The sequence below is a fragment of the Lutra lutra genome, chromosome 4 (assembly GCF_902655055.1).
Source record: "Lutra lutra chromosome 4, mLutLut1.2, whole genome shotgun sequence".
NCBI lineage: Eukaryota > Metazoa > Chordata > Mammalia > Carnivora > Mustelidae > Lutra > Lutra lutra.
In genome coordinates, this window is record NC_062281.1 from 172810719 (window position 1) to 172881915 (window position 71197).

Below are 71197 nucleotides of genomic sequence, written 5' to 3' on the forward strand. Positions count from 1 at the left end.
TACTATCTGACTGTTAACAGAAAAAGTTTGGTGACTCCTAGAGGTTACAGAACTCAAGCTGCCTTTAGGAACATAATGGCTGGAGGGTAGAGGGAGGAAATGTGCAATAGGCAGCTCACAGTGAGTCCTTAATGGTTTGACCCAGGAATAGACACATCTGATTTAAACTGTTCTAATCAGGGGCACCTGGGTGGCTCAGTTTATTAAGCCTCCAGCTCTTGATTTCAGCTGGGATCCTGAGATCAGCCCCACATCAGGCTCCATGCTCAGTGGGGAAGCTGCTTAAGGGTCTCCCTTCCTCTCCCTCTGCCCTTCCCCGACTCATGCTTGCTCTCTCTCTCTCTCTCAAATGAATGAACAGATCTTTTAAAAAATAAATAAATAAACTGATCTAATCAGATTCTCTCTTCCTAGGAATTTGAAATGTGGAATGTAAGACCCAGAAATGGAGCTGAGATACAGTATTGTCTGTGAACCTCTGCTGATATGGCCCCCAGACTGGTTAATCAACAATTCCTTTGAGTCAAAAGCCCCTTGCAATCAATTCCCCTAAGCTTTGAATTTTTGTTTCTTTTCAAAGTCAGTTTCTGTTATTTTTAATAACTTTAACTAAAATTCAGGGAGTGGAGAAAGATGAAACTGGAGGGGTATGTAGGTTTAATCAGCATAGTCTAATGTAAGTATAATATGAACCACATATGCAATTTCACATTCCCTAGTAGGCACACTGAAGAAGGTAAAAAAAAAATGAGTGACTGAAATTAATTTTAATAATATATTTTACTTCACCCAATATATACAAATATTTCAGTGTGTAGCCAATATTTAAAAACTGCCAATGAGATACTTTACATTCTCTTTGAATTACATCTTTGAAATCTGGGGCGTATCTTATATTTATAGCACATCTCAGATCAGACTAGCCACATTTTGAGCACTCCACAGCCACACAACGTTGGAGGCTAACATAATGGACAGCATAGATTTAGATCCTCGGGGCCATGGAGGGGCAGCTGAAAAGTCCTGGCTTCATTCTGAAAGCAGTGGGCATCACCCAAAGAGATTCAAGCCAGAAGATTCATTTTAGGAAGATCCTTCTGACTTCCTCTTAAAGAAAAGACTGGACAGGAGCTAAGGCTAGCGTTGGTGAGATCACCTGGGAGGAGTTAAAGTCATCCAGATGAGAGATGAGAGATGATAATGACAGGCTTTGCCAGCAGCAGCAGGAATACTGAGATACAACTGAATTCAAGAGATGCTTGGGAGAGAGACACAGCATGCCTCATCATCACCATTACCCTGACACACAAGCGCAATTTCTTACCCGAAAGCTTTTGCATATCTCCTCCCCACCATCCCAAATATTTCTCCTTTTCTCTCTGAAAACCAAAGAAGTAAATCCTCCCAATTTTTAAGGCTGTAGTCCATGGTACTTACACATGCAGAATGGCTCACAGCAGGGAATCAATTAACAAATGTCTCCTTCCTGCCTCAAGAAAGTCTTTTCCAGGGGTGCTTGAATGACTCAGTTGGTAGAGCCTGAGACTCTTGATCTCAGATTCATGAGTTCAAGCCCCACATTTGGTGTAAAGCTCAATTTTAAAAATACTGAAAAAAGAAAGAAAGACTTTTTTGAATGCTCCTGCCCACACCCAACCCCCAATCATGAAATAGTTGAAAGCCGGAAATCTCAGTCCCCCTCCCCCAACTAGGTAGGCTAAAGGTCCTGTTCTAGGGAGTTGTTGGCAACTCCGAGAGGTGCAGTGATTTCAGCTGCATGAGTGAAGGTAGAAAGTTGTATTGAACCAGGGTTATGGTTTTGCTAAGAGAATACAACAAACAGAAAAGAGACAAGAAGGACACCTGGTTGGCTCAGTCATTGGGTGTCTGTCTTCAGCTCGGGTCATGATCCCAGTATCCCAGGATCAGGCCCCACATCGGGCTCCCCACTCAGCGGGAACCCTGCTTCTCCCTCTCCCAGGACCCCTGTTTGTAATAACTCTTTCACTGTCTCTCTCTCTCTGTGTCAAATAAGTAAATAAAATCTTAAAAGAAAGAAAGAAAGAAAGAAAGAAAGAAAGAAAGAAAGAAAGAAAGAAAGAAAGAAAGAAAGAAAAGAGACAAGATTGTTGAGGGTGATTGTAAGGGAATGATGCTAAAGTTTGACCCTGGGATTTAAGCTGTCACGGGAATCTTTAAGTGCTGTTCATAAATATTCCAATTCTCAAACCCCACGCCTCCACCTCATTTTTTAAAAATTTTTTTTAATTTATTTGAGGGAGAGAGAGAGATCACAAGTAGGCCGAGAGGCAGGCAGAGAGATAGGGGGAAGCAGGCTCTCCGCCGAGCAGAGAGCCCAATGCGGGGCTCCATCCCAGGACCCTGAGATCATGACCTGGGCCGAAGGCAGAGGCTCAACCCACTGAGCTACCCAGGCACCCTCCACCTCATTTTTAAATGGGTAAAAATGCACTTTCCTGTTCACTTGACGTTAGGCATGGCCATGTGACTAGTTCTGGCCAGTTAGTAAGAGACCCTAGCTGAAGCATATAATTGACAACAAAACCCTCAGAGCTCTCTTTTCCCTCTGGCATAGTGACCAACATGACTTGAGATGTTGGCTTTTCTGTCAGCCTGGGTTTCTGACTACAATAAGCAGAGCCCCCTGTAAACCCACAAGGTTCAAGGTGTATGAGCAAGAAATAAACCTTTATTGAGTTAAAGCTTAAAATGTAAATCTTAAATGTAAGCCTAAAATTTGGAGATTGGTACTCCATTACCACTTGGTCTATCCTGACTGATATAGCTGGAAGAGAGAACATCAACAAACAGAGGATGTGCAAAGTATGGGATTACTAGATTTCTGTTCCTGGCATTGAAGGATTGATGGATTCAGAAGAGGAGAGAGAAATAACCGGAAAGATATGATGTGCTGCTTAGAAAATCAGATTCATGGCAAGGTCAATGGATGACTATGCATGAGTGGCTGAGGTGAAAAGAAGACAAGATCTTTGAAGCAAGAAACTGAGAGGACAGAATGTTGGAAGGACCATCTCTGTGTCTACTGAAACCATCAAAGAATAAAACAGAAGCAGTGTTGGAGAAAGTGACAGCCAGAAACTAAATATGGTTTCTCTTCCCACAAGCAAGACATGAATGCCATGAAGGCAGGGACTTTTGTGCTCATTTTTGTGTCTCTAGTGCCAGGAACAGTGCCTAGCACAGAGAAGGCACTTACTAAATGTTTGCCGAATGAATGGATGAAGATGAGAGTAGCACCCCATACAATTTGACAATGAAATCTAACTCAGGGAAGAGAGTTCCCTCCAGTTCTTGCTACCTTGACTCTATTTTACTGCAACATTTCTTCCCCAGACCACAGTAGTTGTTTTCTCTTTGTCCATCCCAGAGTCTGCTTGTTGATCTACCTTGTTGTTGCCAGAAATCTTAAGGAACTACTTTTTTTTTTTTTTAGGTTTTATTTATTTGTCAGAGAGAGAGGGAGAGAGAGCAAGCACAGGCAGACAGAATGGCAGGCAGAGGCAGAGGGAGAAGCAGGCTCCTGCTGAGCAAGGAGCCCGATGCGGGACTCGATCCCAGGACGCTGGAATCATGACCTGAGCTGAAGGCAGCTGCTTAACCAACTGAGCCACCCAGGCGTCCCGGAACTACTTTTTAAACTCACCCCCATGGCCAGCATGCAAGCAACTCTAGCTAATACCATCCCCCACGTTATTACCAAACACTGACACTGTTCTCTCCTCTGCCTTCTCCCTCATTCCCACATCCAACTCCATTGCCAAATGTCTTCATTTATTCCCAGACATATCTCAAATTCGTTCCCTGCTCTTTCACCCCACAGCCACAGTCCCGATTCCAATTCTCATCATCTCTTCCCTGGCCTACAACAACAGTCTTCTAATCTCCCTGCTTTCTCTCCTTGCTTCTCGTCTCTCTATATTATCTAGTTAGCTATTGCTGCATAACAAATTACTTTAAAATTTCATTAAAACTTAAAACCACAAGCATATTATCCCACAGTTTCTTTGGGTTGGAAACCTGGTAGTGGCTTAGATGGGTACCTCTGGCTCAGGGTCTGTCACATGAATGCCATCAGGTGTTGGCCATGGCCAAAATCATTCCAAGACCTGCCTGAGGGCAGATCCACCTCCAAGTTCACTCACATGACTATTAGAAGTCCTCAATTCCGGGCGCCTGGGTGGCTCAGTGGGTTAAGCCGCTGCCTTCGGCTCAGGTCATGATCTCAGGGTCCTGGGATCGAGTCCCACATTGGGCTCTCTGCTCAGCGGGGAGCCTGCTTCCCTCTCTCTCTCTCTCTCTGCCTGCCTCTCCGTCTACTTGTGATCTCTCTCTGTCAAATAAATAAATAAAATCTTTAAAAAAAAAAAAAAGAAGTCCTCAATTCCTTGCTAGCTATTGGACAAAGACATCAGTTCTTTGATACATAGACCTCTCCACAGGACAGCTCATACCATGATGTATGTTTTCCCTAAGAACAAGTGAAAGAGAGAAAAAGAGAGGGTACCCAAGACAAAAGCCATAATTTTTGTAATCTAATCTCAGAAATAATGATCCATCGCTTCTAACACATTCTATTCATTAATAGAATAGAATCAATAAACACAGTCATGGAATCAATAAACACAGCCCATACTTTAGGGAAGGGAATCTCACCAGGGTGTGAATACTGGAGTTCAGGATCATTGGTGACATCATAGAGACTACCTACCACATCCTCTTCACTGCCTCCTAGGGAGCCATGTGAAGTACATAACAGACCATTTTTGTCTCCTGCTCAGAAACTTCTGTGGAATCGCTGGTACCTCAAAGACATAAGCTTCATAATATGCCCCGACCTCCATTGCATTCTCATCCTCCATCCAATACTCCAGTTCCCAAGAAAGGAGTCTAAATTATCATACGATTATTCCTTTGTACACACCATTTCCCTGGTCCGGAATGCTCCTCTCAACCTCCCCTGACTTTTCTACATGGCCAGCTCCTACCCATCCATCAAAGCCCACTGCTTCTGTCCTAACCTTAGCAGGCAGTTACATCTATCCCTAATCAGACCTCCCTGGGCATCCTGCGCTTTCCACTAACAGTGCCTACCACAACTAATCATTATCCCCATTCATACATCTCACATGATCTTAAACCTCACGTGTTCAGAAGGTCATTTTTTAAAAAGATGTTATTTATTTTATTTTATTTAAGAGAGAGAGAGAGCAAAGGGAGGGACAGAAGGAGAGGGAAAAACAGACCCCCAGCTGGCAGGGAACCCACTGCGGAGTTCAATCCCAGGAACCCAAGGTCATGACCAGAGCCAAAGGCAGCGGCTTAACCGATTTAGCCACCCAGGCGCTGCCAGAAGTTCATTTCTGCTGATTTTCATACTAATGGGATTTAGCAGATGGATCTTGTAGCCTCACCCTCTTAATTGGGGATGTACAAAACAAGTTATTGAACTTCACCATCTTAATTGACGTTATTAAAACGCCCAGAGAGCAGCCATTTGGTAATAGGGTCCTACTAGATACATAGGCTAGTGTAAAAGCAATTGTGGTCCCCGCAAGCTTCCACAGGGCTGTGTGAATAGGATTGAGAATTTCCCCCAGGGCAGGCCGAGATGCTTCCCAGCCTGCCTTCAGGGAATACTATCTGTTCCAGCCAAGCTCCGTCCTATCGAAGCCTTAGTCTCCTAACTCGTAAATTGAAGTAACCTAAGGAGTTGCTATATTAGCAAGTCAGGTGGAGTTTTAAGTGTTTTAAATACTCGTTAACAACCGTATAAGATAAGTGCAACTATTCCATTTCACAGACGCAGAAACCGGGGCAAAAAATCTGAACTTGCCCCAGGAAACGGGCAAGAACAACAGAACCAGGATTCCTATAGGCAGTGAGGGGTGGGGATCCGTCAGAATAACTTCACAGGCTTGTGCGGATTAAATGAAATAAAGCGAGTGGGGGGCGGGGGGAAAAGCAGGGCAAGGCACACAGCCATAACTCAGAAATCTTTATTATTTTAAAACGTAAAAACAGCTTGTCCTCCAGGTCAAGAATGCGTTCAAAGTCCCTGATTTTCTGCGTGAACTCATCAGGTGTCTCTTAGATATGAAACGGGGGCACGGCGGACACCTGAGCCGAGCGTCCCAGCGCCCTACGGCAATCAGGTTCTTTCCTCTAGGATCCTCCCACTTTGTAAGTGAGGCGGAAGTAGCGGGTGGGTAACAAGCCCACTTCCGGTGTCACTTCGACCCTTTCTCGCCCGGCGGAGACCCGGTCGCCGCCTTCCCACGGCGCTTTCGTCCCGGGCTGACCCCTTTCCTGTGGGAGCCCCGCTCACGACGAAGGTTCGGTTTTCCATTGGTGGAGACTGGTAGCGGCGTCGGTCTTTCAACCAGTGGAGTCCGCTCTCTCTTTCGTTTGGTAAAGTCAGTTCCTCCTCCGGGCCGGCAGAGAGCGCGAGAGCGCAGGGCTCGAAGCCGAGGAGGCTCTCTGGCACGGAAGAGACGTCACGCTATCGGAAATCCGCGGCGGCGGCGGCTGGAAGCCGGGCGTTTGAGGTTTGATGAGGCCGAGGCGGAGAGAATGGTTTCCGCCCATCGTTTGTTCAGTGAGAAAACCGAGCTCCCGGAGGAAGGGCCTTGCACGTATTCACTTGCACATTCGGGCGAGAAACTCTCCCGAGACCAGCGCGCTCGCACGCGACTCAGCAGAGGGACGGCGCCGGGGGCGGGGCGGTCGGGGGGCCTTTGCTCTGCCTGGGGAGCCCCTCGAGGCGGGTCTTGCAGAAATAGCCCCGTTTCACAGATGGGGAAAACGAAACGCAGGCAGGGTCAGGTTACCAGCGTTCGCAAATACAATGCAGGAAGCCCAGTTAGAGCTGAATTTCAGGTAAACCACAAGTAGGCTCTCTGTAAGAATAGCCCACATAGTGTCCGGACATAACGTTTCCTTACAAAAAAAAAAAAAAAATGTCTGTCGTTTGTCTGAATCCACATCTATCCGACAGGCCTCGGCCAGGGTCACCCAGCTGAGTGGAAGAGTAGAAATAGCTACGGAGGCACCCTGTATGCGTTCCCTGCTAAGGCTCACACGTGTGTCGCCCTCCGGCTGCGTGCGATGCTGAGCTGGCCTGCAGGAACCCCAGCCCGTGCCCATCCGTGGTCGGCACTCTGCGGGGTCCAGGCTGCTGCGGGGAAGCTGAGCTGAAGGGCCCAGATGCCCAACCTTCTCCCCTCGCCCTCCAAGACTAGTTTGTTCGAAAGACACTAAGCACCTACCCTACCAAGCATAAACCCAGGCTCCAGGTGACACTGGCAGTTAGGAGAAGCTCCCTATCTTTGTGAGATTAACAAATGCAGAGAAAATTACCTTGTGATCAACAGTTCTGTTTGTTGGGGTTTTTTAAATCATTTTATTTGTCAGAGAAAGGAAGAGAGGCAGGCTCCCCGCTGAGCAAGGAGCTGGATGGGGCTAACTCCATCCCAGGACCCTGGGATCATGACCTGAGCAAAAGGCAGACGTTTAACCGCCTGAGCCACCCAGATGTCCCTCAACAGTTTTCTAATAGGGGTAGATAGATAAAGGAGACTGTGAATGTTTAAAGAAGCATTACCTAGCCAAAAGGGAGAGACCTAAGCTGAGACCTGAAGGATTCCTTCATTCAACAGTTACTTATGGAACAGCTATGTATAGAGCAGAGTCTAGGCACTGAGGACAGGCAGTGAGCAAATCTCTGCCTTTAAGAGCTTAATTCTAAATAAAATTTATAGTATGTCAGATGGTGAGCTATGGGGCGGGGGTTGGCAGAGGGAGAAGAGTAAAGGAACAAGGGGTTACGAAATGCTGGGGTGGGAGTGTTTGTTTTAGAGTGGTGGTCAGGAAGGCTTCATTGAGAAGGTGACATTTGAGAAAAGACCTGAAGGGGTGACAGTGAGAGATCGTGGAGCTGTTTGGGGTTCTAAGGACTTTCAGGGATAATCTTGATGCATTTCTTACCTCAATGCCTTCAAGGATCTAATTCCTGTAAAACGTGACTCCACCTAACATAGATGGGGGGCTGCCTTATTAAAGGTATTTAGAAGAGGCCTTCCCGAGAAAGTGACATCTGAGGTGACCCTTTAAAATGAGAAGTCAGCCCAGGAGAAGCAGAGAGAAAGCAAGGGCAGAGGCCTAGAGGCAGGAAAGAACGCTGTAAATGTGAGGAACCGAAAAGAGGGTAGGAGGCTGGAGCGTGGTGAGAGCAGAATGGGAGCAGATGAGATAGAGAGATGGGCAGAGGTCTCGGGCAATTTCGCTTTTATTGGCATCACAGTGGGAATCAACGGAAGGGCTTTCATCGGAGGGCTGACAAGATCAGGGTCAGGTTTCAGTAAGATCCCTCTGACTGCTAGGAGGCTGTATTGGATAATTTTGCTGGTTGAATTTACACAGGCTTAGCTGCTCATCCCAGAGTGCCAGGAAGAGGATTTAAATTGGAGCAAAGTGTTGAGTGGGAACTCCCATCCTGTTGCCTTCCCTGTGGTCCCTTTACAACTGCATGAGCTGGCCTGGGCAGATGGGCTTCCAAAGGGAGGGATGACACCCAGAGAGCCACAGTGTCCCTCCAGAACAGGCATAGACAGAGATGACAACTTGAATTGCTGGGACGTCCATAACGCTCCCCGGCGGGGCCTGCCTTAACCATGCTGGGGGTGGGGGGAAGGAAGTACATGCTATCACCAGCCCACCAGCTCTTCTCCTTCTGCCTCTTTTGGAATATACTTCGAATTATCTTCTCAAAGATAGTGTCATGTTTCTATTCCAGAAGGCTGTGGGGCTCCCTGCTGCCTACAGAATTAAGGTCAGACTCCTTATTCTCATTCAGGGTCCTTTATGACCCCACTGCACTGTGAGATCCTTGAGGACTCAGCTCTGCATCACCAGCGTCTACTACAGGCCACGGCCACTGCAAATGTTCAAGGAATTACCTTTCAACATCATTTACTTAGCACCTAATAATATTCCAGGCCCTGAGCTGAGTACTTCATGCCAATAGCCGTCTGAGGGGAATATATTTAGCAACCCCACTTTACAAAGGAAGAAACAGATTCAGACAGGTCAGATGCTAGACTCATTCGCTTGTCCATTTGATAGATGCTTTTGGAGCACCTACTCTGTTCTGAGTAATGAAGACCTAGCTGAAAAAAACTAAAGTTCCAGGTGCCAAACTCACATTCTGGAGGGGCTGACCAATGATGCGCAGAACAACATGTAGTGGAGTGTGGGGAGTGCGGATAGGTACTGTGAAGAAGAGAACCAGTTAAGGGAAGAGAGAGAGCCTGGAAAGTGCTGTTTTCTAAAGACTGATCAGAGAAGCCTCCTGGAGAAAACATTTGAGTAGATCTTGGAGTGAGCCCCACTGATAACCTGGGAAGGTCATGTCAGAGAAAGGGGACCGCAAGTGCAGGCCCAGCATGGGTGTGATGTATGGCGTGTTCAAGGAATGGAGGGGCCGGTGTATCTGGGGAGGAGTGAGTAAGGGAGGAGGAGAGGGAGTCAGAGAAGTAGTTGGATGAGGATTTTAAATGTTATTCTCGATGAAATGGGAATCCTGGCGGCGACTGGATCCATCTCTGAGCAGAGTGGACGGTGGAGGGGCAGGAGGGGGCCAGTCCCTGGGTGAGAGGGGTGGCAGCGTGGTCTGGGAGTGGCAGGAGCAGGTCCGTGAACCTCCCAGAGTGAGCATGTGGGTCCACAGGAGCAGCCTCAGGAGGCACAGATGGGTTGTGGGGAGGTGTTGAGAGGAGGGTGTCCCTTAGGTGAGGTCCCAGGGCAGGATGGGTCTGGCAGAGACCAACAGGAAGTGACCTCTGGGGCAGCCATCATGGCATTCAAATTCACTGCCAGTGGCTGCTTAGGGAGGCAAATGCCTGTGCAGCCTGGGCTCCAGGGGCCCCGGGTCAGATTCCCCTGTAAAGGCCCGAGGGCCTTAACATCCTCCACCTGTTTAATACCCTTCTCCTCATGAAAAGATGGAAATGACAAACCAAAACAACTGAAATGACTGTTTATTATTCTCAAGCAAGTTACAGCAACTTCTGCGTTTCTCGGAAAAGTATAAATTTCACACTCTTGCTGCAAATGGAACATGAAACATTTGAAAGGCTCCAGTGAGAAATCTGTTCCAACTCCGTGCCAGCTGCTGTCACTTTAAAAGCCACAGAAGCCTCTCCCCAGCGAACCCGCCGTGGACAAGGCAATGAGTTATGCCTGGATCTCCCTGCAGCCAGAGCTCTTAGCAGCACATCTGCTGCCTTTGGAAGCAGATGGCCAGTTCCGGCAGAACCTGTGTCTGCCCTCCTTCCCTCTCCGCCAAACAAGCATGAGCGGGTCCGGATCTGCTCCAGCATCAAAAAGGCATCAAAACATGAGAAGTCTTCGAAACAGCCTCACCCACAAGGCCGGAGCCCGGCACAGTAAGATGGGAAAACTGGTGGTGCGTGGAGAACCAGCCGGCAATACAGGGACCCTGGCTGCTTGGTCCCTGCGTCTCTTGCGGTCCTGACCTTTCAGCCTGCTTATTGTCAAAGTACCACAAACTAGGCTCTGCCCAGAAAAGGCATCTCTGCTTTAGACAAGCACCCAGTTCACTCAGAACATGTTGCCTCGTGAGGGGACCTCAGAGCCACACGCAGGACCCAGGACTGGCTGAGACGCTAAAGCTGGCGGACCAGGTATGATATCGTGACTTTCAATAACAGACATGTGCTTTGTTTTCATCCCCATTCCTGGCACGGAGATGCTAAAATTTCCTAAGTGACGAGGTGACAAAGGTGTCTTTTGTTATATCCTACCCTCCAACTCTGGGGAGGGAAGGAGGCTGGAGATCGAGTTCAGTCGCCAATGCCAATGATCTAATCAGTCCTGCCTAGGTAATGAAGCCTCCATAAAAGCCGCACAGGACAGGGTTTGGGGAGCCTCCAGGCTGGTGAACACATGGGGATGCTGGGAGACTGATGCCTGGGGAGGGCACTGGAGCGCTGCACCATCGCCAGGGCTTACCCCGTGCAGCTCTTTCTCTGGCTCTTCTGAGCTACATCCTTTCATCATAAAACAAGAACATATAAGGAAGGGGTTGCCCTGAGTTCCATGAGCCACTCTAGCAAATTCATTAAGCCCAAGGAAGCGGGTTATTGGAACCTCCAGTCTATAGCCCGTTGGTCCAAACACAGGTCACGACCTGGACTTGGAGATCAGGGTCTGAAGTAGGGGGAGAGTGGGGTGGTCTTGTAGGACTGAGCCCCTGACCTGTGGGATCTAAAGCTGTCTCTGGGCAGATAGTGTCAGAATCCAGTTGAACTCAGGGACACCCAGCTGGTGTCGGAGAATTGCTTGGCAGTGTGGGAGAAAAACCCATGTACCACGCTTACCCAGACAGAAGCTCAAGTGAGGGTATAAAAACATTCATAATGATATGTCCAGAACAGCCCAATCCACAGCAATGGGCAGTAGAGTAGTGACTGCCAGGACCTGGGGGAAGGGGGAAGTGAGGCGTGAATGCTAATGGGCACAGGCTTCCTCTTCAAGGTAATGAACATGTTCTGGGATTGGACGGTAGTGATGGTTGTACAGACTCAGTATACTAAAAACCATGAATTCTGTACTTGGAAAGGGTGGGTTTTAAGGCATGTGAGTTTTATATTTCAGTTTTTCTTAATTACAGAAGAAAAATCTTTCAGGTCCCCTGTAGCAGCTAGGGGAACTCTAAAATCTGATCTCCTTTGCTAAGCAGCTCACTCCCCCTGGGGTGCATTGCCTGGGACCCCAGCAGTGACATTGAACTTCCAGTTTAGGAGACATCAGTATCAGGCCCCTCGGCACTGGACGTGGCAGTGCTCTGTGGCCAGCCCTGCTCTGGTAGTTATTGCCTGGATAAGCAAAACCAACCTCCCCATTTCTGCATTACTCTTACTGCCTTACATACCTACAAGGACGGTAAGGGTGCAGGGTCTCTTCAGAACGTCTCTTGACACCCATTTCTTTGCTCTTTGCCCCCACATTGGGCCAGGCCTTAGGCTGGGTCTTGGGTTCCATAGAGGTCCCTCAACCAGCGGGGAGCTACAAGTCCCGGGCCGAAGGACGGCAGCTCTGACCCCTGCCTCAACCCCTGACACCTCACTCTTCCTCATGACACCAGGCATGGCAGCTGCTGCAGAGCACAGAGGTGAGTCAGAGAAGCTGGGTACCATGGAGATGCCCACACCACAGCTGGGTCAGGACTGAAGCAGAGGGCATAGGGTCATCCGTATTGGGTGGGAAAGTCTCGGCCCTGGCCTCGCCCAGGCTGCTTTGTGAATTGAACAGCTAGATTCCACTGGAGTATTAAAAAAAAAAACCTAAATATTTATTTGCTTCATATTTACAAAGGTGGGAAGGAGACCAAGGGAGACCCCGAGAACACCCCACACCTGGCTGACCAGGCCCCTTGCGCTGCAGAGGAGGCAGACACAGCTGGAAGGGACAGGATTTATGTTGCATACTTGCACTACAGCGGGTGTAAGACTGGTCCTATTTACAGGGCAGAAACACTACAGGCGGAGCGTGGGGGGAAGCAGAGCGAGCACCACAGTCCTGGCCAGAGGGTGCCCCTGTTTGCTGCTTTCCTCACGTCTCCCAGAGGCATCTCTGCGGCCCCGCTGGAGTTCTCCGGGGGGAAACGGGGTCCGCTCACATGATGCTCGCCGGGGTGAAGACCGGGCCCACGCACAAGGTGTCTGTGATCTCCCAGCCACAGGACAGAGGCTTGCACATGCCCTCGGTGTCCTCGTCCTGCTCTGTAGGCAGTAGCTGCCCTCGAAGCGCTTCCCTGTGGGCGAGAGAGGGGCACTGGAGGCAGCCAGCATGGGGCCCACAGGCCAGGGGCTCCTGAGAAGACCCCGGCATCAGAAGAGCCAGCCCCCTCTGTATATAGGGTTCCCCCCTGGCCCCAGAGCCCAGCCTCGGGCAGGAATGGGGGTGGGTCTGCTGACTTCTTCCCCCAGCGCTCTCTTCTCCCCTGTGGCCCACCTCCACAAGGGAAATGGGACCCACATTTACTGGGTACTTACTACAGGCCACACATTGTGCCAGGCACCCTTCTTAGAGCATCTAATTGTGTCCTCCCCCAAACCGCGTAAGGGCAGCATTATCATCCCCATTTTACCAATGAGGAAATTGAGGCCGGGAGAGAAGTGACCTGCATAAGGTCACATCCCTAGAAGGTGGGAGAACTAGGATTCGCCACAACTCTCTCAGTCCAAGGCCCACACTCGTTATACCCCAGGCTTAGGACTTTAAAAAAAAAATCATCTCCGGCCCCCGCTCAAAAAATCCTACAAACCTACCTACCCAGGTTGATAAATGGCCCCACCGTCTGACCAGCTGCTCAGCCACAAGTCCGGAATCTTGTTCCTTGCCCAATCCATCCCTGCCGAGCCCAGCTTCTGAACCTCCTGGTGGGTATCCACCTCCCAGGGCCACCACCATCTCTAGCCGGTCTGCTCCTGCCTCCTCCAGACAATTCTAACCCAGACAATTCAGTTCTCCAGGAGGCTCATTCCCGCCCTTGAGCCACCAGCAGCTTCGGTCTGCTCTCAGGCCCTGTCAAGCCCAGTCTCCCACCGGCAGGGAGGCCTCCCTCTTTGCTGACGTGTTCACTTCAACAGGAAGTCAGTGGCCAGGCTCTTCTTTCCAGCGGGAGGCTCCCCAGCCAAGTCCCCTCTGTCTATCTCCTTATTTCTCAAAACGGGTTGGTCCAGTTTCTTAAAAGGCATCCATGATAGACTCCCTACTGCCTTTGAGATCAAGTCCAACCTGGGCTTCCAGGGTCCTTTGCCATCCAGTCTTCTGCACAAGCCACTCCAGCCACATGCAACTATTTTCAGTTCTTTGACGGCACTGGACTCAAACCCCCACATCTCTCAGCCCAGACCAGCAACCCCACATCTGCCTTCCTGCACCTGGCCAACTCCTAGCCCTGACCACCCCACCACCCTACTGTCCCTCGCTCCCGAGTGACCTTCCTGCTTCTGCACCAGCGTCTGTGTGCGTAGGTCACCACGCTGGCTCGGGTGCTCTCACCGCCCTTGGGACTCCGCACAGAGCCAGGCTCTAAAGCAGGATGTCTAGGCGGGGCTTCTTTGATATTTTCTGGCACAGCCAGTTTAATACATAAAAATGTTTTGTTTCTAGCAAGGAATAAAGGTATTTCCTGCACCCCATCTCCCAGTGTTTGCTATGATGGAGCAGCGACAGGATAAGGAGCCCTGTGTGGTTGGCTTTTTAAGTTTTCAAGCCTTGTCACAATACCCCTGATGTCACAACAGCTGCATTGGCCCAAACCTCTGTCCCTGGGGGGAGCAGATACAACAAAGGTCTGTTGACTGGATGAATGAAATGTGCTATTGAGACTGAGCCCCGTGAGGGCTGGGGGTTGGTAACACTGTTGGGGGGCGGGGTGCTCCAGTATCCAGCATGTCCCCCAGAGCACAGGCTGCACTCGCTCCTGAGGCCCAGCATGGAAGGCCCTCTGACTGCTCTGTCCCTCCCCACCCCCACAGCAGTCCCCTCACCACTGACCAAACCTCCCTCTTTGTGATAGCACTGATTCTGTGCAGTGGAGAGGAGAGGCCTGACAGGAGGGTTCAACAAACGTGACATCTGTAGGGCTCGTGCCCCTCTTGCCTCACTGGATCCCAGCACCGGCCCAGTCAGGCAAGCAGTGGGAGTGTGGTGTGCATTTCCTAAGAAGGCTCAGTCAGCAGGCAAGTCTTTCCCAGGGCACAGAACAGCCACCCAACTAGTCTGCTCAATCCACGTCTGCCCCCGTCCTCCTTTATTGCCCCCAGGAGCAAGAGTGCTCTTTCTAAAATCCAAACCGGACCATGTCTCTCCCTTGCTTCATATCAGTCCATGATTCCCACAGCTCAAAGCCCTTCACTTGGCCTTCAAGGCCCTTCGCAGATCCAGCCCTGCTCCCTCTCCAGCCACAACCAACCTCAGGTGGTTTCTTGATGGCAGCGTGCTCACTCTCTGTTCCTTCTGCCCGGAGCCCCCGCTGCCTCCTGCCGGCTGACTCCCATATCTTCCTTCCTCTGGGAGGTCAGTCTGGGCATCAGGGAGGGCTCTCCGGTTCCATAGCCCGACCTCGGCGCCCCCCCCACCCCCGGCCCCCGTATTATCAGGAGGCCCGTCTGCTGCTCTGTGTCTCTCTCAGGGTGCTGAGCTGCTCAAGGGAAGCTCTGTCTCCTTCATGGCCACAGCCAGGTGCCAAGCGCAGGCCTCACTTGGAATCAATAGCCAAGAGCTACTCGTCAAACTGGATTACATGGAAACCAGTCTCAGATCTCAGATTTCTCATTCCCCACCTGCTCCCTTCTCTTCCCCTACTGCCTTCTCAGCAGGGCCCCCTTACCAGGCCACCCGGGACATGGCATAGGTGACTCGGCAGGTCTGGGTCCCCCCGAGGAGGGAAGCCATGCCCACGGTGTAGGCGCCCATGTTCTCAAAGACCAGCCAGTCCCCTACGTGTAGTTGCGGCAGCCACAGGCCCTCAGCCACGCAGTCCTGGCCGTCGGCCACAGGGCCCCACAGGCTGCTGCTGCACAGGGGCTGATCCGCGGATGATTTCTGCAGGAGAGAGGCACAGTCACGTTCAGCTTTCCTCGGCACCCTGAGCACAGCCTGAGCACTCCCTCCCTCAAAAGCTTTCCATGGCTCCCATAACCAGTACAGTAAAGACTGAAGGGGCTTCTAGCTTGGCATTTAAGCCTCTCCTCCTTCTTTGCATTCATTGCCTCGTACATTCTGAAGCCACAATGCCTGGCCTTCAATCCAGGCTCCAACACTTACTAGATATGTGACCTTGGGCAAGGTACTTAATCCCTCCGAACCTCGGTATGCTCCTTTGTAAAATGGAAATAATTATAGTACCTAACTCATAGGGTCACTGAAAGAATAAATGAGTATATGTAGGGCGTTTAGACCAGTGTCTGGCACGCGACAAGGGCCCAGTGAGATAGCGCCATCATTATCGTTGTTATCATTACTTCCTCTCTGCTTTGGTCCTCACTGACCTATATCTGCCACTTTCCAGACCTGGGGTCTGTCCACATCTCTCCAGCCCTTCCCCCTCCCTCAAATTCAGCTTGGCCTCTGGGCCCAGCCCTGGGGCTTCCTCTTCTGTGAAGGCCTCCCAGATGCCCTCCTTCCATGCCAGGCCCTGTCACGGGAGCCAGAAGAACACAGGTGAGTTAGACCTTCCCCCACCCTCAGCTCTCAGTCTGGGGAAGAAGATGGGCCTTCAACAGGTAATCACAGGGTGACCCGGCAGAGGTCACAGAGGACCCCAAGGGGTAGACAAAATTCCTCCCATTTCAGGAAAACCGAGGCTTTAAGAGGTTATGTGACTTGCCCAAAGACAGAACTACAAATTACATATAATTAAATTTTTTTTTTTTCTTAGATGACTTAAAAATGCAGAAAAGCAATCTGTAACACAGACCATTTGTGGACAGCCAGTGCAGTTTGTCACAGTGTGAGATTCTGCCAGGCAGGTCCTAGAGGAGGAGTCCTGACTGAAAGACGGATATGAGAAAGCCCTGACTGTACCCTTGAGTCCCCTCGTCCCCGCTGCGCTACCATGTTCCATTAAGCCAGTTGCTCTGGGCTCCTAGGGAAACCTCGCTTCCCTTCCCCCAACCCCAGCCCTCCCCTGCTCTTCCCTGAGGCCCCAACTCTGCCAGCTCCTAATTTTCCTTTAGATCTCAGCTACAACAGCTTCATGAAAGCCTTTCCTAAGGCTCCATACTCCCCCACAACAAGCTTAGCCTTCATAGCATTTGTCATAATTTATAATTAGGTATTTGTGAAATGTATCTGTTCAGGCCTGTCTTCCCTGTCAGACTCTAAATTCCATGACCCCAAAGATCATGACCATCTTGTTCACCCCCATCTCCCCCGTTCCTAGCAGTCTGGCATAGAGTAGGTGCTTTTTTTAATAATACCTTTTATTTTTTTTTAAGATTTTATTTATTTATTTGACAGAGAGAGATCACAAGTAGATAGAAAGGCAGGCAGAGAGAGGGAGGGAAGCAGGCTCCCCGCTGAGCAGAGAGCCCGATACGGGACTCGATCCCAGGACCCTGAGATCATGACCTGAGCCGAAGGCAGCGGCTTAACCCACTGAGCCACCCAGGTGCCCTGAATAATACCTTTTAAATGAATGAATGAATGAATGAATAGGAAATACATGAGTGATGAGAAAAAGAACCAGAAGAAAGAAGGAGAAAAAGGGAGGGAGGGAGGGAGGAAGAAAGGAATAAGAGATTAATAGAAGCCATCTGAAGAGTCTAGAAGGAGATAGTGGAGAAGACCAACAGGGGAAAAAGAAAAAGTATTAAAATACCATAGCCAGCAGCAGGAGTGAGTAAAATTGAGAAAAGCCACAGGTTGCATAAGCAGAAATAATATTCATGTATATGATAAAAAGCTAATAAACCATTAGTCTCATTAGTAAAGAAAAGCATGCACATATTAAAGTCAAAAACTCAAGCTATCCATATTCATTAATTGAGTCATTCAACAAATACTTTTTGAGCACCTACTATGTGCCAGGCTTCAATCTTGGAGCTGGGAAGTATATATTCTAGAAAAGGGAAACAAATAAATCCTTGTTCATATAACTTAACATTCTTGTTTATGAGCTTTCTGTTACTAAGTGAAATTAATCTCAGTTGCTCTGAATTATTTCCCTTAGCTCCACTTCTTAAAAAGCATTAAGCTAACTTTTAAAGCTTTTGGGAGGAAACGCTATATAAATGAATCCATGAGGATCCTGAGAAAAGAGGTTCCAAAGTTTTTTCACAATAAAGTAAGAAGAAAAGACACCCTTGTGTCTTGTGACCTTGTGAAGAAGGGTTCTCTTCTTATTAGTGACATAAATTAAAAAATTTTAACTTCACAGGAAATAATGCAAAGCTACCCTTTGCTACTTCAAGCCCCACCTTGGGATGCCTGGATGGCTCAGTCAGTTAAACTTCTGCCTTCAGTTCAGGTCTGGATCGCAGGGTCCTGGGATCAAGCCCCTATTGGGCTTCTTACTCTGGGGTGAAACTGCTTCTCCCTCTGCCTGTTGCTCCCCTGCTTGTGCTCTCTCTCGCTCTCTCTCTCTCTGACAAATAAAATCTTTTTTAAAAAATAAAATGTTTGTGTTTTTAAATATGCCTGCTTGTGTGCACTCTGTCTCTGACATAAATAAATAAATACATCTTTAAAGTCTCCTCCCCCTCCCCTGTTTTAAGAAAAAAGGAAACAAAAAAAAAATCTGCAAAATAAATATTCTAAAGGCATGTGGCAACAGGCTTGTTAAGTCTTAGCTCTTTCTATGAGTCTGGAAACTGAGTGGAAACGGACAAACACCTGTAAAAATACAAGCTGCCCAATCTATCAGGCCCCTCCCAGAGAGGGGGCAGGGAGTTTACAGAGCACCCCCACCATTGCCTCAGACCCCATCTGGGTGCCAGCTGCAGTCCCCATTTTACAGATGAGAAAAGTCAGAGAACGGAAGTGACCTATTATAGGTTCTGGAGGGAGTTAGTAGCAGCACTCCGAGTGGTCCCAGGCAAGGGGCCGTCCAGCTGCACCCAACTGGGTGCCCTCCTCAAAGAGGCCCAATAAGTGAGTGGATCCACACAAGAAACAAGGTCAAACATTTAAAATATCTTCTGGCCCTGATGGAGTCCTTAAATAACTCCCCAACTTTTAAAGAATAAATCAATAATCTCTATTCTACATAAAGAGCACAAGAATATTTTAAAAACAAAAAAATGGGATGAACAAAGGCAACACACACAAAGGGGGAAAAAAGAACAAAAACATATGGTCAGAATTTAACTTGTGAACATACAGGGAAATCTAAAACGAAACTGTAACTAACCCAATCTGCCCTCGTAGCCAAAGAATGACCTTCAGTGATTTTCCTCTATGTGGAACAATACACACAATTTACCTCTCTCTGGAAGACAGGAACAATGTGAGCAAGGCGACCACTTCATCATAATATGGAAAAGAGGAATCTACAATTCAAATCTCATTTTCTCAGTACGTGTGAAGGTAATATTCTGTAGCCTATAGCATCTACTCTTGATTAAAACTACAGACAAAGTCAAACCCTGCAACGTAGAGAGACTATTTAAGATAAAGAGCAAGTCCAACTTAATGGAAATGCATTAGAATGGCCTCATTTCAGAACCAGAACCAACCTTAGTAATTAAGTTCAACCTTTCATTTTCCCGATGAAGAAACGGGAGAAACAGGCTCAGGGAGATTAAGTTAATTTGCCTAAAGTTACTCAGCTACTATATGGTAAAGCCAGGACTCGAACCCATGTCTTCTGACTTCCAAGTCTGATGCTTTCTGTCACCATTCCTACTTTATATATCATGTTTCTTTGGGCAATAGCTACTGGGGGGAGAAAAAGAAATGAAAAAGTATAATATATAGGAAGTGAAAAAAATATATAAAATGCAGATGACTTGTTTGCCTACCTGGAAAATCCAAAGGGAATGGGTAGTTTGGGGGGGAAATCAGTGTCTCAGCATGCAAGCCATTGTCTCAGCTCAGAAACACAGGGAAATGTTTCCATTCACAATAGTAATGAAAGCATTATGTTATTAAATTCTTAGATGTACTTGAGCCACAATAACTTATTCAAACAGAATAATAAAACCTTAATGAGAGAAATAAAATACAAGAGCTCTACCTCTCCTAGCTGGAAAACGTTAATAAAGCAAAAAAGAGAATGCTCCCCAATTTAATAAATAGATTAAGTAGGCTACTACTAATTAAAATCCCCAAGATATGTTTCTGAATGTTAGAAGTGGCATGATAAAAGAATAAATGTGAGCCTACCAAAGAATATAATAAGTAATAATGACAGACTCAATTTTTGTTAAATATTTAATTCCTACAAAAAATTTTGTACTGTAAGATATAAAGAATAACAATCAAATGAATATCTGTGTAGGGAACCTGGGTGGCTCAGTGGATAAAGCCTCTGCTTTCGGCTCACGTCATGATCCCAGCGTCCTGGGATCGAGTCCCGCATCAGGCTCTCTGCTCAGCAGGGAGCTGCTTCCACCTCTCTCTGCCTGCCTCTCTGCCTACTTGTGATCTCTGTCTGTCAAATAAATAAATAAAATCTTAAAAAAAAAAGAATATCTGTGTACCCACCACCAGCTAAATAAATATAAAATTTCCAAGATCTTTGAAACCCCCATGTGGCCCCACCCCAGTGACATGCTACTTCCCTAACCCTTCCAGAGGTACCCGTTATCCTGGATTTTGTTTTCATTACTCTCCTATTCTGTTTGGCACAGTATTTAGTATGCTTCTGAAATTTACGTAAAATGAAACCATAAAGTATGTAATCTCTGCAACTTGCTTTTTTTATTGTTGAAACGCACATTCCCAAGATTCATCCAAATGAAATATGTAGCCATAATTCACAATATGCTGCATCAAATTCATTATATGGAATACACCGTAATTTATTTATTACCCTGCCAACAAACGTTAATGTTGATTCCAATGTTTTATACTAAAAAAAACTTCTCCTGTGAACACTCTTATGTATTTCCTCAAATACACATGCCAAGAGTTTCTTTACAACACATATCTAAGAACTTGCTGGAAGGTAGGGTACACACATGTCTAACTTTATATGAATAATGCTAACTGGTTTCCCAAAATAGAAACACCAGCTCCTACCTGTCAGTGTCTAAGAGATCCATCTACTCTATACCCTCACCAGCTCTTGATATTGTCATGCCTTTAATTTTTTTCTAGTCTAGTCAGTAGAAAATGATGTCTCCTTTTCATTTGAATTTGTGTTTCCTTGATTACAAAAGAAGTTGAGCACTTTTTCATTTTCTATTTGGATTTCCTCTTCTGTGAACTGCCTATTAAAGCCTTTTGTCTATGTTTCTATTGCTTTCTATTTTTTACTGCTTTTCTTCTTATTTTCTTAAGATTCTTGTGTAAGAACACTTCATAGAGGGGCGCCTGGGTGGCTCAGCCAGTTGAGCATCTGAGCTTTCAGCTCAGGTCATGATCTCAGGGTTCTGGGATCGAGTCCCACATCGGGCTTTCTGCTCTTCTGGGAGTCTGCTCCTCCCTTGCACTCTCCTCCTGTGTGTGTGCTCTCTCTCTCTCTCAAATTAAAAAAAAAATTTTTTTTAAAAAGAATCCTTCATAAATTCTGTGTACTGATTCCTTATCCAGTTGTACATGTGTTTCCATATTTTCTCCCAGGGTGTGATTGCCTCTTTCCTTTCACTAACAGATGAACAGAAGTGCTTCGTTTTAATGTAGACAAACATCAGTCTTTTCCTTTTTTGGTTTGTAAGAGATTCTTTACTCTTCTTCCCTGTTTCAAGGTCAAACAGATATTCTCCTATATGGATTTCTGGGATTTATATTCACACTTGCATTGAGATGGGGATTCAATTTCATTTTTTGCATTTGGATAATCAGGTGCCCCAGCATTATATATTAAACAATCCCCAATGTTCTGTTTTGCAAGCCCTGTCGAAAATCAAGTTTCCAGATATGTATGGGGTTTTCCTGTGCTCTCAACTATATTTTTGTCTATTTTTTAAATGCTGGTGTCTAAACTAAACCATTTTAATTACCTTCAATGTTGGCAATTATATCATCTACTCATATAGATATATATTTCTAATATATAAAATCTATTATCCATTATATTATCTATATATTATTTATTTGAGAGACAGCATAAGCTGGGGGAGTGGCAGGCACAGGAAGAGGAAGAGGGAGAAGGAGTCTCCCCACTGAGTAAGGAGCCCAACGTGGGCCAGATCCCAGGATCCCAGGATCATGACCTGAGCCGAAGGCAGACACTTAATGACTGAGCCACCCAGGTGCCCCTGAATACTGTTTTTTTTTTGTTTGTTTTTTTGTTTTTTAAAGATTTTATTTATTTATTTGACAGAGAGATCACAAGCAGGCAGAGAGGCAGGCAGAGAGAGAGAGGAGGAAGCAGGCCCCCTGCTGAGCAGAGAGCCCGATGCCGGGCTCGATCCCAGGACTCTGAGATCATGACCTGAGCCGAAGGCAGCGGCTTAACCCACTGAGCCACCCAGGCGCCCCCCTGAATACTGTTTTTAACCCCACAAATTAAATGTTATTGGTGGTGGAAGTGGTGACAGTCAATGATCCTTTGAATACACCCACATATTTAGCTATCTTTGGTCACCATTCCTTCTCGCAACACAGACCATCCTTCTGGAGTCATTTTCCTTATGACCGAAATATATCCTTTAGAATTTCTGTTAGCAAAGCTCTGTATCTCGCTATTTGCTTGTCTGAAAATGCCTACATTTCATACTCATTCTTGAAAAACAATTTTGCTGGATACAAAATTCTAGGTTGGTATATTAAAGCTGCTATTCCAGTATTTCCCACTTTCCATTGTTCTAGAGAAAAGCTCTAAGTCTGTCATTCTTCTATAGGTAGTCTTCTATCTGTCTCATTTCCCTCACTAGTTTTAAGATCTTCTTTTTGTCTTCAGTATTCAGTTTTACTATTATTTGTCTAAGTGTGGGATTTGTTGGGTTTCCTAAATCTGAAGACACGTCTTCCTCTCTCCCATTCTATTGACTTTCTGCCAGTTATTAACTTTTGGCCTCTCAGTCCCCAATCCACCCTTCTTTGTCTTGCTTTGTGGTACTAGAGCTGAACATTCTTTGCCAGGTAGCTCTGTGTTAGGTTGTCAACAGAGGTTGCTAGAAGGACATCCTAAGGCATATCAGGAAGAAGAGACTTTCCCTCTTTAGCCTGCTGCTTTCTGTGTGGCCTCCACGGCTCAGCATAGGAGAGTCTGGTAGCCTTCACCTCAGTTCAGCCTTGAACTGAACCTTGAACTCTCCAGCAAGCTTCCCCTCCACTCAGAAGCAAACCACCCCTATGATCCAGTTGTGGTGGGCACCCTTAGACAAGTTTCTTTGCCACTGATAGGTTGCATGTCTCTGTGATGGTCATGGCCTTTCTTCAAAGGTTTCAACCTCAGCCTTGGAAGGAGGAGCCCTCCTCCAAGTTGCTTCCTTGTTCACTCTCTCTTACTAACAGCAGTAACTGCTTTTGCCCCTTTTAGTAATGAACCATTTTTAAAGTTGACAATTCTTTATACTGAAATTTTCCTGTTCAGATTACTGGTAGGGTTTCTGTATCCTCATGCAATCTCCCCTGAAACTATAATTAGACATTGTGTCTGATGTGTGCTTATTCTGTCTGCCACTTCCTGTGCCTTTCTTATTTTTTATCTCCCTGTCTTTGTGCTAAACTGACATCAGTTCTTCAGCTCTATCTTCCCATTCTCTAATTCTCTCTTTAACTGTCTCTAATAGCTTGCTTACTCTGTGCACTATTTCAATTTTCATATTTTTTCATTTTTAGTTCTATTTAATCCTTTGAAAAAATTGCTGGTGGGGCACCTGGGTGCTCAGTCGTTAAGCATCTGCTTTGGCTCAGGTCATGATCCCAGGGTCCAGGATCGAGCCCTGCATTGGGGTCCCTGCTCAGTGGGAAGCCTGCGTCTCCCTCTCCCACTCCTCCTGCTTGTGTTCCCTCTCTCGTTGTGTCTCTCTCTCTCTGTCAAATAAATAAATAAATAAAATCTTTAAAAAAAAAATCTGCTGGAGAGGCGCCTGGGTATTCAGCTATTTAAGCAGCCAACTCTTGATCTCAGCTCAGGTCTTGATCTTGGGGTTATGAGTTGAGGCCCCATGTTGGCATGGAGCCCACTTAAAAAAATCTGCTAGTTCATATTTTTATATTTGCTTATTCTTTGTTCACATTTTCTTTTCTTTTAAGAGAGAGCACAGTGGGGGAGCAGGGGCAGAAGGAGATGGAGAGAGAATTTTAAGCAGGCTCCACATTGGGTGTGGAGCCTAATGCAGAGCTCAATGAAGAGCTGAACCCATGACCCTGAAATCATGACCTAAACTGAAATCAAGAGTTGGAGGCCCAACCAACTAAGCCACGCAAGTATCCCTTTATCACAATTTCTTATTTCTTTAAACATTGTAAACATTCTGTTTTATCTTTAACATCTGAGAATTCTAATACAGGAAATAATTTCAGGTCTGGTTCTGCTGTTTATTACTTCTGCTGACTTTCCCTCAATGGTGACCTGTTTCTTTGTGTTTTGTGATTTTTGACAGCTAATTCATGTACTTTGGCACTTTACTTGTGAGAATTCTTAAAAGTCTAGGCTAAAGATTTCCACTCCAGAGAGACGTGTTTGCTTCTGCAAGATATAATAAATTCTAGCCTTGAGGTTTTTCAGACAACACAATTAATAGAAATTTGGGCAACAAACCCAAGAAAAGGCTAGCTTAGGGCTGTAAAGTCTCAGTTTTGTGCCCTCTTCCAACCACTACCAAGATCCCAAAGACGTGTGTTTTTTTTGCTGTCCTCTTCTGTGGGAGGGTGTTTTTCTGGTTTACCCTTACACGGACGATGGACCTTTGGGGGTGGTTCCCAGCTTACTGCAAGGGGTCCTATCAGAGTCTCCATCCTGACTGAGCCCCTAGGAACCCACGCAGCTATCAAAACTAAAGATCAGGGGCGCCTGGGTGGCTCAGTGGGTTAAAGCCTCTGCCTTCGGCTCAGGTCATGATCCCAGGTCCTGGGATCGAGCCCCGCATCGGGCTCTCTGCTCAGCAGAGAGTCTGCTTCCTCCTATCTCTCTCTGCCTACTTGTGATCTCTGTCTGTCAAATAAATAAATAAAATCTTTAAGAAAAACAAAAACAAAAAACTAAAGATCAATGCCACAAGGGTTCAACATACACTCCCAGAGAGAAAGCCAGTTCCAGAGTTAGGTTTTCTCTCTGAGTTAATGAGTTCATTTACCACATATTTGAATAGTCATAATTTTACATGTGTGGGATACACTAATGAACAAAGTAGACAAAGTCCTTGTCCTCATCGTATTTACAGTCCATCAGGAGGGAGGCAAATAAAATAAAGAAGTAAGTCGTATAGTAAATTAGGAGATAATAAATGGTATTGAATAAAAGAAAGAAAAGAGCAGGGGGAGGGGCAGGTGGCAGGATTAAATAAAGCATAAAGCCTCACTGAGAAGTTGACCTTCAGGCAAAGATACAAAGGAGGTCAAGGAGTGAGCCTGTGTGGTACCTGGAAGAAATGTGATCCAGGCAGAAGGAAAAGCTGGTGCAAAGGTGCTAAGGCAGAAAGGTGCCTGGGGGAGCTCAAGGAATTGCAGGGAAGCTGCCAAGACTCTGATGGGATGAGCAGGAGGGAGTGTGGTGAGGGAGAGAATCTGAGACGAAGACAGGCTGATCACAAAGGGCCTTAGAAGCCCTTAGAGGACTTTGGCTTTAATTTGGAGTGAGACGGGAGCCAGCACAGGGTTTTAGGCAGTTTCAATAAAACCTGATATGATTTGACTTACATTTTAAAAGAATCCCTCTGGCTAGTGGGTGGAGAATAGGCTGGCTTTTACTCTAAGTGGAGATGCCTGCTTTCACTTAATTTTGACCTCTGAAGGATCCCCCGCTTTCTTGTAAGTCAGGATGCAGTTTTCTTTGTTGTCAGTGGGGAGGCTGTTCAGAGTATCTGGACCACCACATTGCTGGAAATAGAAGGCACCCCACCAGTTTTCTAAACACAGCACAAAGCTATGGCCAAAACGTTATGGAATAGGCTGAACAAAGAAAAAAAATATCAAAAGGACAGGATAAAGACAAGAGATGAAAAAAATAAAACTAGTGTACAGTACGGCAAAGCAGTAATAAAACAAAAAGCATTAGAGATCATTTCTTAAGAATTCTTAAGAACTAACCACATCCATGCTTGACAAATGCTATTAGAATACACAAGACAGAGTCACACTTTGTAACCACAAATCACTAGAATAAAATACAATAGCAAGTAAGAAAGCCCAATCCTGTCAACAGAGAGAGGGGATCCGGACAGAGTTGAGTGATGGAAGCCTGTATCTGGAATTTTGGTTCCCAAGATTCTTATAAAATTCCCAGGGTACTTGCCCCATCTGGGTCCCTCCCCACACCCCACTCTACCTTGCATTTAAGAGGTGCCAATACACAGTTACTAAATTGTATCTTTAACCCTTAGTATATGACATTTTAGACCACTCAATGAACATTTAAAGTGTTTATACATTAAAAAGTCCACCTAATATATCAGTATTTAAAGAAAAACACATCTCCCAATATACGTTTTTTTTTTTTTAATTAAAAACAGTGTGTACTATGACACTTTAAAAAAAAGGAATCAAAGTAAATTTTAACAATAATCATCTCTGAATGGTGGGATTAAGGGATCACTTTATATGGCTGTCTGTACTAGGTTTTCATCAATAAACATTCTCTCTCTCTCTCTTTTTTAACTTATGGGACACTTGACAAATCTGCACATCCTCCTTGCACAGGGCCATGCTAATCTTCTCTGTATTGTTCCAATTTTAGTATATGTGCTGCCAAAGCGAGCACAACACATTCTATTTCTACAATGGAAAACATATGTATAACATAAAGGCGGTCTATAACCCGCAGAGCACAAAAGGTACAGAGGAACAAATACCCTCACTAACAATTGCAGAGCCCTTAGTTAAGACACATGAGAATATGTTGAAACTTCTATGAAGGAAAAACAAAGAATCACAAAACTCGAATAAAACCAACAGACTGATGAAAAAGCTACTTGTATCAAATACTATATGAAAAATACTATATGAAAAAATACTATATGAAAAAATACTATATGAAAAAAAAATCATATATATATGATATATACTATATCAAAAACTATATGAAAACACATATGCATATGCAAGCTCATCTTCACTTGTAAGAAAAAACTCCAAATTAGGTAAGTGGAGAATATAAAAAGATATTGACATCAAAGGAAATAAAACAATAAAATGCTTTATCCTTGTCAAGAAGACAGAAATGAAAGAAATACTGAGATATATACCATTTCAGATAAATTAGCCAACCAGAAAAAGTCACAGCATGCACGGATAGTGAGCTTATTATGAAATGAGCGCAGCTGCTAACGGTATAGACTGGGCCAAGCTTTGAGGAAAACAATCTGGTGATACGTATCAAGAGACCTAAAAAGGTTCCTATCTTTTTACCTGGTAATTCTATTCTAGGGGCTCATCATAAAACAGTTTTTTAAAGGGAACCCACTTTCAGTGTGTAACTTGAGTCAGCCACACAGAGACTCACAAAGTGCATCCTAGGCAGAGGTATGACTCATGGACACATGAATGAACATAACCAAAAATTAGCAATGGCCGGAGCGCCTGAATGGCTCAGTCAGCTGAGCAACCAATTCTGGGTTTCAGCTCAGGTCATGATCTCAGCATTGTGGGATTGAGCCCCACATTAGGCTCTGTGCCCAGCAGGGAGTCTGCTTCCCTTCCCTTTTTCCTCTGCCCTTCCCCCTCTCTCCCTCCAATAAATAAATAAATTTTCAAAAAAAATCAGCAATGTCCAAATGCCCGGTGGTGAGAAGATTTTATCTGGAGGCAACAATTTCATAGGAAAGTAGCGGAGAGCTTGTTCTCTGGTGACACCCAGCTAATCAAAAACAAAGAGGCTATGCACCCTACCCCAGGCACCTCACAGTCTGCAGTGTAAAAATTCTACCCTTTATTAGCTGTGATTAATACCCTTTATAAAGCTGGGACTTTGAGCAAGCTGCTTCACCCCCCCATGCTTCAGTTTTCTCATCTGTAAAATGGGTCTGATAACAGTATCCACCATGTAGAAGTGTTATAAAGATTACGTGAGTAACACCACATAAAGTGCTTTGTACAGCATGTGCTACAGTAAGTGCACGGTGGCTTCAGCCGCCACCACTAAGCATGAGGCTCACAGCCACATGCCACTTGGTGTGTCTCATGAAAGAGGGGTGACATTATGAATAAATTAGGGTAGAGGACCGCAGAGCTTCTCCCTCCTTTGTTCCTTTAAATTTAAGTTGCTCCCATAAATTTTTTTTAAAGATTTTATTTATTTGAGAGAGAGACAGACAGAGAGAGCATGAGTGGGGAGGAGAAGGAGAAAGAGAAGCAGACTCCCACCAAGCAGGGACCCCAATGCGGGGCTCGATCCCAGGACCCTGAGACCATGACCTGAGCCGAAGGCAGATGCCCAACCCACTGAGCCACCCAGGCGCCCCACTCCCATAATTTTTAAAGACTGATTCCAATCCTACATAGAGCACCTACTATGTGCCAGGTCCTGTACTGGGGAAACAATTTCTGCCCTCAAGGGGCTCCCAGTATAGTGGGTGATGCATTCATTCATCCTTCATTCAACAAGTAGTTATCGAGCACCTACTATGTGCAAGGCACTACTCCAGGTGCTAGGAATTCAAAGGTAACGAGTAGACAATGTGGCCACACCCACAAGAGCCTGTGCACTAGTGGGGAAGGCAGATGATAAGCAAGGAAACAAAACCCAATAGGAATAATTACAGATTCTGATGCATTATGAAGATAATCAACAAGGTGACAGTATTATCTGATAGTGAGGAGCAAACGCCCTTGAGAATGAGCCATCAGGAAAGGTTTCCCCAAAGAGGTGACATTCAACCTGAGACATACCAGAGGAGAGTAAGGAAGTCATCTCAGGAGCAAGGGGAAGAGTGTTCGGGCAGGTGAATATACAATGGTTCCTAAGTCTGAAGGAGCTTAGTTGTTCCAGGAGCAGAAAGGAGGTCACTGGGACTGGAGCAGGTGAGTGAGGGGCTCAGTGGGAACTGATGCAGCTAAAGACATGGGCAGGAGCCCTGCCAGCCAGGGTGAGGAGCCTGGATTCTATTCTGAGAGTAATAGGGAGCCACCAAAAGTTTTAAGAAGAGAGAGATGATCTTTGGGTATTTAAAAAAATCACATTGGGGGCACCTAGGGGGCTCAGTTGGTTAAGTGCCTGCCTTCAGCTCGGTCATGATCCCAGGGTCCTGGAATCAAATCCCACATCGGGCTCTTTGCTCAGTGGGGAGCCTGCTTCTCCCTCTCCCTTTGCCTGCTGCTCTGCCTACTTGTGCATGTTCTCTCACTCTCTCTTGCTCGCTCTCTGTGTCAAATAAATAAATAAAATCTCTTTAAAAAAATCACTTTGTCTACAGTGTGGAAATTATATAGTAGGAAGCAGGAGTCAGAGTGAGAAGACCAGTGAGTGATTGCTACACTAGCCTAGGAAGGGGGGTGATGGCAGCTTGCACTCTGCCCTGGTGGCGGGGAAGAAATTAGATGGATTCCAAGTGTATTTTGGAATTGGACTGAAAAATTGTAGGTGAACTGCCTGTGGGAAGAGAAGAAAGCAAGAATCAAGAATAATACCAAAGTGTTACCACTTGAACAGTTGGCTGGCTGGTGGTGGTTTCCTAGGAGAAAACTTTGGGAAGGAAGAAGTTTGGGTTGGAAATCAAGAGTTCATTTCCAAACAAGTTAAATTTGAGTGCCTGTGAAATATCCGGCAGAAATGGCAAGTGGGTAGAGGGATACACAAGTCTGGAGCTCAGAGGAACCGTCCAGACTAGAGATATAAATTTGAAAATGATGAGACCATTGAAGATATTGAAAGCCTCAGTCGGGAAGAACTCACCTAGGAAATGTATGTAGGCAGAGAAGAAGATTGAGAATGGAGGCCTGAGAGTCAACATTCAGGGGAGTGTAGGAAAGTGCTGGAGAGAGAAGGTGGGAATGACTGAGGAGGAGGCAAAGCCAAGAACAAGAAGGTGGAGAAAGATCAGCTGCTGAAGACAGAAGGGCCACCCCTGGGCTGGCCACGTGCAAGGAACTTTCAAGAGCATCTTCTGTACAGCTACGCGATTGATATTCCACTTGGAAGGTTCAAAGAAGGAGTGAGAGCCAAGGGAGCAAGGGTAGTGAGTGCAGACCGCTGGCTGGAGAGGTTCAGAAGCAAAGAGCAGTCACTGAAGGGAAGGTCACAAAGTCTCTGACAGAAGATAAAATATATGTGTCCAATAAATACACAAAGAGATATCCAACTTCATTAGTAATCAGGAACATACACATCAAGACAGGAGAAACCATTTCACATCCATTCCACCGGGAGAATGTTGAAAGTCTGACGATGCCAAGCGCTGGGGAAAACGCGGATCTACCCAGCCTCTATCAGGGGTGGGGGGATCACCAAGTAGTACAACCATTTTGGAAAACCATCCGGCATGATCTCATGAGGCACAACAATCAGGTGCCCTATCTATGCCCAGCAACTCCACAGAGTCACAAATAAGAGTATTTAGAGCAGCAGATCTCACAGTAACAAAGACCTAGAAACAGCCTAGCACCTAGAGAGGAGAGCAAACGGACTGGCCGCAGCATGCTCACCCACGGTGTGGGCCTTAGGGACACATAGCAGCAATGACGCAGCTTAGACTGCGACAGTACACTTTTCAAGAAATCCAAAAATGTTGCAAACATCATAACATCCTTTTTGTAAAGTAAAATAAAATAAAATAAAATAAATTATAATATGTTGAGGAATAAGCTTTGATGTGATAAAACGTGAAAGAAGCCAGATGAATGGCAAACCGGCTCATGGACAAGAGGCTCGATATCATTAGTCATAAAAGAAACACAAATCGAAACCACAGTGAAATGTCACCTCACACCTATTAGGAAGGCTGTTATCAAAAAACAAAAGACGACTGGTGTTGACAAGGTCGTGGAGACACTGGAACGCTGTTATGTCGCTGGAGGGAATGCCTCATGATGCGGACGCTTCTGGGAAAACAGGATGGTGCTTCTCAAAAAATTCAGTGTGATCCAGCCATCCTACTTCTGGGTATTTATCCAAAACAACTGAAATCAGGATCTCTAGGAGGGATTAGCAGTCCCATATTCATCACTGCACTGTCAACCGCTCCCAAGACCTGAATGTCCAAGGATGGATGAATGGATTTTAGAAATGCAGTCTATCCTTACAATGCAATATTATCGGCCTTATCAAAGAAGGAAATACTGCAACATGCACAGCATGAATGAACATGGAGGATGCGATGCTAACTGAAATGAGCTAGTCACAGAAGGACACACACTGCACACTTGCATTTATTCGAGGTATTGAAAGTCAAACTTGTGGAACAAAGACTAGAAGTGTGGGTGCCAGGGGCTGAAGGAAGGGGGAACTGGGAAGTCGATAATCAATGGACATAAAATCTCAGATCTACAAGATGAACAAGTTCTAGAGATCTGCTATACCACGTGTGCCTACAGATAATAGTAACGCATCATACACTTAACCATCTGTTACAAGAGGAGATTTTATGTTAAATGTTCTTACCACAATAGGAAAAAAAACTATATTAAAAAAAAAGCCATATGGAAAAAAATGGTAGCAGTTGAGTCAAAACAGTGGGTACTTTCCATGGGAAGAGACAAAAGGAATGCGGCAAAAAAAGAATAAATAATTTAAGAATGCTTATTTCACTAAAAAGAAAGACAAGTCCTCCCAGGAAACATTTTTACCCTAAAACTGATTAGGAATCCACCCGAAACCATGAAATTGAACTACCTAGTTTCAAAGAAATAAATACAGGGCACAGAACAACATAGTCGATAAGACCAGAGGGAAATCCAGGGAATCCACCAATCAGGAAAATCCAGAATGCAGGAAACTTTAGGACCAACAAACAACTCAGTTTCATCAACAAATAATTAAAGCAAACAAACAAACCAGGAGTGAGTTTGGGGAAACCAATAGGTTAAGGAGAGACATTGGACCAAATGCAGTATATGGACTTTTTTTGGCTGCTGCTTTAGGTAAGTCAACTAGAAAAACCATTTATGAGGCAGGATGATGGGGGATATTGTTTATTTTTAATTTGATAATGGTATCGTGACTTTTCTAAAGTCCTTTCCCTTTTTTTTAAGATCTTTTATTTATTTATTTAACAGAGAGAAAGAGAAATAACAAGTAGGCAGAGAGGCAGGCGGCGGGGTGGGGAGCAGGCTCCCTGCTGAGCAGAGAGCCCAATGCGGGGCTCGAACACAGGACCCTGAGATCATGACCTGAGTCGAAGGCAGAGGCTTAACCCGCTGAGCCACCCAGGCACCCCAATATACTAAAATCTTTTTGAAAAAATTCCAATAACACTTGTTCTGTAGTTTTCTGTGCTTTTCTCACAACACTGTTGAAGCCTGTATACTGCTCACCACTTGCATGCACACACGCACACACGCATACAGACACACACTCCCGTACCCAGCAAGACAGCATTTCCAAAGTTCAGACAATTCTGTCTCACCTACTGTCCTGTGCAGGCCTCAGGAAGGGGCTTTGCATAGAGAGAATATTCAAATGTTTCTTGAGTTTTTAAAAAGAAAGAAAGAAAAAAAAAAAAAAAAAACACCTATAATTTAAAAAAAAAAAAAAAAGAAAGAAAGAAAACAAACAAAAAAGAGCCAGGCAGGCTCCAGTAATAAGAAGTATACTTTGAACCAAGGACTGATTATGTTTAATAGGACTTTCTGTGCCTGGCATCCAAACACAAAGTCCTGGGGGAACGAAGAGCAGGGATGCAGACCTGCCACCGAGACTCATAAAGGGGACCTTCCTTGGGGAAGGAGGTGCAGATGCCACCACAGGCAGGCCGGGTCCCTCTGACACACACCTAACACAACAGTAGCTCACTAACTGTGTGTGTGGTCATCTGTCTCCACCACCAGACAGGGGCCCCACCCTGGATCTGGTCATAGGGCTGGACCTGGTAAGTGGTTGACAGCCCCAAGGAAGAAACTTCAGTAGTATCCAGAGGAAAACAAGACTGATCACAAAGCAGGTCAGTAACATCCTGGGGCCCAAAGGCAGGAATGCCAACCAGAGATTCATCAAAATAGAGACCCTGGATGGGGGGTGTGATAATGAGCTGGGCCCACAGTCCTGCTCATCTGAGTTACTGATGAAGGGAATGTGGTGTGGGTCAGGGACGGCTTGCGACAGGAAGAGGGGTACTGGGAGGCCGATGGGGTCTGGAGGGGGCCAGGACCTGGGAAGCAGCTGCTGCCTGCTGTGTGACCTGGGGCGTGGCTGGCCTAGGCCAGCCTTGTCCTTTCTCGGTGCAGTAGGATGTGGGAAACCACAAGAATGCAGGCAGGGCTAGCATATCACAGCGGAAAACTGAATTCCTGAGCACTTCAGGGAGGCTTACTCAGACTAGCTGGAGGAAATCACGTTGAACAACCCAACTCTGGAATGAGGATATACTCAAGTCGTGGCATGGGCACGTGGACGTGGGCGATGAGGTGGGAGGACTTCTTCTGCCTGTGACAGATAAGGGGCAGGAAAGGCTACACAGAGGAGCTGACACTTGAGTGGGTCTTGAAAAACGAGACAGGATGGAAAAAGAGAGAAAAACAAAAACACACCAAGCACTCACGATGGTCTAGGTCCCTCTAGACACTGAAGTTTCCTTCCAGAAAAAGGGCCACACAAAGGCCTGGAGATGTGAAAATACAACAGTGTGTCTGATAGTCTTTCCCCTCTTTGTCCATGCCTGTTCCCTGGTCACCCTGGAAAAACCCATCAAAGATGAACTGTTTCTTTTTGCTTCTAGAAATTCACTCTAGGGCTTGACCAGATATGGATGTCAAGATATACTCAACAACACTCAAAACAGCAAACCCACCATAGGTTAGATGGGTTAAAATACTACGTAGTCTTCAAAACGCAAGTTGTCAAAGGTGAACTAATGGCATGGAAAGAGCTATACCCCATAACGAGTGGAAAAACAGCAGTTACAAAAGAACACAATCCAACTTTATTTCTGAAAACAGAGTACATTTTTTTAAAGACTAAGAAGAAATCTAATGTTCAGAGTCTATCTCTACATGGTGGGACTGGGTGATCTTCGTCATCCTGCCACTTTCTACAATGAATATGTATTACTTTTAAAAAATTAGATAAAAACACCCCCCAGAATGTTATTTAAACACACACATACACACACAATTGAAAACAGGCCCACGTGGGGGTAGGCTCACCTTCTGCAGGATGGGGGTAGGGCAGGTGTTGTCAAACAGGACTGAGTTGAAGATCCCATACACGCCCTCACTGAGGTGGTACACGATGGTCTTGGGGATGGAACCACTTTCCTCTGTGGGGAGGGCAGGGGTCAGGGGCAGCACAGGCAGCAGTGTGAGGGGACAGGAGTGGGGCGCTGGCACAGTGGGCGGCTCAGCAAGGATGATGGGTAACTGAAGCCCAAAGGCTGCCCCTTCCTCAGCTCTGGGGTGGGTCCTGCTGCCTCCTATGACACAAGGTTCATGTGATGCACCCCTCACCCCTGCAGCTGGGCACCCCTGTGCAGGACACACTTCCGGCCTGCAGCTGAGCCCCTGGACGCCCCAGCAAAGGCCAAAGAGCAGCCCACCCAAGCTCGAGACCCCAAGAGGTTAAACTGCTCACTCAGAGGAACATGATGGGGCAGAAATGAAAAAGCAGGTCTCCTGGCTGGACAGATAGGGTAATGAGCCAGATTTATAAAGGAAGCCAGAAGAATGTCATCTCTGCACATACACACACACACACACACACACACACACACACACACACACACACGACATTCTACCTGGGGCCCACCACCCCTCCCAATGGATTCTCGGGGGAAGACACACAGACCTCAGCTCTCCTGCCTGGGACCCCGGAGCAGAAGGCAAAGCCCCAAGATCAGAGCCTCTGACCCCACTCACTCAAGGGGCTGCTGGAGGTACTGATCTCTCTGGAAGGGCAGGAAAGAGTGCTGACGTTGCAGTGTGGGCAGAGAACCCTGAGTCAGCCCGGCCTGAACTTGGATCCAGGCATTGACTCTACCAACTCTGTGACTTTGGGCAAGTGACTCAACCTCTCCAGGCCTATGTTCTGTCATCTATAAAGTAGGCTTTGACAATTATTATAAGTTGTCATTAATTATTTTCCTTATGTTATGAGCAGCAGTAGGATGAGTAAGAACCTGTCCTTTAGAGAGCAGACAGACATGGGGTCGAATGCAGGCTTTGCTTTTTACTGTTAAGCAATCCACTTATATTCTCTTTGGCTCTCAGTTTTCTCATCTGTACAATGGGTTAATAAACTATCTGTTCTCCCTAATGTTGTTTTGACCTCAATCTTCATAAAGTATAAACATACATTGGAAAAACTGACACCAAGTGTCTTGGGGGCGGGTAAGAGGACTTGGATATAAGTTTCCCTAAGGCAAGGATCCATCCTCCAGATTCTCCAAGCCCTAAAACTAGACCTTGCTCAGCCAGCCACTGTCCCTAGCTTCGGGAAAAAATGGGGCTCTGCTGCCCACCTGGAACCTACCCTCCCTTCCAGGCTGGTCCAGAAGAACCTCCTTCTTGGCGATGATGCTGACAGCCAAGGTGAAAGCCGAAGTCACATAGTAGCGCCCCAGCCTGGCAAGGATGTCCACGCCACAGCCCTCTGGGAAGTACAGGTCCAAGGCTGAGTTGATCACAGAAGCAATCTGGTGGACAGGGATGGGGGACAATGACATGTGTGAAATGTGGGATTTACATACTGAGGACTTGCTATAGCTTCAAGTCTATTTCTTGAAACTTCTTTGATTTCAGAAAGAAGCATTTGACAGCTGCTAAGGCCCCATCTGGTGACTGCGGACAGGTGGCCAGGAAGGCAGGATGCAGACGGAGCAGGGTCAAGACCCTTACGTTGTGTCAACCAACTTCCTTAACACTCCCAAATTGGGAAGAGATGTTCTTAACGTAATAGTTGGTACTCAGGTTCTAGAAGCCCTGATGTATATCTTTCTTTAATAAGTGACCAATCTGTTAAAGGACATGTTTTTCACAGAAAATACAAGAACAAAGATCAAAATCACTCTTAATTCTATCATCCAGATTGTTAATCACTGTTTACGTTTTGGAGTAGCTCTTTTAATTCTTTTTCTATACAAACACAGTTTTTTATTATAAATATGATAAGGCTATACATGTTTTATAACCTGTTTTATGCAACAGACTCTGGGAATGACCTCACAAGGAGGTCATATGAATGTACCACCATTTAACCAATTCCCGAGTGTTAGATGGACCACAAAAGTCCTCTGGGTTTTTGTTATGAACAATGCTATAATGCTCCTCTTTGAGGCTAACTCTTTGTGCCCGTGGGGGATTATTTTCTTAGGGTCAGTGCCGATGTGAGCGCCCAAGACTTGGCTCTTACTAGGGAGAGGCGACCCCTAGTGGTTGCAGTGGGGATTGCTGGGGGACATTTTTCTTGATTTCATCTCACATGGAAAGGAGCAGACAGGTGGGCATTTCTTTTCCCTGCCCTCCCGTTTGATTTCTCATCAGCTCACCTAAGGGAGAATAGAGCAGTCCAGGCCCTCAGAGAGTTTCAGAACTTATGCAAATAAGCCTGGTTAAGCTTCAAATATGCGCATGGACTAGTGTCAGAGAGAGCAGGGTGTCTTGCCAGCTCTGCCAGAAAGTGATGTAACCTTGAAGAGCCTCAGTTTGCTTGGCTGTAACATGGGGCTAATAATAAGATGATCCGGGAAAAGCACCTAGCACAGCATGCAGCACCTAGGACCCACTCAACAGCACCGGGCACACCAACCCCACCTCCCACACAGCCTAGGGTTACCTCTTCGAATCTCACTTTGGCCCCCTCCAATCCAGGAAAGCCACCACCAAGGTCCAGGAGATGCATCCTGTGGCCCAGCTCAGCGCCCATCTCAAACACAAGTCGGGCGTCTGCGATGGACTGAGCGTAGGCATGAAGGTCAGGACAGCCGCTACCAACGTGAAAACTGGGAAGGGAGGAAGACCCTCGGCTTACATGCAGGACCCCAGCTGCCATGGCCGCAGCCCAAGCCAGGAGCAGCCTTGGGCAAGCACAATGGGCATCGTGCCCATTCTGCAGATACAGTGACTGAGGGCCCGGAGGTTAAATGCATTGCCAAAGGTCATGGGGCAAGTGAGGTGTGGACAGGAGACTAGATCCAAAGTCCTTTGGCACTTGGTGTCCCTCCCATCCCTTCATGCTGCCACTGGGGCTGAGCCCCCTGGGATGAGGAGCAGGGCCTCAGAGTCAGCCGGGTCTGTAGGTTCCTCCCAGCCAGCACTGTGCTTTAGTTTCCCCAGCTATAAAGTGGAGCCAAGATCCCAAAGGCTGTGCAATAATGTACCTGAAGCATTTAGCACAGTGCCTGGCATATCTTAAGCACAGAATAAATGAAAACTATATTATATTATCTATATTATCATGACTTCTTCCATATCCCTGCATGCAAAGAGACAGAGCAAAGGTGTTTATGGCTCCTGCCAGGCCAGGTCCCTCCTGGGGCCTCTGGGGACAAGATCTGGGGACCATGGGGTTGAGTGAGTGGGACACACTGAACTTTCTTTCCAAAGAGAGGAAACTGTCCAATGGCAGGATTCTATGCCTGGGGACAGGCCCTCCTTGCAGACCCTGAAGGAGGATCTCATAGGGAACTGATTAATTTCTGAGAAAGAGGCAGGGGGCTGGCAGGGAGGGTGGGGTTTCCGGGCACTCACCTCACCCCCACTACCTCCACGTGGCTCCTCTTGGCATTTTCAAGCAGGTGTCTGCAGGATTTCAGTGACGCTCCAAACTTGAAGCTCAGGGGGCTCAGGGAGTGACAGTCATCAGTAGCAATGCCCAGAACCATCCTGAGGAGACACGCAGCGCACCTCTGCGGGGGGACCCCACCCCCCACCCCAATTATATCCTCTCGGAGAACAGAGGCATAAGCTCAGAGCCACCCACCCCACAGGGCCTTGACCCCTTCCTGTACCTGCACTGCCAGTCAGCCTCTGGAGCCTGTCCAATCCATTCCCTAAACATCCCTGGGCCCAGCCCCGTGGCCGCTGCCCTGGCCCTGACCTCTCCAGCTCTCCCAGGCAGCTCCACTTCCTCCAAATCAGCCTCTACACAAGCCAGGCTTTTCCAACTTTTCTTGTATGAGGGGAACCATTTTTTAAACACAGTCTTATTGAGAACCCCGATATCACGTAAAACCAACAAAATGGAAGATGCTTTGGGTGAACCAGAGTGGTCGCCCATCACCCCAAGGTGGCCCTCCCCTCCCAAGGAGCCCCTACGGCATCAGGCGACCGCGTGAAAGCCAAAGCCGGAGCAAAACATCCAGCCCTGACCCCCGCCAAAGCCCACATGCATCAGGTCTCTGCCCTGGGACTGTGACCAGCCAGCCTTCACGGCTGCCCTCTGCCCTCACACAGGGTCTGTTCTGGCCACCCCAAATTTCTGCTCATTCCTCAAACACCCCAGGGCTGCTTCTGACTTCCTCGCATTCTTTGCTGAAGCCGTTCACCCAGATACACTGTTGATCGGGCCCACCTCGAAGGCCGCCTCCTTTGTGCCGCCTTCCTGACCAACCCCCTCTTGCTCCCTTGGCCTGTGACTTTGACCTCCAGAATACCGCAGCTTTGCTGTGCCCAGGCTGTCACGGGTATTTCTGTCCCGGTCCTCATCAGGCCCCAGCTCTCTGGGTCTGACCCAGGAGCGCCCACCCCAGACTCCTGGGACTATGGCCCGGGCCTGCTCAGGGTCCTCGGCTCCAGTGCTCCCCCTCCCTCCCCCTCTGCCCTCACACTCAGCCCAGCCCTCCCCACGAGCAGTCCTCAGCTTACCTGGCACTGGGGTGGCCCTTTACCACCTTTGCCAGCTCCATCTCGTTGTCAAAGCTCAGCAGCCGGACCCCGTGCTTGGCAGCGTACTTGATCTGTGCAATTTGCTTACAGGGGTTGGCGTAGATGATCTTATTGGCAGGGACGCCAATACGCTGAACCAACTCCATCTCTGCCTGTGGGATCCCAAAGGAGGCTCAGGGCCTACTGGGCCCACAGAAGTTGAGGATGCACAAATGAGGGGCAGAGTCATAGTATGCCTGGGAAGGTCCCTAAGAAGTGGGCTGTGTTTTTACACAACAGATATGAGAAAATCAGGACTCATGCCAGTTTGCCATTCTTTGCCAGACAAGGCTGCCACAGACAGCTGGGCAGGTGGTGCACTGTACAACCGAGGTGAGGGAGGTCCCAGTCACAGAGAATCCATGGTAGATTTATATAGTTATTATAACTTCCTTGCAGTAGAGCATCTTAGCCTCACAAAGTCATATATATATATATATGATATCATATATCATATATATATTCTAATTCACTGAAAGACATTACATAGAGTCATGATAGGCCTAACAATAGGCATGATACATTTTCCTGACAGACTTAATGTTTAAAGAGTATTCCTTGGTGGGGATACCTGGGTGGCTCAGTTGGTTAAGCATCTGCCTTCAGCTCAAATCATGATCCCAGGGTCCCTGCTCAGAGGGGAATCGGCTTCTCCCTCTCTGTCTGCCCCTCCCCCAACCTGTGCAAGCTCACGTGCTCATGCTCTCTCTCTCAAATAAATAAATAAAATCTTAAAAAAAAAAAAAAAGAATATTCTTTAATGTACTGGAAAGTTCACCAGACCAAGAGTCCTTTTCACACAGGTCATCCCACATCCCAAGGCCCGCTGTGTGCATGGCGCTCTGCTGAGTGACTCTGGCTGGCCCTTCCCCGTGAGGGGCCTCCTCTTCCTCACCTTTACAGAACACATTCCACCGGCTTGCAGCATTAATGGTACAGATGTGTGCACCTACCACAAGCAGGCACTGAATAAAATATCAGAAAAAGGGCCAGAGAACAAATAGTTTAGGTTTGGTCAGCCACAGAGGTTCCTTTTTTTTCTTTTTAAGATTTTATTTATTTGGAGAGAGGGAGAAAGAGGACATGTGTGCTCATGTGCAAGCCATGAGCAGGGAGAGGAGCAGACGGGGAAAGGGGCAGCTGGGCAGAGGGGCAGAGGGGGAGGAAGAGGAAGAGAGCATCCAAAGCAGACTCCAGGCCAAGCACAGAGCCTGGGGCCAAGCTGGATCTCATGACCATGAGATCATGACCTGAGCCAAAACCAACAGCCAGGTGCCCAATGGACTGAGCCACCCAGGCGCCCCAGCCATAGAGGTTCCCTGACATCTGCTCAACACTAAAGCAGCCAGAGAGAGGGCCCAAGTGAACGAGCACGGCTGTGATCTGATAGAACCTGACAGAATCAGGCAGTGGCCTGGCTTTGATAACCATCCATCATCCGCCAACCCTTGCTTTGGATTCACTGCTTTATCTACTCCTTGCACTATCCCGTCAGAGGGGTGCCCACTCCACTCTAGAGAGAAGGAAACTTGTACTCAGTGGAGAGATGCAGCAGACAGGGGGCAGAGCCAGCTTTCAAACTCAGGTCTGACTCTCTATGACGGAGGGCAGGAAATGAAGAGGAAGCCAGCTCCGAAAAAATGTAGGAGACACAGGGCCATTTTTAGCCATTCTGAGTTTATAATAAGTCTCTAATTTAATGTAGCAATTTTTCAACATGAGGTACTATCGTGCATTATCTCACGTGATACCTGTAACTGTCCTGTGACATATGCATTGGGCCACACTTTACAGAGGACCACATGGAGCTCAGAGAAGCCCACGTGCCTGCGGAAACACTAAGGAAGAGAGCAGGATGGAGCTGGAACTGCTGCCCTCACAGCTGGCTTCCAAAGACCCTGAGTCCAAGTGGATGTGCAAATGTGTTTCTGCTCCTGACTTCACCACATGAGGAGGAAGCCACGGTGGCAATCTGGGGCTTGTGATTTAGCTATAAACACACAGTAATGACTGTTGAGTAACAGTAACATTAAAGGATTTCCATAGGCCAGCCATCGCCTTAAATATTTTATATTCATTTGTATTTAAGCCTCATAATAATTTTATGAGGTAGGAAGCAGAGGCTCAGAAGTAAAGTGACTTGTCCAAAGTCACACAGCTGGTAAGCGGCAAAGCTGGGACTCTAACCCAGGACTGTCAGACTTCGGCACACAAGCTCTTTACCACGGTACTGCAATGGAGAATTCAACCTCGAAGCGGACAAGTGTTCCTGGAGCATCAATTGAGATGCTAAAGGAAACAAGTGGTGAGAGAAGCAGAAAATCTCTGACCCCATGGAGCTTTCTCGGGTTAGGGCGGGGGCAGGCAAGAACAAATGAGCACTGAATGATGAAGGAGTTACAAACGTGAGCAGAGCATGGGGAAAAGGCATGGGATACTAGAGAGCTCGATGGGGGACCTGGATGTGAAGAGTCAAGGACAGCCTTTCTGAAGGTCAGAAAGTAAAGCTGAGCTCCACAGGAGGCCTTCGTCCAAGCCCAGAGGGAAGGAAAGAACTTTCTGGTAGCAGGAAGAAGGTCCTGCCGAGACCCTGAGGCAGAATGTGCTCAGCCTGGTCGAGGACCAGGGGACCCTGGAGTGGCCTGGGCAGGGAGAGCACTGTGGAGGGAAGACAAGGTGTCAGGGAGGTGGGCAGAGCCAACAGGGAGACCGAGAAGGCTGATGTGGATTTATATTTTATCCTGCGACTCAAAGGAATCCGTTGGAAGGGTTTCAAGGAGGGAAATGGCACAGTCAGATTTGCACTTGAACTGCAAGGTTTAAATGCACATCACTGGCTACCATGTGAGTACAGACTCAGGAAGGGCCGAGAGGATTCTGTGGGGGACTGGTGGCAATCTCCCGAGGTGAGGGAACAGATGGGAGAGAGATACTCCAGGGGCAGGGCTGGCAAGTGTGGTGGTGGCTAGCTCGTGGGGCTGTCTGACTCCACGCCCAGCAGGCCAAGGAGCCCTTCTCCAAGGGGAAGATGGTGAGATCGTTGGAGCACACTGGGTTCTAGGTGACCTGTGGGATCCAGGCAGCCACTGGATATATAAGGTCTGGTCTGGAGATCGAAATGTGGGAGGTGGTGGCATACTGATGGTATCTACAGCAGTGGGAGGAAATGAAATTCCCTAAGAGGAGGGAGAGTTTACAAGAGAAAGGGAGCCTGAGACAGAATCCAAAGGCGCTCTCCCATTGAGAGAGAGGGAAGTCGGGCACCCAGGACCTGCAGAGAGGGGAGGAGCAAGGACTCATCCAGAAGGGGAACAACACCTAGATTATATAGTCTTGTCACTGCAAACCTTATCTTGTGACTCCTATCCGTACAGAAGGAGGGTGTCAACTCTCACAGGTGCGGGGGAGAGGGGTTGGGCGGGGAGGGCAGGTGCAGAGCAGCGCTCTCGTTCCTCTCATTTACTTCTGAAGTCTTTAAACAAGGAACATAGGTTATTGTTGAGTGTTTTTAAAAAGAATCTGTCCCAAATGGGGAGTAGCTCTTAGTGGGTATAAAGTTCCTGTCCTGCAAGATGAAGGAAGTTCTAGAAATCTGCTGAACCATGTTTACAATCAACCATACTGTGCTGTACACTTAAAAATGTGTTAAGAGGGTAGATCTCGTGATAAGTGTTCTTTTTTTTACGATTTTATTTATTTGAGCAAGAAAGAGAAAGAGAGAGAGCACATGTGCTAACACAAGCAGGTGGAGAGGCAGAGGGAGAGGGAGAAGCAGACTTCCCGCTGAGCAAAGGCCTGACATGGGGCTCGACCCCAGGACCCTGGGATCATGACCTGAGCCGAAGGCAGATGCTTAACCGACTGAGCCACCCAGGAGTCCCTCACGTTAAGTGTTCTTACCCCAAAAACAAACAAGTCGCTGTGTTGAATGTTGCTGAGAGTCTGGATAATAAGAGAACCAAAGAGTGCCCCTGACAAGGTCTAACTGCATCTACACGGACAGATCTCCAACCTGCCAAGCTTAAAGCTATTGCGACACAGTCCCCACCACATAAACATCTTTTATGTTTTGTATATTTTCTATGGATCGTATTTGTACATATTTTTTAAACACCATATACCCACCAAAGTCAAACAGAGATAATGGTGATTATCTCTGGAGACACAAAGCTGATGGCCTACGTGTGTGCGTGAATGAATCAATGTATTCTTTGAATAATTCAAAATGCATGTTTAAAATCAAGTGCTTACTGAGTCTTGGGAGATCGCTGGGGAAGTTGGTAAGAGATTCCTCGGAGTAATGAGAGTGGAAATGGGGGCGTATGGCTCAGATGTCGGGGTTAGAGGAAAGAGCCAGGTGCACACAGACAAGTGGGTGTAGACAGCTCTGTTTGGCCATGGAGAGAGAGCACGGGACTGTACAGGTGGTGGTGTGGAGTCCCTGGAGGGCTTTTCAAGATGGGAGGATGCTGATAGAGACAGCAAGAAAAGGCAGAATGGGGGCAGGGGAGATGACATAAGGTCCTTGGGAAGGTGGGTGGGTGGACAAGAGCCCCACGCAAGGCATGGCCTATGCCATTGACCTGTCCATGGCATAATTACACCCAGCCCACCGCTCACACCAGATCCTAGGTCAATGCTGGCCAGGGGCATGGTGACGTTAAGTGTAGCCACTAACGATGGCCAACCAGAAGAGGGCAGTCTTGGCCTTTCAAGAAAAGCTGTGCTTCCCAGAGCCACCTCTCAGTAAGTGGGATCATCTCAACTGCAGGGAGGAAGCCATGGCCCCTCTCGGCCCTGGGGGTTAGCAAAGGCAATCGTTACAAGCTGGGTCCCCTCCCCGAGGACACGGACAGATGCAGCGAGAGAGCTGGAGACCCCACACTACCACTGGCCACACTACACACGTGGCCACTCCCTAGTGAGTCACTCACATCCTGCGCCCCCTTCCCAGTCTGTTAAATGCTTTCTCACAGGGCTGTTGTCAGGATCAGGGTAGTAATAATTACCTCACATGGTTGTTGCGAGAATAAAATGAGATCATGTGAGAAAATGCTTGGCAAAATGCCTGACAGGACAGAAGCACTCAACAACGGTACGCACTCTTAACATCCCTGCGGACTTCAAAGTCTAAGCCCTAACCCCCTCTAACTCTGCTCTTTGGAGGCCAGCTCTGAGGCCAGATGTTCAAGCACAGTGTCCCACCTCTGGGTTTCCAGATGCATAGGACCTGTCTATGCATCTTCACCCCTAGACCAAGAAGCCTGGAAAGGAGCCCCTTCCTCTTCTCCCAAAGCTGAACCCCGGCATGGCAGGCCTGCAGGGGGACGTCCAGGCTCTGCTACCAGCAAGCTGCGCACGGTTGGCCCCAGTCTCCTCCACTGTAAAATGGCGATCTCTCTCCTACTCTCCTCACAGGCTTGACTCAAGACACGCATGAAGCTAGGTGTGCAAAGGAAGAGCTAATGCCAAGAAGCTTTGCGATGACAATAGGGAGAGACTCATCTATCACTCAGAGCATTAACATTGTCTTTGAGAAAGGTTAACCTGCTTATTCTCACCATCCCACCATGCTGCACACCTCCTTCCCACCCAGAATCCCTCCACCCCTGTCATCCTGCCCAAGTTAGCTCTCCTCCTTTCTCCTCCAGGGTCCCTTTCTAGAATTCTCCTCCTCCTAACACCCAACCACACTGCCAGCCAGGATTTCAAACGAGTTCCCCTCAAAACAATCATTACTAACTGTTAAAAAAATAACAGTAATGACAACCTCACAAAGCAACACCCACCAGGTTTGTTCTCACCTCAGGGCCTTGACACTTGCTGTTCCCTCTGCCTGGAAGCACGTCCCCTAGTTATCCACCTGGTTTGATCCTTTGCTTTCTTTGGGTCCGTACTCAAATTTCAGCAAAGCCTTCTCTGGCCAAACTACATGAAAGTACAATCTTCCTTCCTAACATTCCCTACTTCCCTTCCCCACTTTAACTTTCTCCCTAGCAATGACCATCTAAAACAACATAGATTTTCATCGTTTCACTTGTTTGTTTTTTAGAAAGCAAGTTCCATGAAAAAGGGCCGTTTTTGTTTGGTTTGGTTTGTTCACTTGCTAAATCCCCACCTGAAATGTGCCCTCTGGTAGATGCTCAAAAAAGGTTTGCTGAATGACTAAATGTGTCCAAAGCGGTACTCTGAGAAAACTTTATACGCTTGAAGGCTGTCATCAACTAAGAACAGGAAGAAAAGAGATGAGCGAAGCGTTCAACCCCCAGACGACAGAGCCTGTCTTACTCAACACTGGGTTGCCAGCCCTAGTTACACACTGACCCGCACACTGCAGTCCGAAGACAGAGAATGACAGTAAGTAAGCAGAGTAAATCTAGAGAGAGCAGGAGGCGAATTCAGACAACAGTAGTAATCTCATTAGAAAGGCAGCAAAATTGGCAACACAACAGAATTCTCAAAGGACTAGTTGAGAAAAGGTACTGTCACACATTACTAAGACTATAAAAGAAAAAAAAACGATGATAAGAAGGTATTTTTGTTTTGTTTTGTCTTGTTTTAATTAGAAGGATACCATGCAGAGCTCTAAGCCAAGAAGCCTGAAAATCTCCATGAATAAGGTGACCCACCTACCCAGACACACACACACACACACACACACACACACACACACATGGGTTCCCATTGAGAACTTCCATGCTTGTTTCTTCCTCCCTCATCCCTTCAAGCCTGTGGCCTGTCTTCCAAGTGGGTGGCCTGTCCCAGGGGATAGGGGCCAATGGCAGCACCCCAGCCTCCTGTGTGCTGAGCAGGCAGCGAGGGTCAGTAAGGGAAGGGGGGAGTATAGGGGCTCACCTTGTTGGCACAGCTGAAGCCCAGCCCCAGCTCAGCCAGGACCTTCAGCACACCTGGGCTGCTGTTGCACTTGACTGTGTAAAAAGGCCGGACTCGGGGCAGGCACTTCAGGAAGCAAAAGTGCTTCCTCACCACAGCACCCAGGTCGGCCACGAAGAAGGCAGCAACGTCACCCTGTGTGAGAAGAGTGAATGTGAGACCCCCCTGCTTAGCTCCCTCCTGGTGCATGCCATCTGCCATCCTCCCGGGGAACCTGACCCAGGCCGCACTCGCCACCAAGCTGCCAGGCTCTACCTCTACTGGTCTCTGCATAGAAGGCCGACTGCATTGGGGGTTCTGTGATCTGGCTCAAGTCCCCTCCTCCCCTCACTGCAGCTCCAGCCCCAGCTCCACACCTTCCGAGCTCTCGTTCCCATCATGCCCTTGGAGCAGAATACCCTTGCCCCCACTCGGATCTGGCAAATTCCCAGTCTACCTTCAAGGTTCCCCTCACAGGCTACCTCCCCCAAAACAATAACACCACTCTGACTTTAGGGCTCTCGCTGCACGTAACACATGCCTTCAAAGTATCAGAGCTGTATATACATTCATTTTCTCCAGAAAAAGATAGATTCTTTGCAGGCCAAAGCTATGGCCTGCAGCCCGTGGCTTTCCACATGTAGGCGCCCGCTGAAGCCTTGCATGAGTCCCACCTCCACTGCTACCCCTGCCTCTGAGCAACGGGTCACCACAGATTTGTTGAGGGCAAAACCTGTACGACGCTCCGGGTGAGAAAGCATTTACTTCAACCCTCACTGGAACTCAGTTTCCCTTTTACACTACACTTTTTTACTGAAGCCCACTTGGTGTCTGACGTGATGCTAAGGGACACAGGTGACAAGACAGGGCTCTGGCCCCGAAGGCGCTTGGGTCTTGAAGGCAACCAACCCTCTGAGCGATGACAGGTCCGTTCAACAAATGTTCTCCCAGAGCTTCTCCACAACGCGGTGGAGGCCACAGAGAAAAGGAAATACAAAATCCGCCCGGGAGATTAGGACAAAGTGACACTGATGAGTAATGAGGAAGGACGGAAATAGGTAAGAGTGAGACAGGCTGGGAGAAAGGCATTCCAGGCAGAGAGAACAGCCTGGGCCGAGGGGCGATTACAGCACACGGCATCATCAGGAAGCAGCAGTGGTTCGGCTGGGATCAAGCATGATCCACTCTGGGCAAAGCCGGGCGGGTGCGGGGCTCCGAAGGCAGAACTCTGGCTTAACCTTGCAAGCAGTTGGGGACCGCCCGCCAATTCTGAGTTTGAGCATGGCTGTGATCGGGTTGGGGGGTGGCTAGTGCGAGGAGGCAGGGAGGAGGTTAGTGGGCCCCTAGAGAGATGAGGTCTGAACTACAAAGCCAGGGCCCAGCAGAGCACCCCGGGGCGGGCTGGTGGTGTAATGAGCTTGGTGGTGCCCTGGGGAGGGGGGCAAGCCAGACTCCTAGGTTTCTGACCTAGAGGGCGGGGTAGATGGTGGTGGTGCTGTTCATCAGGGGAGGGCAGGCAGGAAGGACAAAGTTTGGGGCAAAAACAAGGAAATGGGGGTCAAATGAGCTCGGGCCAACAGCAAAGACTGAATGCGAAATATGAAGGAAGATGAGGACCCAAGGAGTCCTTCCAGGAAAGGCAGCTGGGCCTGCATGGGGAATAAGAGACCCACCCCAACTCCCCGTCCCTCACCGCGGTGGCCTGTGAGGCCTCCAGAGTGAGCTCCTCCAACAGGTCTCGGGTGCTGAAGCCCTCCTCCACCATCACAAAGTCTGTTTCGCTCAAGTAGCCAGCCATGCCGAGGAGGAGGAGCCGTTGGGCTGGATGGAGCCGCTGCCCCGCAGCCTCGCTGCCTTAGAAAGTATGCAACACACTGCAGGGGAAGAGGGAGTAAAGTGAGGGGGCTTGCTGGAGGGCTGCCCTCCACTGCCCCTCTGACCTCCGCAAGCTGGGGCCCCAGTCCTGTCACACCCCACCGCCAGCTCAAGCCTGGAGAGCTTAGGCCCCCTGGGAAGGGTGGGGATGATCAGGAATCCTGGACTGGGACAAGACATAACATGCCTAGATGTCACTGCCTCTCCGAGCCTCAGTTTTTCCATCTGCAAAACGGATGGATCATTTTAGCGATCCTTTCCAGTTATGAAAATCGGGTTTTAGCAAAAAGGGAAAGAAGGAGAGGGAGCAGGAAAGCCAAGAAGCTCGGGTGGGGAAGTTTTCAGGGGACCCCCAGTTTTGACCACGCCCAACTAAAGAGACTGGGAGTGGCCCCACTAAGGAGTCTCAGCCCCAGAAGAGGAGATTAGATTCGAGTCCCCCCCTCAGCTCCGTGACCTTGGCTATGCCCCGTCCCCTCTCCGAGCCTCAGTTTCACCGTTTGTAAATGGGGGGCAGGGGGAGCTGGCGGGCAGGTCCTGATGTGCCAGGATTCTAAGCGTGCATGGGGCCACATGGTGGGTAGGGGTCGCGGGCTCCCGGGCGGGAACCGAAGCCTGAGGTTCTGCCCGGGTGAGCCCTCCAGAGTGCAGGGCCAAGGACCCGCCCCCCACATCACCTTACCAAGCCCCGTCCTCCTTCGCGGGGGCCAGAGCCAGGCGCGCTGCTAGGGAGGGTCGCCGGTGACCTCGAAACTTGTGCAACACCCCAAGGAGGAGTGGCAGTTGCGGAGCCGAGGCCCCTGCTGAGAGGAGGCAAGGGGGCCGGGGGCAGGTCAGCACTGGAGCCGAGGGCGTCCGCCCCCGGAGGCTCCCCGAGCCACTCCCCGCACTCGCCTTAAAACGCATTTACACGGCTTCGGCCCATAGGTCTCCCCAGCGAGTGAATCGGATCCTCGGCGCCTCCGCTCGCCCGCTCCCCCCGGCTCGGGCCCCGCGGCCTGCGCCCCGCCCGCCCAGCAGCCACCGACCCCACGCTCCGCCTGCCCCCGCCGCCTGCTTATATAAGCCCCTCCCAGTCCCCGCCCCTGACGCCCAGGCCCCGCCCCGCTCGGCCCCCTCCGTAGCCCGGGCAACCGGGTGCCGCCATCCCATTGGTCGATTCCGACATAAAGCATTCAGCTCTGCCACCCTGCTCTGCAAACCTGAGTAAGCTTCAATCCTGCCAGCCCGGTGGGCTGCACAGCTACCCCACACTGGGAAGTGGGAACTGCAGAGCCGCCACCTCAGAATCCGGAGCGCCTACACGCTGGGAAGCTTAGGTCCTGGATCATGGATCTTAGCGAGCGGGCAGGAAGCCAGGAGGTTTTCTATTTGCCCTGGGAAATCTTCTCTGACTACCTCCTCTCGCGGGTGCCTCTCTCCTCTCCTCTTGGTGATCTCCTCATTTCATCCCTCAAAGCCTAGGTCAAAGTCATCTCCTTATGTTACTTTTCTAATAAAATCCTTAATTACCTCTCCCAGCATCTTCTCTGATTCTTCCAACTCAAAACCCAGCATAAAATGTCTTCAAAAACGTGACTTTCCCAGCTCAGGGCAATCTCTCCCTTCATCCCACCTTCTGAATCTGGCAAACTCCTACTCACTTTCAAATAAATTGTCTCCTCCAAGATGCATTCTCTGACTTCCTCTCAACTCAATGCATTTTTTTTTCTCTTCTACACCTGACAAACTCCTGCTCACCTATCAAAGTACAGTATAATGTGACCTTCCCTGTTGAGCGTCCATGACTTTCCTTGGCTGGAGGGACAATGGAACTCACAGCGGTTATATCTGTGTGCACTCCTCACTCATCTGGCTCTTGTTACCCAGAGCATGAGAATCCTATTGTTGCTTTACACTTCTTGCTTGGTTACACTTCCCAACTATTGTGTGATCTCCCAAGGGCAGGAAATGAGGGCCTGACTCCTCAAAAAGTATCCAGTGCCTGCTATAAACAAGAGTGCCAAAGACGATTCAGTATCTGTGTATTCAAAAACTGCTTCAAAAGTCCATCTGAAACAGTGATTGTACAAGTATAGCCAGGATATTCTTAAGAAGGAAAGAAGGAAGGAAGGAAGGAAGGAAGGGAAAGAAAAGGAAAGGTAAGGAAAGAAAGGAAAAGAAAAGAAAAAAAGAAAAGAAAAAGAAAGGACTTCTTAGACCAGATATCAAAATATTTTATAAGCTATAGTCTTTAAAACGTGTTGCTGTGCAGGAAGAGACAGCAGAACAGAACAGGGTCTAGAACAGTCTCATGCAGATTGTAGAATCTGATAGGTAATGGGGGGCAGCATTTCAAATCCGTGGGGCCAAAGGGCTCTTTGGTCCAACATACGTGTTTATGTTCTCTGTCGGGCTGTAGGCTTCTTGAAAGCTAGAGGCACTCCTTGTCCTGCCTCAGTACCTCCCTAGGGCATCATGCACAACCTAATTGGAAGGCACTCAGCATACATATGGTATAGACCGTGGGAGTATGGAAGAGCCATTTTCTGCTCCCTACTCAGCCTGACCACATGACTGCTGAGTGTCCTTGGTTGTGTCATTCTGCTTCGACCAAGGTTCCCTCTGCCCTAGCTTGGTTTCCCCACTGTGAACTGAGAGGGTTCAGACTGAGTGAGTTCTCTAGGCCCTTCTGCCTGGAACTGTCTTGCTCTCTATGCATTGCAGCAGCCTTTCAGGGGCAGTCCTCTTGATAGGATGGGTCATTGGCAGGTCCTTGCAAGTCTCTGCTTTGAGAGATTTGTAGTCATTTGCACCGTAAGATGAATTAGTGACTGAGATCCTCCTGAGACTAAGCATCCAACATAGCTATGGCAGAAACCTCAAAAGGAGCCCTCAAGAAAAGGTGACAGCAAGAGAAAGGTATGGATACTCCAACAAACTGGCTCTATTTTGTTTTAATTATTCATTGAGCTGGCTGTATTTGGATGCCATGTCTAAGTCTGCCTCACTAGGTCTTGTCATCACCTGGTACATAGTTAAGTGCACAGTGGGCCCATTCAGTCTTCTTACTGAATGAATCAAAAAAGGTAAGAAGGAACAAGCCCAAATCTGCCCTATCCATTTGTAATTTGTCACGGGTTAGTAGTCAGAGCAGAAAAATCTGTATCCCTGGGCTGGATACAAATAAGCTGTAGATTTATCTTTTTCCCTCCTGGGTATGTGATGTCACTGAATCTCCATGACAACCCTATGTCATAGGGGCTATAACTGTTCGCATTTTATAGATGACGAATCTGAAAACTCAGAGAAGTTCGGTAACCTGCCCAGGGTTACATCACAAGTAAAGGGGGAGCCCGGATTTAAACCCATCCGTCCCAATTCAGCCTTTATGCTTTCCTGCCAACCAGTGCCTGAGCATTTGAGCCCCAGGTCACCAAACATCACCCAGTCATCCTGCTGGATCCAGATGAGAGGCTGGTCGCTCCTCTTCTGCCAGTCTCCTGTACCGCTATTATCCCTGCACAGCCCTCAGAAACATGTTGCTGAAGCAGGACAAAGAGCCTCTCTTCTCTGGCCAGGATCATGTCAGTCAATTTCAACCCATTCCTCCTAAACCAATCATAATTATAGTCACAACCACAGCGGAAATAAAAATGCCTTACATGTGTCGAGAACTGGAGAGTTTACAAAATACTTTCTGGTTCATCATTTCATTCAGGGTTCCCAATGCTTCACGGGATTGGACATCAGTTCAATTTAGGCTTGGCTGAGGAAAATAAGAGGACAAAACTCCCAAAGCGGGACGTCTGGGTGGCTCAGTCGGTTAAGCATCTGCCTTCAGCTCAGGACATGATCCCAGAGTCCTGGGATCAAGTTCAGCATGGGGGGGGGGGGGTCCCTGCTCAGCAAGGAGCCTGCTTCTCCCTCTGCCTGCTGCTCCCCCTGTTTGTGCTCATTCTCTCTCTCTTCCTAACAAATAAATACATAAAATCTTTAAAAAAATTTTCACGAGACCATGAACAAACACAGGTCTGTTCTGCTATACAATGTTGGAGGTGGGCAGTCAAGCCTGGTGTGGCGGCTCCACAAGGTCATCAGGAACCGAGGCTCCTCCCCTCTTCTAACTCTGCCATCCTCATCTCCTGGCTTCTGGCTTCATGGCCCAAAATGGCTGCAGGAGCATTCCCAGAGCTAACTTTTAACCAGTAAGACCAACTGATCGGTGCCCATCTCCCTGTGATTGTTCCCAACGTTAAGGACAAGCGCTGGATGGTGCAGTCACCAGGAAAGCTCACTCCAGTCGCCATCACCAAATTGCACATTTGTTAACTTCCTAGGGCTGCTGTACCAAAGTACTAAAGACTGGGTGGCTTAAGACAACTGATATTTGTTGTCACAGTTCTGGAGGCCAGAAGTCCCAAATCAAGGTGTCGGCCGTGCCATGCTCTCTCTCTGATGGTCCTAGGGAAGACTCTTCCCCTGCTCGCATGACTGTCTTCTCACTGGGCTTCTTCACACCATCTTCCTGTGTCTATCTGATTCTGTGTCCAAATTTCCCGTTTTAATAAGGACTCCAGTCATATTGGGTAAGGACCCACCCAAATGACCTCATTTTAACTTGATTTACCTATGTAAAGACCTTATTTTCTTTCTTTTTTTTTTTAAAGATTTCATTTAAAAAATAATAATAAGATTTTATTTATTTCGGGCACCTGGGTGCCTCAGTAGATTAAGTGTCTGCCTTCGACTCAGGTCGTGATCCCAGAGTCCTAGGATGGAGTCCCACATTGGACTCCCTGCTCAGCGGGGCGTCTGCTTCTCTCTCTGCCCCTCCCCCCCCCATGCTCACTCTCTAACTCTCTCTTTTTCCCTCTCTCTCTCTCTCAAATAAATAAATAAATAAAATATTTTTTAAGAAAAAATATTTTACTTATTTAAGAGAGACAGAGCAAGAGGTAGAATACCGGCAGGGAGGAAGGGCAAGGGGAGAGGCAGAGAAAGAGGGAGACATAGGCTCCCCCTGGCTGAGCAGGGAGCCTGATGGACTGGATCCCAGGACCCGGGGATCATGACCTGAGCCGAAGGCAGATACTTAACTGACTGGACCGCCCAGGGGTCCCTATTAGTCCCATTTTACAAATGAGAAAATTGGTGTTAAATCCTTTGTCTAAGGTCACACAGCTAGTGAGTAATAGAGCTGGGACTTAACTCTGATCTGGCAAACTTGATGCCTATAGGACAGGCCCTGGGAATGGGGCAGGAAGCCAGAACAAAGAAGGTGAAGACCAGGTTAAGAGCAAATGACAGGAGACCCAAGAGAGGCTGGAACTGAGAGTCAGACACAAGCTGACCTGGCAGAAAGGACACGAACAGCAAATTCCCAGGAGGCATCAGTGAGATGGAGACTCTGAAGCAACCAGAAGCTGGAAGCAGCCTTCAGCATCGCAAGAGCAGAGCTATCTTCAAGTTTGGGATGGAAACCAGTAATACCAGTAGCCACCATGGATTGAGCGTACTACGGGCCCCAGGCACTGTAGTATGCATTAAAGATAACATGGCCAGAGTACTTGCCATCACGTGGCCTTGTTGTAAGATGGATATAACCCCTAACCTCACGGCCGCCTGATGCGGTGTGTGCCATTGGTATTAGAGGGGAGGCAACATGAAGGAGAGGCTAATCTCAAGGTCCCAAAACGAGCGTGAGGCACCACCAGGCTACATACATTTCCTCCATCCTCACAACAAGCCTGCAAAGTGAGAATTATTACTCTCATTTCACAGTGGAGGAATTTGAAACCCAGAGAGGCCAAGTGATTTTCCCAAGACCACACAGCAGGCAGACGGCAGAGTCTGGACTCCACCTCAAGGCTCTACAGTGAGGAAATTGGAACCATGTAGCCCAGGGTCATGTGGTAGCAGACCTTGGCCCCCATCCGTGGGAACCCAGAATTCTAGTTATGAGTGAGGTGTCTGTATCCCCTGACACAGAGGCAGGTGGGACAGAGGCCCAGGACGAGGCACTGAGGAGGCGAGGTTCGAGTGTGGTGACTGCCTGTGGGATTATCGTCACACCCCTTCCCCAGACAAATGAGGTGCTGAGATGCTGAGTTTGATAGTTTGGATCTCTTTATGTTTATTTTCACTCTCTTTCAGGCTGAACAGAAATGTGAAAAAATAGTAATAGTGTGTGACAATTAGAGAATTCACACACCCTCTCTCAAGCCGGACCTGAGTAATTTCTGACAAATGTGATAGGAAAACAACAACAACCAAATAAAAACTACTCAGGGGAAAATTCTATCTCCAGCTGCCATCCCTGGAGCCACCGGGAGGGGATGGAAAATGCTGTGGCCTCTCCCACCTTCTCCAGCGGCTCTCAGATGGGAGCAGATGCCTCAGCTTTGCCCCAGAGTTTCAGATTCGGAAAGTCAGAGGAAGGCTTGACAATATGCACTTCTGACAAGTTCCCAGGGCATGCTGAGGCTGCTGGCCCAGGGACCACACTTTGAGAACACCTGCTTCAGTGAACTTGAGGCACAGCCTGCAAAGAGGTCAAAGCTGAGTACTCTTGAAAGAAGGGCATCAGGTTCTCATCCCCAGTGGTAGAATGGGGCAAAAACCATCCCGGGGCTGAACGGTTGTCCCATCTCTAGATAACAAGAGAACGCATTTCAGGGGTGGATAAGCTTCAGTCCACTTCCTGGCTGTGTGACCTTGGTAAACTTACTTATCCTGTGTGAACCCTCCCTTTATTCGTCTGTGAACTGGGCACAAGCATGCCTACCTCCTAGAACGGGTGTAAGGAATTCACAAGGATGTAAAAGCTTTTGCCTAGTGCCTGGCACATACATTCACAAATGCATTCTAAGTGGTAGCAATTAATATTATTACCCGGAGCCAGGGGTGCAGGAGGTCAGAGGAGAAAATCTGGAAATGTATCAGAAGGACCCTGCTGGGGCAGGGTGGGAGAAGCAGCTCCACAGGGAGCTTTGTCTGGGGACACGGGCTAAAGGACACCCACCAGGGGTCAGAGGCTCAAGGAGAGTCAGCCCAGTGTGAGGGGGTGGGTGGTAGAATTCCATTCCATTTCCCAAGAAATTGGAACTGAGGCCCATGTGCTGAGCACTGAGTCATGCCAGCCTGACCCAAGCTGGGCCTCTTTCTAAATTATCGTAGTAGTCATGTTCTCCTCTGGAAAACTGCTCACTCAGCCCCAGGCAGAGTGGAACCAGGCAGCCATGTCATACTTCAGGGCGCTCTGTTCCCCTCCCCCACTACTGACTAAACATCCCCACATCCTTAGGCCTCCAGTGAACACACCAATCAGAGACATGGAAACTGTGCTCAGGTGATAGGTCAGAATCAGGGTCAATGGAATCTACTCTAGAGGGAGCCAGAGGCTTCTACTCACACCTCGAGTCTGGGAGAGACTCTGGATCCTTTGGGTAGCCTCCTTCACAGAGGTATAGCAGTCCTTGATGACGTGGACACCAGGCTTCTTGCCCTTGAAAGGCACAGTGTCACTTCCTCTGCGTTCTCTTGGCAAAGTGGGTCATGGAGCTGTCCCAGATTCAGTGTGGGATGAGGCTGGTTCCTCAGGGCCGTCTTGGGAGCCTAGCTGCCCCAAAAGCCATCCAGTCTCTGTACTGCCCACTGCCCTGACTCTGAGTCGTGCTCGTCATCTCTAGCCTGGAGGTCTGCAATAATTTTCCAAGTAATCCCCCTGTACTACTCTTCCCCCCTGTCAATCTAGTCCCCACACAGCCCCCAGCATGTTATTAAAATGCAAATAATGTCAAAATGCAAATTAAGTCAGGGTCAGATTTCTCTCTTGCTAGTGGGATCAAGTCCCTGATCCTTGACAACACCTGCGAGGCCCTCTGTGAGGGACCCAGCTCCAGCCTCCTCTCTGCCCAGCTCCTCACTCTCCCTGCCACCACCATGGCCACTGTCCCTGGCCATAACTCCTCCAAGCCACTTCGCCCATTCCTTTCCTGGGGCCTTCGTGTTGGCTGGTCCCTCTGCCTGGAACACTTTCCCCACCTCTTCACCTGCCCCACTGCTGCTCATTCTCCAGGTCCCTGCATAAATGTCCTTTCCTCAGAGAGGCTGTCCCCGACACCTGGGAGCAGTCAACATATTTTTTTTTTGTTCAGAATAAGAAAAAAATCCCACTCACACCGGCTCAAGCAAAAGGTGAATTTCTTTTTGCCTCACGTACCGAAGCCACTGGAGGGGAAGACGTTCAGGTGCCGACTTTGCTTTGGGTCTCAGTTCTGCCTTCCTCAGGACTGGTTTCCTCCCCAGGTGGGCTCTTACCCCATCACCGGCCCTGGACCCCAGGACTGTCTCCTCAGCCCTGTCTCTGATTGGCCGGGCCTGGGTCTAGAGCTACCCCTCTCCCCCAGATAGGAGATGGGATCAATATGGAAGGAGAGTGGGGAGGGGGTACTTCCCCAAAGGAAAAATAGGGTGTTGTTACCTAAAGAAGAGGGATGCATCCTAGGCCAGTAAAAAACCACCAATGTACTCCCTTTCTCCCTTTGTGGGTACTCTGTTCACTTCACACATTCGGGCACTCTCTCTCTTTTTTTTTTTTCTTAAGTAATTAAGTTATTTTTAAGTAATCTCTACACCCAGCATGAAGCTTGAACTCACAACCCCGAGATCAAGAGTCAGGCGCTCCACTGACAAAACCAGCGGGGTGCCCCTCAGGCAGTCTTGCCTTGGGATCCTCCCACAGGCTGCTCCCTCAGCCTAGAATGCTTTTCTTCTTCTTTTTTAAGGGAGCCTGCTTCCTCCTCTCTCTCTGCCTGCCTCTCTGCCTACTTGTGATCTCTGTCTGTCAAATAAATAAATAAAATATTTTTTAAAAAAGAATATAAGTCCTTTAGGGCTCTTGGGTGCCTCAGTCAGTTCAGCATCTGCCTTTGCCTCAGGTTATGATCCCAAGGTCCTGGGATTGAGTCCCCACCAGGCTCCCTGCTCAGCGGGGATCCTGCTTCTCTCTCCCTCTGCTGCTCTCTCTCTCTCTCAGGCAAATAAATAAAATGAAATCTTTAAAAGAAAAAAAAAGAATAGAAATTCTTCAAAACAGTATTTTATTTTGAAAATTCATACAGAAAATTTCTAAAAATAATATATACCCTTCACCCAGATTCCCCAAATATTAACATTTTGACACTATTTGTATCTTTCTTTTTCTCTGTGTACATGTATATTTATACAAGTGTGAATACACATGCATATTGTGTATCTATATCTATGTGTCCCTATAATTTATTTTTTCTGAACTATGTGAGAATAAATTGTAGACATAATACATCAGTGTGTGTTTTGCCAGGAATGTGCTTTGTCCGGATGTCTATATGATTCACTTGGATGCGGCACACCTCACCTTCTTCAAGTCTTTGATCCAAAGAAACCTCATCAAGGAGGCTGACCCAATCCACCTTGAAAAGACATCAACCCACCCCCTCCATACCCAGTTTTCATTCTCAGGTCTTAGCCCCTCTTTACTTTTTCTTCTTTTACACCTTTCACTTTCTAGGTTAGTTGGAATTTATATATTGTCTATGTATTGTAAACTTTATAAGGACAAGGATCTTGTATTCACTGAAATATCCCATGCTCCTAAAACAGTACTTAGCAGATAGCAGACCGTCAATAAATACTTATGGAATTAACGAATGAATGAATGAATGAATGACTAGGGCAACCTAGCAAATGAGTAACAGTGCTTTTCAGCAGGTCCTGCCACAAGGCAGGCGCTGTTCTCAGAGATGTTCTGTGATGTCCTCTGGGGCTGCTGAGGCTCTCAGTGGGACCATCTGTGATGCTGGTTCCATAGCCCCTAGCCATTGTAGGCTTGACCCAAGACAAAATTAGCAGATCTCAATTTTGCCATTGTTACCTTTGACTTCCCTTTCTCTCTCATTCCCCTCCCCCAAAGCCATCCTTTACCCTGTTATGCTTCTCCCACAAGGTGACAATTCCCCTTTGTGTGGCAGAGGCGGGGCAGTGCAGTAGAAAGAGCCCTGGGCTGCTGGAGTCCTTGGAAGAGTCGCTTCCCTTTCTGGATCACAGTTCCCTGCTCTCTGTGATTTCCATGATCTCTGAGATTCCTGGCGCTGGAATATCACCATCACCCCCCTCCCATCACCCCCCCCCCACCCCACTCCCCAGCTCTTTATATCATCGCTCTGGGGAATCTGGGTTGAGATTGTGGCCTTTTCTCTGACGGAGGAATGTGCAGGGGATTTCTCAAGCAGAGAACAGATAAGAAAAGTATTTTCAGGTCTGGGGTTGCTTCCTGGCCTCTCAGGGGGAGAACTAGACAAATCTGGATTGAAGTCTAAAGCAGCCACACCCTAGCAGCTCTAGGATCCCAGGCAGGTGGCTTCAGGGTCTCTGTTTCCTCCCCTGTAAAATAGATTTAGGAATATATGATATGGCGGGAAGAATAAATTAAAAGATGCACGCCAGGCGCTTTGCATATCACCTGTCACATAAGAAGTGTTCCAAAAATAGTAGCTGTGATTCGCTTCTGAGGCCTGTGTGGATTCCTGCAGGTAGACCTGGGCATGAGGCCGGGGAATGTGGGAGGGGGATGGAGGAGCATTTCTGGAGTCTTCTCCCCACAGCAGTTGCCGGCTGGGTGCCGTATGCAGCTGTTTCGGGGCTGGGGCCAGGGGTAGACGCCATGGCTATGTTGGAGACACCCATTCCTGATGTCTAGACAGAGCTCCAGGCCGCTCATCTCCCTGTTCTGGACACTGAGCCCAGAAGTCTGAGTCACAGAAAACGCTTGGAGGTCCTCTGGAAAGCCAGCTGGGCCAAGCGCACTTAGAAGCTGTTCTCCCCACATGTTCAGTTTACTGAAATATTGTATTCATCGCTTAGAGCTCCAGAACAAATAATTCCCGAAATGTAATGGCTTAAAGTACTAAGCATTTATCATCCCACACAACTTCTGAGAGGCAGAATCGGGAGGCCGCTTAGCTGGGGGGCCCTGGTTCAGGGTCTCTCATGAGTTTGTGGTCAAGCAGCAAGCCAAGGCTGCAGACACCCGAAGGCTTTAACTGGGACTGAAGGACCCACTTACCGTAAGCTCACTCACACGGCTCTTGGCAGGCGGCTTCAGTTCCTCTGCTACACACCCTTCTCCATAGGGATGCTTAGCACAGGGCCTCTTCTAGAACAAGCCATATGAGGAGAGATAGAGAGACTAAGATGGAACAGCAGCATCTTCTGTAGCCTAATCTCAGCAGGGACTCACCATCCCTTCTGCTATATTCTATGGGCCACGGAGACCAACCTGACACCATCCAAGGAATGGGGTTTGCCCTAGGGCGTGCACACCAGGAGGCAGGGGTCCCAGGGCCTATTTTGAATGCTGCCCATCACGGGTATGATCTACATATGATGAAATTCACAGATCTTAGGCGAACCCCTCAGCTGTAACAAGCAAATATTCTCATGTGACTCACACTCCTATCAAGATTTAGGATATTTTCCCCACCTCAGACCATTCCTCATCCTCAGAACACTCCACAGAAGAGCCACCACCTCCTGCCTCTTCCCAGTCCCGCCCCCCCCACCCTAAATGACTACTGATCTTGAATCTATCTCTGTATAATCATAGTTTCACCTGGCCTGGAGCTTTATAAACCCTTATTCGACATGCCCTTGACCTGACACCAACCACTTCACACCTCACATTTCACCTCCCACTAGACTGCGACTAGCTCGAGGACGGAGGCTGTATCTGCCTTATTTCTGGGTCCCCAACATGAACTCAGCACCTGGCAGGCAGTAGGTGCTGGGAAATGTCCCATCCTGGGATCTGGAGTTGTAGCATGTTGGAATGTAGGGGTCACAGGGAGAGGAGGGGCAGGGCAGGCTGGACACCAGCCAGAGACCTGTTCACTGGGGCCAGAAATCACCACAAGACCCAGCATCCTCAGGTCCCAGGAGCTCAGAGGGCTCTCGACTAGAGGCTCCAGGACAGAGAAGGGGTTTCCATCAAACAAATGCAGAGGGGCAGTGAGCCCAGGTCTGGTACTCTGGAAGTCAACCTCTGGCTGCTGAAAAATTTGCAGACTGGGGACAGGCCTGAAAAGAAAGTAAAAATGGATTTTCCTTTTTTTGTTTCTCCTGCCCTTTCACCCAGCAGCACACCTGACAACTAGCCCAAACCCTCAGGCAGAGTCCAGCCCCTCCCCCTCACACTGCTCACACTGGCCTCGCCCTCAGCGGGGTCCTGTGGAGACCAGGGGAAAGGCCCCAATGACTGGTAGGCTTTCTGGAATCCCAGGGCCCTAGAGCCTGGACCTACCAGTCAGGGTGCCGAGTCTCCGCTTACCACTTCCGGCTAGGTGACCTTGGCCAGATTACTTCCTGCTCTGAAAAGGCAGAGAGTCTTAATTCCTAGCTAGTAGAGGGGTACAAGACTAACTGAGGGGAAAAGGTTAGCACTGAGGCTTGTAGGGAAAGGATGGCGGGCCTTGGCAGGAGAAGGTGACATGTGGGACCTTCCCTGTTTATCCTGAAAGGGAAACAAGCCTCAGAATCTAGAGCTGAGAAGAAAAGATGTGCACTACCCTACCTTCCAAGTTCAGAGGATGACTCCCAGGACTTGATAGGAAGGGCCATTTCCTATCTTGATCAAGTCCTCCCAGGACTTGATAGGAAGGGCTGGAGATGTGTCGCTGGTAAAAAGCCACGAATCCCTCCCTTCCTGAGGGCTGGACCAAGGGACTGGCTCCTCCCCCTGACGCAGGGCTCCAACTGTCTTTTGCAAAGATGGCCATTGTTTCTCCCATCCCACTTGTTCTTCTGCAATGCGACCTTATCACTCCTCCATCAAGAGAACCAGTTAAATCCCTTCCTCTGGAATCTGTACTAGCCTTAGTGACTCACCTGTAACAGCGGAATACAGCAGAAATTACCCTGCTAGACTTGGGGACAAGGCCAAACGTTCTCTCAGAAAGATCACTCTACAGACACTCCTTCTCGTGGCCCAGCTACTATGCTGTGAGAAACCACACCACATGGATAGTCCACATGTCGGCCCTCCAGGTGACAAGGCCGACAGAGCCTTCAAGCCATCCCCACTAAAGCTCCATTCCCCCACCCCAACTAAAGCAGCCTCCAGGGGATCCCAGTCCCCCACCATGTGAGTCTTCTCAGCTAAGGATACAGACATCCTGGAGCAGTGTATCAGTTACCTAATGCCACATAACAAATGATCCTGAAGTGTGACAGCTTCAAACAACAGTTAGCATCTGACAGTTTCTGACAGCCAGGAGTCCTAGAGCAGCACACCTGGGTGGTTCTGATTCCTGCTCTCTCATGAAGTTGCTGTCTAGCTGTCGGCCAAGGGCTGCAGTGGCCAGAGGAGCCACTTCAAAGCTCCCTCACATGTCTGCTGGCGGGAGGCCTCTATTCCTCTCCAGATGGGCCTCTCCATGAATAAGTGTCCTAACAGCATGGCAGCTGGCTTCCCCCGAGCGATCCAAAAGACAGATCAGCAGGAACCCCAATATATTTTATAACCTCACCTTGAAAGTGACATATGATCACTTCTGCCATATTGGACTGCCACACAGACCCACCTTGATACAGAGTGGGGACAGACTAACATGCAAGGGCGTGAGTACTGGGAGGCATCTCGGAGGCTGCCTACCTCCACCAGAGTCCAGCCATGCCCCTTGCGTCCTGTCAAATTCCTGGCCCACAGAATCTGAGAGAATGCTATTTGTAATTGTTTCTGCCATGAAGTTTGGCGTAGTCTAGTACATGATACTGGACCGGAGCCCAGAGAATTATTCATTGAGTTTGTGGTGTCACTGGAGGGGCCTGGCCTCGCATTCCCATGGGTGTCAGCTGAACCACTGCACTTGTGACCTGCCCTGGCACTAACTGAAGTAGGGCAAAGGACACCCAAGAGAAAAGGCTGAGGGTGTGACCGGGTGGCCAGTGGGTGAGAAGAGGAAAGACAGATTCTTCCCATGTCCACAGCCCCGGGATTGGAGCCACAGAGGGGAGATGTGATGGGGGCAGTAGGTGTGCTGGAGGCAAAGAGGTGAGCCAGAGGCTGCCGGCAGAGGAGTGCTCTTTAGCACCAAGTCCTTTCTCAGGATAGCCTGTGCAGCCCTCAGCCCCACATTCCATGGCTGTAGACAATCAGCTGAGCAGCTGTGACAACAGGAATAAGCAGTGATGAAGGGGCTTGCCAAGGGCCGGCAGGGGACACCTAAGGAAGCAGGTCCTGATTTCCTTCTGTTCCTCCCCACCAGAGGGCAGGGAGGAGAGGGCAGACCATGGCCAACTCCCTTCCCACCACCAGTCCTGCGTGCTGGGACTTGGAGTCCACTATGAGATCAACATTTGAAAATAGAAAGACAAAAAAAAAAAAAAAAAAAAAAAGAAAATAGAAAGACAAAAAAGGTAAAGAAAGGAGGAAGGAGTGAGAGAAAAGAAGGAGGAGGGGAGGAAGAGGAAAGAGGGAGGGAAGGAAGGAATGAAGGGAAGGAGGGAGGGTGGGAAGGAAGGAGGAGGGAGGAATTAGAAAGACCAGGTTAATGCCCAAGAGACTGCATTAATAACTAAGAATGACTGAATGTCCTCCCAGCTGGAGGACCAGTTGGTGGCAGTTATTTTTCTTAAGAAAAATGACTCAATATTTACCTTTTTTAAAAGATTTTATTTATTTATTGGACAGAGAGCATAAGCAGGGGGAGCAGCAGGCAGAGGCAGAGGGAGAAGGTTCCCCACTGTGGGGAGCCCAATGCGGGGCTCTATCCCAGGACCGTGGGATCATGACTTGAGCCGAAGGCAGACACCCAACCAACTGAGCCACCCAGGCACCCTGATATTTACCTTTAAATGTTGATATTCCTCAGTCAAGCTAATTCCAGGAGCCATTATTATTACTGTCATTGTCCTTGGCTCCTACTCTCCCCTCGTACATTCACGATCTCCTAGCACTTACTATAAGCTGGTCACAGCCCTGTGCTAAGTACAATAAATCAGATGTGTGTCTAAGTCCAGTTGGTCACCATATCCTGGTCTGTTCAACCTCCAGCTCTCTCCTAAGCCTCTGTCTACTTCCTCTACCCCAGATGTCTCCACCTTGGTTCGGGCCTCTGCAGCTCTCCTTTGGATGACTTCCTTGGCTCTGATCCCTTACCACCCAGACCTTCCTCCACCTTTTCTGAGAGAGATCTTTCCAAAAAGCAAATAGGATCATCACTCCCTGTTGAAGACAGCTGGTTTTTTTCCAGCCTCCATCCTTCCTTTAATAATAGAGCCTCTGCCTTTTAGCTAAACACATGTCTGCCCAGAATAGAAACTACATTTCCCAGCAACCTGGCCCCTAGCCATGGCCACACTTCTGGGTAGTACAATGTAAATGAAAGTGATGTGGGCAAGTCCTGGGCTATGCCTTTCAAGGGAAGGGGTATGTCTTCCACATCCCTCATACTTCTCCCCGCTGGCTGAAATGCAGATGTGATGGTGGGAGCCAGAGCTGCCCTCTTTAGACCACAAGAAGGAAGCTGTGTGTTGAAGATGTCACAGCAACAAACCAGAAGGAACCAGGGTCCCTCGTGATTGTGGAACCGCCGTGCCCACTCTGGCTTGCCTATCTGTTTTTACATAAGCAAGAAGCAAACGTCTATCTTGTCTAAGCCGTTGTTAGTTCAACGTCTTTGTTACTGTACTTCAGCCTGTTTCCTAACTAATAAACACTCCACTCAAAACTCCTGCAAAGCCTCCTACAGTCTTCAAGTTAAGTCCAAGCACCTAAAGCCAGCACCCAAGACCCTTGGAGATGTAGCCTCTGTCAGCCTGGTCTCTCGCCTTCTCTGTTGTTCCTCTTTAGTTTAAACTCTCTGCTTTAGTCATACTAAACTGTTCGCACTTAGCAAATGTGCTAAGCTGATTCATCCTTCCAGCCTTTGCTTCAACGGTTCCCTCCTCCTGGAATGCCCTTCCCCCTTCTTTGCTGCCTCCTTCCTGCTCTTCCCTCAGGACTCTGTTCTGGAGTCACATCCTTAATAAACTTATCCTAGAACCCCATCCCCACCCCAGATGAGGTTATCTGCCTCTGCTAGAAGCTCCCTTAGCACTCTGTGTCTATTTCTCTCACGGCTGTTAGACTACAAACTTTGGGAGGGTAAAGATGGTCCCTGCCTGGTTTGCACTTAATGCCCAGTCCCCAGCATATTGGGAGAACTCACTAACTAGGCCCTAGATGAATAAATGACTAGATGAGGCAGCCAGCCTAATTTATCATGCTGTATCATCACCACCCTCTGCTCACACTTATCTCTCTCACCTGAGTCCCCTGACACAGGGGCAACAGAGTTCTGATTGCCAGGCATAGTAGGTGCTCAATAAACTTTATTCTAAGAGCACTTCCAACCCAGTGCCCTCTGTTCTGCATCATCATTTTCCAACAGAACTTCTGGTTCATTCCACAAGGATTTCCTCACAGGCGGTGTCCAGGGTGCAGCATTTCCCAACCAAATGTGCACTTGTCACCGCTATCATCTTCTTGGAATACTGGCAGCTTTTATGGAAATCAGCATTTGGCCGCAGTGACCTCAAAACAGTAGCTGAAAGTCTCTTCAGATGGCTTGGGCTTAGCTAGTTCTTTAGAAAACCACATCTCAACATTGCGGTCTGAGTGGCAAAAGGGCAGGAAGTGTGTTACAAAAATCAGGAAGTGGGTGCCAGGGCAGGTGGGTTTGTGAAGCCCGGAAGGGCGCAGAAGAAGGGGTGCACCGTGACAGGTGGGAGGGGATTGGTCTGTGAAGGTAAGTGGAACTCAGAGCTTAAGCTAAGTGGGTCTTGGCCCCCATGGCAAGAGGGTCCTGCCCAGCCTCTCTATTATGAGCCCACAGGAGGGAGAGATTGGTTAAGACAGGCTAGGTTCTGCTACAGTAAGGAACAACCGGGAACATCCCAGTAACTTAAAACAACAAAAGAAGTCCCTTGTTCATAGTTGATGCTCATTGGAATCGACTAGTGGTCTCTGCTCAAGGTTGGCTGTCAGAGACCTGGGCTGATAAAGGCCACATCTCAGCACAGGTTTCTGTAACTGCAGAGGCAGAGAGAAGAGAGTATTTGAGTCCTGCTCCAGCTCTCGAAAGCTTCTACCCGATGCGGCATGCATGCTACCTCTGCTCGTATTTCGTTGGCCAAAGCAAGTCCTATGCTCTGGCCTAAGTTTAAGAGGGCAAAAGTATCAATAGGGAGGGACATCAAGTACTTATGGAAAACAGTAATCCATCCCACAAGAAAACACTATGTGACTGGAGCTTTCATTAACTATATGATTTCAAGCAAGCCAACCAGTCAGGATGGGACTCAAATTTCCAGCCAGGAAGCTGACATAGTGGGAGGATTGTACTGACTTGGTGAGAATGCATGGAGAGAGCTGAACACAGGCCCAGTATAAAGCCTAGTTCCATAAATGGTATCTTTTTAAACATTGAATCGTGGAGAACCTTGATCACCAAAAGGCAAGAGTAAAATGAAAAATTCATAGTCACCTCTTTCTTTCCTTCTTTCTTTCTTTTCTTTTCTTTTCTTTATTTATTTAACAGACAGAGATCACAAGTAGGCAGAGAGGTAGGCAGAGAGAGAGGAGGAAGCAGGCTTCCCGCTGAGCAGAGAGCCAGATGCGGGGCTCGATCCCAGGACACTGGGATCATGACCTGAGCCAAAGGCAGAGGCTTTAACCCACTGAGCCACCCAGGCGCCCCTCTTTCTTTCTTTTTAAATTTTATTTATTTATTTGAGAGAGAGAAAGAGCCCACAAGCAGGGGGAATGGCAGGCAGAGGAAGAAGCAGGCTTCCTGCTGAGCAAAGAGGCCAATGCAGGACTCAATCCTAGGAACCCGGGATCATGACCTGAGCAAAAGGCAGACGCTTAACCTACTGAGCCACCCAGGCGTCCTGTAGTCACTTCTTTCATTGCAGCTCAAACCACAAGAACCTGGAGCTGTCGTTTCCCTCCTTTTTCTCTTATAAATGTAACCGCTGGAATCAGGGGCTCCTTCCTGGGCCTGAGAAGGCCTGTGATTTTGTTTGGCCATTGTGGGCCCAAGAAGGAGGTGGAATCTTGGTCTGCATTTGTTCTGGACAGTGTGGCCAAGGTAGCCTATGGTACAGGACCATGAATATGACCAATCGGACTCTCTGGGGGTCAGTGTTGGATTTTGGAGCTGCAGTGAGAACTCTCAGGCAAACTGAAGCCTGGTCCTCATGCCTGAGAACTTAACTCTGGGATGTATGTTTTGTACAAGTTACTTGGACCTGCCAAGCAGGCAGACACATACCCGGATTCGGCCTGAGCAGTCAGGAGGGGCCAGAACAGAGCCAGACTCCTGAATATGGGCGGGGAGGGTGGTAGAGAGGAGAGCTTCTTTTTTTTTTTTTTTTTTTTTTAAAGATTTTATTTATTTATTTGACAGAGAGATCACAAGCAGGCAGAGAGGCAGGCAGAGAGAGAGAAGGAAGCAGGCTCCCTGCTGAGCAGAGAGCCCGATGCGGGGCTCGATCCCAGGACTCTGAGATCATGACCTGAGCCGAAGGCAGCGGCTTAACCCACTGAGCCACCCAGGCGCCCCGAGAGGAGAGCTTCTTGCATCCAGCAGAACCGTCCTCCTGTGGGGAACCAGCAGCAGCTTAGACCTCAGTGTGGGACTCCACAAGCCACGTGTAGCTCCATCTGGGAGCATGCAACTGTTTCTTGCTTAGCAGACTCCAAAAGATAAGTTTCCACACCCAGGATTGTTAAAGAAAGGTTGCATTCAGGTGCCTGGGGGGCTCAGTCGGTTAAACATCTGCCTTGGGCTCAGCTCATGATCCCAGGCTCCTCAGATGGAATCCCACATCGGGCTCCCTGCTCAGTGGGGAGTCTGCTTCTCCTTCTCCTTCTGCCTCTCCCCCCCTGCTGTGCTCTCCCTCTCCCAAATCAATCAATCAATCAATCAATAAAAAGAAAGAAAGTTATCATTCTTCAATTCTTCTGGGATTTCTCAGGTAAACACATCATTATCCTGATGGAACAGCCAGGCCAAGCCAGAAGTTTGCATTCTGGAGCAACTCCTGTGGGGGCAGTAGGGAGCAGAAACTGGAGGGGCAGGACGTCCGGCCAAAGTGGGTATGCCGGCCAAAGTGGGTATGCCGATCCTGGTGAGAGGGGAAGGTGGCCTGCATCAGGACACAGCGGGAGGGAAGGAAGGAAGGAGACGGACTGAGAGGTGTTAAGGAGATAAGGATGGGAGCCATTAGCTGACTCATGGGATCTGGGGGAGAGTAAGGAGGGAAAGGAAGAAGCCATGCTGACTCCCAGGACTGACCTGAAAAGACTTTTTTAAAATTTGACACCAAAAGTAAGTTGACAGCAAAATCTGACCTGAAAGACATTCTGGTTTAAACGATTCGAGACTCTAGAATCTACGTGTCCCATACACCTTGCTGCAGAAAAGATTGTTGCATTTCATGACACGGGGCTGCCCCAGGGACCATAGTAAGCAGTGTTACATAACACACTGCCTGTGCCCCAATCACCTATGTTTAAAGTCCAAAAGAATTCCAAATTCTGAATAAGCTCTCTGATAGATAAGGGACTGCGGGCTTGTTCTAGAAGCAACGGCAGCCGCTCACCACGGCACTCGGTTCCTCCCAACAAGGCATGCGGGCACATCCACAGAGGTCCCCACCTGGAGCTCCCTGTCCCCTCCTCAGGGCCTCTTCTAGTCCATCTGCCACCAGCGCCCACCACCCCCCGATCCACAATGGACAGCAACACATTCTGCTGCCCCCTGCAGCACATGGAGTCATGAGGGAACCCTTGGGGGGTGCCTCAAGTCCTTGGCCTTGCCCTGCATCATGGTGTGGAGGTGGGTCTCTGAGATCCTGTGCTTTCTGGGACCCTCCCTACCACCAGAAAAGTGATAGATGCTGGGTGCCTAGGTGGCTCAGTCAGCCCCTCCCCCTTCTTGTGCTTTTAGAACCCTCAAAATGACCCTTTCTCTTTCATTTTTTGCCTTCCCTAGTGCCATCCCTGGAATCAAAGGTGGAAGAACCATGGGTATAGGAAGAGATTGGTTAATACTAAAAATTACACTCAGGGGCACCTGGGTGGCTCAGTCAATTAAATGGCTGCCTTCTGCTCAGGTCCTGATCCCAGGGTCCTGGGATCAAGCCACACGTCAGGCTCCCTGCTTAGAGGAGAGCCTGCCTCTCCTCCCACTGCCTGCTGCTCTGCCTACATGTGTTGTCTCTATCTCTCAGTCAAATAAATAAATAAAATCTTTAAAAATAAATAAGTAAAAAAATAATAAATAATAAATAAATAAGTAAAAATGAACAAAAATGGCACTCAGGCCCACCAAGAAACTGGCTGCCTCTTTCTGGAATACCCCTTGCCTTCCACTTGGCCACCCTGTCTGGTTACCAGCTTCCCTGCCTCCCTCCTTCTCCCGAACAGCCTCAGGAATGAGGGTCGCCCCCTCACAATCCAGTCCCCACCCCAGATTCCAACTGAAACTACTACCTTGTTAAAGGTCATGGACAAACTCCTCAAGGTCAATTCCAAGGGTCTTTCTTCAGTCTTCATCTTGTACTCCTTCACAGAGGCGGACTGCTTTATTCATTATCCACAAATAATTCACTGCCCCTCCCAGTGGGAGAAGTAGATTCTTGGTACCCCTGATTGCAGCTTGGCCATGAGACTTGCTTTGATATGCAAAATCTGAGTGTGCACTTCCATGACCTGTGCCATAGCTGGGGAGGAGATTTAAGGGTAACATCATTAGTGCTGTGCTGGTAAATGCTCAGCGACAGGCTCTCCGGGGAGGGGAGGGAATGACTGATTTCAAACTGCCAACGTGATGTTACTGAACATGGAGTTGAGAAGAGAGTTGTACTACCAGCTCTCCCTAGTACAAGCCTACTCCAGCCTCCTGTCTGCCTTGTCCCTTTCCTCTGAGAGCAGCAAGTTTCTAGATAGGGCCTTCCCTTCAGCCAGCACCCCTGATAGATGGCAGAACCGCAGCTGACCTGCAACCTTTCTGATATAAACCTTTCTGTAAGCTGATATTTGGGGGGTTATCTGTCACTGCGGCATAATTTAGCTGAAGCTAACTACTGTACTCTCTGTCCTTGGCTTTGGTAACACCCCTTCTATCATTTCAGTCAACAAATATTCATCAGTGGCCATTACCTATGAGATGATTTGTCACTGCAGGTAACAGTAAAGGCTAGAGAGCCAGGCCACCTGGATCTAAATAGCTTCTCACTTCTTATAGATCTTTGTCTGTAAACTGAGACCAAGAGTAGCACCTACCTCATAAAGTTGTCAGGAGGATTAAATCATTTGCCATATGAAAGCTCTTAGCACAGCACCCGGTACAGGATAATCAGTCATTAAACATCAGCTTCTGTTATGGCCACCAGCTACCAAGCCCCATCTAGGTTGGGCTGGAAGATACAGTCAGGGTACCTTGGCTTTTAGGGAATTCATTCACAGTCTGGAGCAGGAGACAGATATAAAAGCAGAAAATCACGATAAATCAGGATAAATGCAAGAAAAGAAGGGTATGCTGTCAGAGCCAGAGCATCAGGACAACTAAGAGTGTGAAACTGTGGGTTGAGTGTGCAAGAAGTCTTCATAAAGAAGGGTATATTTAGGCTGGACTTTGAAGGATGAGTAGGAGTTTTCCAGATGAAAAAGAGTATGTTGAGTAGAATGAAACTTCAGGTTTCTTCTTGGCTCTCTAATTATCCTCTGACCCCTTTGCTGGTTACCTCTCTACCCTCAGATGTTGGTTCCCCAGATTTAGTCCTTCTTCTCTTTCTCTTCTCTCTATTCTCTTCTAGAACAAACCCATCTGCCCCAAGGTTTTGACACAGGTGGTCATAGTTAACATTTACTGAGTACTTACTACAAGCAAGGCATTGTGCTAAATACTTTACATCTGTTATCTAATTTGATATTTGCTCTGATCCTATGAGGCAGGTATCATCATTTGCATTTTTTTTAAGATTTCGTTTATTCATGGGGGTGGGCAGAGAGAGCACAAGCAGGGGGAGAGGCAGATGAGAGGAAGATGACTCCCTGCTGAGCAAGGAGCCCGATGTAGGGCTCAATCTCAGGACCTGGAGATCATGACCTGAGCCAAAGGCAGACGCTTAACCAGCTGAGCCACCCAGGCACTCCCATCTGTACTTCACAAAGAGAAACTGAGGCTAAGAGGGCTTAGATGACTTGCAGTGTCACTGGAGGCACTTTTAGCAGCAGGAACCGGAATACCCAAATAAACGTGGCCCCCACTGCAAGAAGTCTAGAGGCAGGTGATACCAGTTGTTTCATTTGGCGACACAGCGATGTTCGACTCTGAGTCAGCTTCTTTCTGCATTTCTTCGCTCTTCCCTCACAACCCCAGGATGGCTGCTAGACTAAGCACGGCATTCACCCTCAATATCTAAAGGCAGGCAGGAAGGGAGGTTTTTCCCTGAGGCATCTCTCTCCTCACCCAAAGGGAAAGCCATGCTTCCCACCCTCTTGCGTCTTCCCTCACCCTCTCAAGTTGTACCTCTGGCCAGGCTGACCCCCTCTCAGCTCTATGCCATCTGTTTGGTGGCTAACCTAAAGGATGAAAGGTTGTGTTGAATAACGGGTGGTGCTCATGAGTTCCAAACATGGACGGGAACCCAAAGTATTTAGGCTAAGAACACAGGCAAAGACATGGTGCAGGAGAAGCCCAGTTGGATAGCTGCTACTGGCCACTGGCCACCCACTGCTGCAAGACTCCCGGGTCCCCTCCAAGAACAGCCCTGCCACGTTGCCTCTCTCTCTCTCTCAAAGGTCAAAGTCCTGGGGAGAGACATCCTATTGGGCAGGCCGGGTCATGTGCTCACTGTCCCTTTGCCAGAAAGGCAGGAAAGACTCTGCCCTTTCAGCTTCTATAGGAGGAGACAAGGAGACATGACTGTCCCCTACCCTCCAAGCTCTTTACAGTATTGGATTTCAACATAGGAGAGACGTTCTTCTGCTGAGTACCACAGTTATCCTTGACTTGCCACTGGCTCCTTTGCCTCCAGACCTTGGCCCATACTGCTCCTGGTGTCCCCTCCCTCCTTCAGCCAAACTCTCCTCATCCTTTGATGTTTCATGTCTCTTAGATGTCATTCCCCTTCAAATCTGGGACAGGTGCCCCTCCATTGTGTTCCCACCATAGGCTGTCCCTTCTGCAGCATTGTCCTCATCCCTGTACTGAAATTGCCATCTTACTTGAGTTTTGTTCCTCCCTTGACTGCAAGATCTATGAGAGTGGATACCCTGTCTTCCTTGTCAGCACCAGATCCCTGGCACCGAGCACAATCCTGGGCAATAGTATATGCTCACTAAATATACACTGAATGAATCAATTAAAGAATGAATGAGATGAATATTAATGACACCACCCTCCCCCAGTCACCTGGCCCCAGAACTTGGACATTATCATCCCCATCTGGTCTAGTGTCAGTTCCTATTAATTCTACCTCCATAGGCCAGTCCCTCGTTCCCTTTCTCCTGGACTTTTGCAATACTCCC

The 71197-nt window shown here is 48.2% G+C and overlaps 1 protein-coding gene and 1 non-coding gene across 6 annotated transcripts; both read right to left on the reverse strand.

The window, feature by feature from the left end:
* Positions 1 to 12393: 12393 nt before the first annotated feature.
* AZIN2 (antizyme inhibitor 2) lies at positions 12394 to 48625 on the reverse strand. 5 transcript variants are annotated; one of them, XM_047727411.1, is made up of 10 exons: positions 48493 to 48625; positions 48281 to 48401; positions 45706 to 45879; positions 38791 to 38963; positions 37675 to 37809; positions 36761 to 36926; positions 35459 to 35621; positions 34138 to 34250; positions 15461 to 15675; positions 12602 to 12874 (listed from the first exon to the last, which is right to left on the reverse strand). In XM_047727411.1, exons 4-10 carry the CDS (start codon positions 38955 to 38957, stop codon positions 12736 to 12738), a joined length of 1098 nt encoding a protein of 365 aa, XP_047583367.1. In that variant the 5' UTR covers positions 38958 to 38963; positions 45706 to 45879; positions 48281 to 48401; positions 48493 to 48625; the 3' UTR covers positions 12602 to 12735. The 5 variants fall into 5 exon arrangements, with proteins under 5 accessions (XP_047583365.1, XP_047583367.1, XP_047583363.1 ...); XM_047727407.1 differs by adding an exon at positions 47417 to 47597 and having other exon boundaries at positions 48281 to 48617; XM_047727408.1 differs by adding an exon at positions 47417 to 47597 and having other exon boundaries at positions 48276 to 48617.
* Positions 26500 to 26605, reverse strand: LOC125099467 (U6 spliceosomal RNA). Its single transcript, XR_007127193.1, has one exon. It is a non-coding gene; the product is annotated as a U6 spliceosomal RNA (small nuclear RNA).
* Positions 48626 to 71197: the final 22572 nt, after the last annotated feature.

Bases quoted from the DNA above. Each gene is read 5' to 3' on its own strand.
- AZIN2 (XM_047727407.1), bottom strand. From the start codon at position 47,521: ATGGCTGGCTACTTGAGCGAAACAGACTTTGTGATGGTGGAGGAGGGC. The intron at 35,622-36,760 runs GTAACCCTAGGC...CCTGTCCACCAG, and splicing joins CCAAAGTGAGATTCGAAGAG to ATTGCTTCTGTGATCAACTC. The intron at 15,676-34,137 runs GTGAGCCTACCC...TCTCTCCTGCAG, and splicing joins CTACCCCCATCCTGCAGAAG to AAATCATCCGCGGATCAGCC.